The 72089-nt window shown below is 43.9% G+C and overlaps 1 protein-coding gene and 1 long non-coding RNA gene across 2 annotated transcripts; one reads left to right on the top strand and one right to left on the bottom strand.

Moving 5' to 3' along the window:
* Positions 1-2088: 2088 nt before the first annotated feature.
* LOC135375889 (uncharacterized) lies at positions 2089-14842 on the bottom strand. Its single transcript, XR_010417424.1, has 4 exons — positions 14756-14842; positions 6431-6494; positions 6300-6368; positions 2089-2260 (listed from the first exon to the last, which is right to left on the bottom strand). It is a non-coding gene; the product is annotated as an uncharacterized LOC135375889 (long non-coding RNA).
* Positions 14843-52591: 37749 nt separating this feature from the next.
* On the top strand, positions 52592-53857 carry LOC135375886 (uncharacterized). Its single transcript, XM_064608520.1, has one exon. It carries the CDS (start codon positions 52592-52594, stop codon positions 53855-53857), a length of 1266 nt encoding a protein of 421 aa, XP_064464590.1.
* The last annotated feature ends 18232 nt before the right edge of the window (positions 53858-72089 follow it).

Raw genomic sequence — 72089 nt, 5'->3', positions numbered from 1 at the left:
TCGAAAGAAGTCGACCCAGGCTGAAAGATGTGAGAGGGTAAGCAGCACGCAGCCCTCCCCACGCCGATAAGCGCGCGGACAACCCTCCGCACACGCGCCGCGCGGGGAAAAATACGCGAAGGGCCCAGGGGCAGGGGTACCGTAGTTTAGCTATGCCGTAGTTTAACAATGGTCGTATACTACTTAGGTTTGTACTCCTTGGTGCACTGCGAAACGTGTGCGATGTGCGACGCAAATTGTAACAGTCGTAGGATGGGACTCCTTTTCGGATGTAAAAGATACACACTATCGCGTGTTTTAGCAGATGAGCAACATTCTAGTTAAAGGGTACGATAAAGGAAGCTGTAAAATTGAAAGTCTATAACGTCATCCAAGCCACTTTGAGGGAATTGGGCGATTCACTTACCATGTATTCCGAAGCGTTGCCGTAAAGACCTCCCGATGTGCTAAAACTCTGTATTTGTCCCTAAGGCAATGAATCTGAACGCATGAGTGTCGGCGTCGACCACCGCTCGGACGATTCTTGGTCGTCCGTATGGTACTAAATTCCGGCTTTGTGAATTCTGTAGTATTTTATATTGTCCATGCAGCGTACGCTGTCGATCTTCGTTCAGACTTGGTTTGCACAAATGTGTGCGTACACGTACGACAGAAGCGATCAGAAAGTGGTGGTGATGATGGTGAAAGGGCTCGCCGTTGTCGGCCTCACAGAGCTTGGAAACGTCACGGCTGACGACTGTGGACAATGTGCGTCATGGGCCGACTTCTAAAGGAACTGCACTGACATATGTCTGGAAGCGTCTCAGGAAAACACAGGAATAAATCCAGACAGCACAGCCGACACCGGGATTAGTATCTGGGCACTTCACATACATGCGTGGTGCCGCAACTGTCACCCAACGCATGCGTTTCACCAAGTGTTGTGACGTTCAGTTAGTTTGGGCGCAACTCAAGTGTTAACGCGTGATTAATCCTCAGTCGTTCTATCTTGCTAGCTCCATGCATTCCATGTTTGGTACGGCCATGTTGAAACACGTATTGTTATGTGTAGGGAGAACGACTAGTAGGAAAATCACCTCTCTCGTGCTGCTCCGAATGAACAGCTTCAGCCATCGTTTCCCGTCATATTCTATGAAGGTGCAGGGCACGAGAGGTGAACTTTCCCGTCGCCGTTGTCCCCGTATGCGACAATATCGCATAGGAGGAGAAGTTATTCAGCACGAACGCATAGAAGGCAGCGATTGGTTCCGGCTTGGGGCTCGATGCGTTCGTTGGAGAAAATTAAAACGATGAACAATTACTATGGAAAGCGGAGCACAGGCGTCCAGATGGAACATAATTACACAGGATACCACACGCTCTTGCTGCTAGGGGCAAACAGAAGCTTTAAAAATATTGAGATAGGGAGCTACAAGTGCTACACTCCTAAAAAGAGGTGTACTTCGCTAGTAGAAACGGGTTAACAGCTACCTCCCAAGCAGCACATAATATTGGCCCCATTGGTTTCTCATTGGCGATACGGGTCCAATATGGGACACGTTTCGCCAAGATTTCCCCCATATTGGCTGAAACTGGGCAATACTGGCAATATGGAATTTTCCCCACGTAACCACTAACCTCCTTATATTTCGCTATGCTTGCTAATTATTGCATGTTGTCCCGTTTCGTCCACGTGTTCGTGAACCTCCCATTTTTCAGTAACCGGTCTGGAGCCAAGGTCACTGCGTTCACATAATCCCTTCCACACTCTAACAAAGCGGCCATTCACTCCGGCCGTAGAGGTCCGTACAGACACTTTCTTCCCTCCGGGCTGTTGACCCACAATTCCCATGAACCTTTAACACGTCGAACCTAACCCATTTAATACTCTTCTAATGATGCCCAGAAGAAGAACAGTCTCTGTTCGAAATATCGGCGGCTCCTGTCCTCAGGCAACTCCCTTCCTACAATGGTTACGGATGTACCACAACTTGTGATTGTGGTGATTTTGTTGCGGATTCCCGCTTTAATGATGGTGTGCGATAATTGCAAAACCAACGGGTAGCGACACCAAAGAATGCATTCTGCATGCGAGAAGTTTTGCCTGACTGATCTCGTGCAACGTTTTTATTTCACCGTCAGGTGTGAGGGCCACTCGTATCGGTGACCGCTTGACGAGCGACATTCAGGTGTCGTCAGCACGGTCTGGGGTAGGCGCGTGGAATGTAGCACATGCGCCTACGGAACCTGACAGGAGTCTCCAGCGACGAAGGAGCGAAGGCTGTGGGAGAAACAAAGTGGCCGAAAATTACGCAAAATACGTTGCGCATACGTGCACGCATCTCCTTTTCTAATTTTTATAGTCTCGTCCCACTTACAAAAAAAAAATCTAGTCCGCCAGATATCAAAATGTTAGTGCGCCGCAGATAAGGTGACTGGACACGGAGAGGTGACGCTCCCTCCTGCACTAGATAACGTAGTAACGTAATCCATCGTACTCACTCTGATTGCGTATCAGCTGCTAACACTGGCCGTATGACACTACACTGGGGCATAAAGTGTGTTTTGGCTGCTGATGGCGTATGGTAGCGCTGGGGTATTCTTCTGGTCCGCTGTTGTGTTTCTTTATCTCCAACGGCGTACGCAGTTGACGGACTAGATTTATTTTCCTTGGTAAGTTGAACACGGCTGTAGTCTTTGTTGTACGGAATCCTAACGCGACCACTGGTCCAGTGAAGTTTCACAGTGTGTGACAGCGGTACCCGTGACAGGATGTGCACGGTTGGCGTCACAGCGACTGCCGGGTGAATTGATCTTACACTGTGACCCTTCACATAAGAGCAGAGAACTCTGTTTCGCAAAAGCCTAAACATTCCAAAAAGGGTCCTCAATTCAGAGCAGTGACACTCAGTAAAAGCCAAGGGGGCCGGACTTTGCCGAAGAGGCATTACCATAAGGGAGGCACCATCCGTTGGGGATGGAAGGCGTTGTCTTGCATTGGTTGCTTCATTCCACTAAACTTTACTTAGTTTTTTCCTAAGTTCTTCGCATGTTATCTTAAATTCAGCATACTATGTGTGCATCTCACATACATTTGTTAAACGAATAAGCCATGATCATTTTCCAGTACATCACTTGCTTGTGTGCTGTCGTTTGTACGTCACTTTGTTATTACAGAAACTCATGAGACAGAAACAAAATGGCGGACGGTTTTGGTTTTGCATACATCCGGTTCCCGTTGGGTCGCAGAGTAGAATGAAGGCGACGGTTAACTGTCTCTCGTCATCTTCCGATTCCTATCGCCCTCAGAAATGCATGCTATATTGCTATATGTTATGTGCTATATATTAATTTATTTGGCTAGCAGATCAAATAAGTCCTCATTCACATCCCTGCTTGAACATATCATAGGAGCTTCATCCATGCCGCTGGCAAGCAAAGGTTTGACAGTGCCGAGGACGATCTCACAGATAAAATATAATTAGGCTTCCGTTCCAAAAGGACGTAATTCATTGGTGTAATTCATTGGTGTAAGGACGTAATTCATTGATGGATAAGGGAGTGAAAGAGCGTCTTTTTGCGCTTCGCCGCGACCAGCCGCGACAAAAATACGTAAACCGAAACCAATTAATTACTGCAACAAATGACCCGCTTCGGTGGCAGATTTTTCTCTGAAAGGTGTCCACTGAAGGTCCCAAAAGGGGTAGTACCCATTTTAATACCGACAGCGCCCTGCTTTAGAAGTTACGCTTTTTTTACGAAACTCATTTGCATTTTTATTTAAATAATGAGCGCCTCCCGCTCATTCACGCGGTGCGCATCTTGTAGGCGGTATTGGACAGATACTTGTAAAAAAGAAAGTTATTCGATTGGTGCACCGGTTCGCGAATTATTTAGCCCGGGGATTTAACTGAAACACCCTGTATATCCTCGATTCTAGTGACTCTACTTGACCCCGGGTACTGGGCTAGTTTGGCACAGAACAGTTCTGTGTTCGTCACAGCTGCTACTGATTTGATTCTGGGATCCATTCACAATTTGTGCAGATACACTTGTTCGTACTTCACTTTTTCATAAACACCCTCCGAATTTGCCAAAATGAAAACTCCGAAAACTCTAGACCCTAGATATAACTGACAACGTTGACCCTGTGATACCGATAGCACCACTAACTCTACACGCACCTAGAACTGCCGCACGTACGCAACACGATATACAGGGCTTGCCACGCTTCCTTCGCTGACCACCGATCCCGCCATCCATAACTCCATCGGCCCGTTACGTTGTGGCACGTGACTTCGCTGGGTTGCTCGCAAACGGAGCAGCTTCGCTGTAGGTTAGCCGACTGAAACTCGTCGACTAAGGGCCGGGTCCCATAGCAGCGGTTCGGCAGCAGCGACACGGCAACATGGCAGCAGAGCAGTCTTCTGCTGCGGCGGCTCTGCTGCTAGAGGTGTCCCATAGCTTCGTTTTGAAGCTATGGGACACCTCTCTCTCTCTCTCTCTCTCTCTCTCTCTATATATATATATATATATATATATATATATATATATATCGTGGTCAACCGCATTCGTTTATTTCAACTTATATATATATATATATATATATAATTGTTTTAAATTATAAATCTTTTATTCTTATTTTATAATATTATAAAATATAATTTTATCAATATATGAAAATTATATATAAATTTTTATATATTTTTATATTAAACTGTATATAGTTTAGTGTACTTCATATAATCTAGTGTTATTTCTAGAAGAAATGAATTCGTGGAAAATATGAATTCAACTACTTTAAATTGACATTTGCAAGTCCGCAGTTAGGAAGAATAGTAGACTACATACAGTATTGATGACGTTCTAAATGTCTCGCTCTTAGATGCCGTCACTTGAGTGATCTAGAAGATCTCGAGCTCATCCTTCTCCATTACCAGCTCTACCAACCCCTTCAGATTTACACTTTCAGTGTCAAAATTTCTTGGTCCATGGCCAAATACAGCCCACCAGGCTGTGCCCTTAAAGCGCTTGGAAAGTTTTTGGAAACCACAGGACTTGGGTCCTCACTGTGAGGCGACCCATTATTCTATTTCACCACATCACCGCCAGCAATGGGGTAGAGTGGCGATGTGAAACTCCCACTCATAATCATTCAAATAAACTTGTTGTTTTAAATGGCTCGTTAACCAATGGAAGAAACTGTGGACTGAGGAGAAACGTCAACGTCTGGGCTGCGGACAGGAACAGGAACTAAGGTGATTGGTACGAGCTATAAGCTAATTTAGAGTGCCCCTCTCTCCCCCCTCAAAGTACCTTAAACATCCCTCCTCTCCGCCTACGTTGAACATCCTACTTCATTTATGTCTTGGCGGTCTACGTGTCTCACACTCTATTCTCCCGAAATATTTTCTCTCTGAGTGGTAGGTGGAAGTATCGGAAGATTATTTTCTACCCCAGTCACACGGGCAGTCACCACTGATCATTTGAGCGATAACCAATGAAACATACGCACGGCGCCATCTAGGGTGTTACGTGTCAACGTCTAGAAGAGCACTGGATAGAATGCTCCCTTGACAGGTTGGCACGTTGCACGCTAGGTTCCTCTAGCGCACGTTCAATGGTCATTGCTTTCAATGATCATTGGATACTGTCCGTGTGACAGCTAGGGGTATTATACGGTTGAGAAGCACGATGTCAGAGTGTGCACACTTCTCCAACGTCGGCTCCACTGCACTACTGACAGTCTTCCGAAGTGGTGCCGAGAGTCCGGTGTCGCTAAGAGACAGACGCCCAGGGCTCGCACTGATGACACGTACTCTTGCAGATCCCGAAAGCATGAACTTTTAGGGGTTATTTAAAAAAAATGCGGTAGTGCGAGGTCTTTACTGGCGACTTCCGTATTTTCAGTACCGAGTCTCCGGCCTCTGGTGATTGATAAGAGCAAATAAATAATATGACTTTTTCTTTTCTCATTTTCGTAAAATGTATCACCAACTGTGCGATATCTACCTAGAAAGCCTGTGTCGTGAAGACCGCGGAAAATTTCCCCAATTCGATATCAGCACACCCCGTTTTCAACCGCAGTGACTGCTCTCTCCCGCTTGCACAAAGAAATGGCTACCCCCCCCCCCCCCCAACCAAAGTGAAGAATTGCCCCTCCGCCACCGGCGCTTGTGGATGTGCGCATTCAATATCACTTTTAATATCAAGCATTTTGTGATGGAGCGTCTCAGCACCCATTGCACTTTTGTAAGCCCAATCACTTTCATACTCTCTATGTGTCTTTCATACTGTTTGATGTGCCTCTAGGACCTTACCTTGGGCAGCAGCCCTGATTGAACGCTGCAAGGCTCGATGATGCAACGCTTCCACCTCGGAAACGGCGCCTGCGCAGAGGGTCGTTAGACAGTGCAACTCATCGACCACGAAGGCTGACACGAATACTCACAACAAGCGACCAGAACGAACAGAATAATGATGGCCGTCTTCATGATGATTGTCTTCAGAGCCTGCTGTGAGAGGTGGTGATATTACAGCCTTTCCCATTCTCTCTGCTTCCTTGAGCATTTTTTTTTAAATTTCGTGTTAGCGCCGCGAAGCAAGTGTGGCTATGAGCGGCGTACAGATGTATGTATGTACTATGGTACGCGTTCTGGGCCGACTTCACGAAGAACCCTTGAGGTTGAGGAGGTAATAGGGGCAGAGGCAGTAGACAGCAAGGAGAAAGGACCAGTAAGCCTGTGTCCCTACGAAACTCCTCAACCTCAATGTACTGATACCACCCATCGATACGCCAGCCTGCTTGCATTTGAATGATCGGCTCATCACTTTCTTGAGTGTAACGAGCTTCTTGGCAAAGTTTCTTAGTTTTCTAATCTGTTCGTTATTATTATGTTATTATTGCAAATACAATTCTCTAAATGTGTACCGTCGATCCATGTTTATCCTGTACTCGCCATTCCCTGATAATAGGCAGGGATAATAGCGGGACATCCAGATAAATGAAACAGAGCAGGAGATGAGTCATCCGTTATCAACAACTACTGCGTCTATTTGAGAGAACATAGGTAACTAGTCCATCATAATCTGCATAATCATTACTGCGGACCAGTTGAGACACCGCAGTGTTTCCGAAGGTGTGGGAACTTGAAAAAAAAAAAGGCGGGGGAGAGGGACAACAAACTATGTCCTTAGCCACATGATGCTCTCCGACTGTTCTGCGTCTCAAGGAAGCTCGTGGCAGCGGACTCCGAGGTACAGAAAACAAGCTCAGTTTAGTGAAAATAGGAACATCAATTCCTGCTGCCGTGCGAAATATTTGTTGCCCGGCTTGTTCACTCTGACAATGTCCAGCGTGAAATCAAATTTCAGCACCAATTTCGCGTGTTACTGTTCAAGCATTCAAGTTGGAAAGCTTGTGGTATCGCGAAAAGCATCGGGGGTCAAGACACGATACCGTATATGTTTGGTGAGTCACGGGATAGCAGCGTTTAGGATGTGCTGACTGTAGACAATGAGCTCCTGTACACACCCATCTGTTCCATCTGTGACGCTGACTTGAAAAATCATTGGTCTTCTGTTCAAATAATGCCGATGGCGTTCGCTATGCACGTCGTACATCTTCAAGAGTCAACACGCGGAGTTCATCATCTCTGAATATCCAGACACTTCGTGGATGATATCTCTTTCTTTTTGCGTATTATCCAGCTCCGTTGACGATCATCATCATAATCATAAAGCATGTTTCATAACAGCCTGAAACGAATGAGCTCGTCAATGCGGTGTACATGGGTAATATAGGAAAGGAAAAAAATCTGAAATCGGCGGTGAGGGGCTGAAATTTCGTTACGAAAAGCCCTTCCCTTTGACAGGTACCCTAATTCATTCATCGGGGTAAGTGAGGGCTGTTCTTGGGTATTTTCCTCTGGGTTTCCAGGAAATTCATATGCGGATCCGGGAACCGAAGACCAGATAAACGGAAGCAAATTGCATGGAGTGAAATCGTTATTTGAAACGAAATTGTTATTCCCGGCATAACGCGGGATCCCCATCAAATGAACCCCGGGGATCGACTGTGTTCAATGGTAACGTCAATTTGTCAATCACACTGTTCAAAGATCTATAGGAAATTAGAAACGGTATTTTTTTGCATTTTTAATAAAAGATTGCACAACTCGCAAAAAAACATCCTGACTTGCTAAGAGGCTTAATTTTATGCTGAGTGAATAAACAGAATTGTGACGCCAGTATGGTCACGGTTTTAGTGTTTTAGTCTCTTCATACACAGTCTTAGAAAAAAAGTGGAGCAGTTACATCTGCTAGAAGGTAATTGTTGTTATGCCTAAAAGGTTGCAAACTTGTACCTGCTACCTGACTCTTAAGACAGAACTTCACCGCACAGCACTTTGTCCGGCAACCATTGCCACGGATTATAAGGTTCTGATTCGGCGAGCGAGGGGGGGCGTACGCTTTTTTTGTAGCAATTTGGACATGTTATAATTGCTTTTACCACCCTTTTACACCCCTTATCGGACTAATTCATATTCATTTGTGAACTGAGCGACTCCAAACTTATGCACCTGCCCCGTTTGCTTTATAAGGATCGCCTGCACGACTTCCCTACATACCTTGCCCATTCACTCTAAATCCTGTGACCATCCATGTGCCAGTTCAAAAAGTTCCCTCAGAAAGTGCAACCGGTACACAGCTGCAACCGTCTGGAAACAGCCATAACAGTTATCAAATAGCAAGCACAGCGATCCTCATCGCCAAATTTCAGCAGGAACAAAGCCGTCAATTTGGTATGAAATGGCTTTGTGCCCGCTGAATAATATGTGTGCCTCCTGAACCTTGTACTCGTGTGGTTGTTGAATAATGCGTGCGCCGGCTGAATATGCGTGCCTTCGTTGGAGCGTACTACTTTGCTACGGGCTCCGCCGGTGAGGAGTGACATGGCACAACGTATTCTCCCGCGGTGCGTTCGTCCCCGCTTCCCGTTTTCTTGCTCGCTGTCTGCAATTTCAGAAGGATGACACCTTGCTTTTTAAGTACAGGTCAGTTGTTTGCTTAAGATAAGTCAATTTAGTTGTGATGCATCGTACGACGCCTGCGTTTTGCTCGTGTTTAACAATCAAAGTACATTCTGTTGCAGACGGTGGACGCATTGCAAATGGCGGCAGGAGACGATCGGCTGCATCGGTGAAGCGACGATGTACATTACAAGCGAGGTTAGTTGTATTCTTTCGTTATAGCTGACCGTGGGACTGTATCGATTGCGAGGAGGTTAGTGACAAAATGGAGTACTATTCCAGAATTAACGTTGGAGCAATACCAGCGTGATATCCACTTCGGTTTCTTTACAGGTTGTTTCCTGTCTCAACGGTCACATATACGCGTGCAAGATTCCAACTGCTTCTCACATCGAATTGGTGCTTCTCACATCGAACACTGTTGCTACTTAGTAGATGGGTAGAAATCCAGCGAACCGCTAGAGATGCAGGAAGGGAGTTGCTACTTGTTGGACAACTGCTCCTCGGTCATTTTGTTTAAGGAACTCTCGTCACTAAGGATCGTCACTGTGCTTTGCCGTGCCATCATGTTCGAAGTTTCGAGGATTGTGTGTTCGGCGTTTGGAGGACAGCCTGATGCATCCGATCATCGGATGCGTTGTGTGCCGTGCAACGTGTGCTCTATATGTGTGTGTTGGGGTTAGTGAACCATGTATGCTTTTCATTCGGCAAACGATGATGTACTGGATGCAATTTAAAGCCAAGGCAAACCCAATAAAATTTGGTGTTTCATGTTCGATGTGCTTAGAGGACTTTCTTCCTTGCTTTTTCTTCTTCTTTTTTTCTTTTTTTTGCGAAGTGTGGAGGTAATTTTTCTCTTAGGAAACTCGAGAGGCGCAATGTGTTTCGCGTATTAGTGAGTACAAGTAACCCTTCGATACGTCCGGTACACTGTGGCTCCTTGCGTCAGCAGTGATGTCGTACCAGTTGCTTCAGGGGGCACATGCCATCTGCAGCTTTCGCAGGCACCGCGTGCCCCTTGAAGTCATCTGGCACATTTTTTTTTTAATGTGCCAGTTGGTCAGACGGCACCTATCCGTCACTGGGTTTAGAGTTGTTCTGAATTTTACCATGGGTATCAGCTGGACAGATGGGGCGAGCAGCCGCTTTTTTATTTTTATTTTATTTTATTTATTTACCCTCATGGCTTAGAGCGTAGAAGAGGGGAGGGGCATAGGTTACAGTGTAAAGTAGCTATGATATAAATATTCATTTAGAGTGCAGTTGAAAGTGAAAAACTATACAAGCCTACAAACAACACGTATAAGTGGTTTGGTATTATCAGCATGTTAATATATATAGATGTATCAAAAGTATGGCCATGACGTTAATTAACAATGTCGTGAATGATTATTGCGAGTAAAGGTGATCATATAAGGCCTCTTTGAAGTTAGAGCTCTCTGAAATCGAGGTTATAGAACCAGCGAGGCCGTTCCATTCTTGGAAAGTCTTTGGCATGAAGGAGTCAAAACATGATATGAAGCGACAAAATGGAACTTGCACCTTATGCTTATGGTCAAGTCGAGACGAGATGTAAGATGGGCGCGATAATGAAGAAGAACGCAGTACTTGATTATGGCAGTAAATTTTATGAAACAAGGAGAGGCGTGCTGCCTTGCGGCGCAGTGACAAAGGCGGTAAGTTAAGGACCGATTTCATAAATGTTACGCTTGCTGTACGATTACAATTAACTCAAATGAAGCGAGCGGCGCGGTTCTGAATACTTTCAAGATTCTGAATAATTGACTGATGTCCCGGATCCCATATAGAAGCTGTGTACTCAAGCTTTGGTATTACAAGTGTTCGGTATAGGGTGAGTTTGAGATTAACTGTCGAAAGACCAGAGTTGCGCCTGATGAAACCTGGAGTGTGTGTTGCATTATTGTTAGAGATGTACTCGATGTGTGGGCGCCAGGAAAGGTTAGAGGATATGTAAACGCCAAGATATTTATACACTGGAACTGTTTCAAGCCCCGCATCGCCCATCAGATAGCAAGTGCTTGTACCGTTGTTGCGTGATATCCTCATGTGTTTACCTTTAGTTAGATTTACCTCCATGCGCCATGTTAAGCACCAGGTTAATAATGATTCATTATTAACCTCGTGCTCAACATGGCGCATTCATTAATAATGAATGCAGGTCTACCTGAAGGGCGTTAATGCCGGATGCATTGGTTATTTCGCGGTGAATTACCCAGGCAGCACAATGTACTGCAAGTCGAGCGTTGACTGCTATGAAAGAACGAGTGAAACTCAAGAGGTTGGAAACACGCGAATAAATGATACGTTCCATTATTTTACATGAAATGCTAGTTAGAGAAATGGGATGGAAGTTCTGAGAATTATGTTTGTCGCCTGGCTTAAATAATGGAACGACCTTCCCAACTTTCCAGTCCTCAGAAATCCGCCCAGTGGCCAATGATTGGACAAAGCTACGGGAAAGAAATAACAAAGAGTACGTAGCTGTACTTTTGAGAAATTTGGAGTTGATGTTGTCATGCTCAGCACTGGATGAAAGTTGAAGATTGTCGATGACCTTTTGATGCCGAAATGGTCAATGGTGATGGGATCTATTACAGAATAATCGTAGGGTATTAGTCCGGACAATGTACTGGACGAAGTGGGGAAAAGATGCATAATGTAAAAACCCCGAGACTAGGGAACACGATGGGACAGACACAACACGAACCCTTCGTGTTCCCTAGTCTCGGGGTTTTTACATTATGCATCATCTTCACCAGCTCGCTTGCTTCGTAGCCATTTTTTTTCATTGGGGGAAAAGGTTTAGCAAATACAGCATTTATAATAACATCTCCATCCTCAGTACATAATGCAATTGCAGTGTCGTGCTTGGGTTTGACAATATTCCAAAACTGTTTAGGATTTCCTTACAACATGTCAGGTAGGGTATTATTATAAAATGTATTCTTTGCATCACTCAAGGCTGATTTGTACACTACTGACGCGCTACGAAAGGACCCAAGTTTTGATGGGCTGGGCGACAATTTTGTCGCTCGGAATAACCGTTTGCTTTTACGATTACGTTATCTTTTAAGCGTATCATTGAATCATGGTGATTGTGCCCGAACAGAAACAACAACCTTAGGAATGTGCTTGTCAATTAGATGTATTACTTTAACCTTGTATGTGTTCCAGTTACTCTCAAGTGATCGCAACGACTAGTCGGTTAGGAACTGGTCGAGGTGCGCAAAAAGCTCGCCGTTTATTGTTGGAAATTTTGCCTCGTTGTAACCTGTAATTATTTTATTGGTTTCACAGCGTTCCGGAGCAACGTTAATGTAGTAGTGGAGCACATAATCATGGCTCTGTCCATCGAAAATATAGAGATTACTGACACTGTTAGCGGCATTGGTTAGTAATAAAACCAGCACGTTAGAAGTACTTCGGGTAACTCTGTTTGGACATTTCACTTGTTGTGACAGATTGAACGTTTTACATACATCTAAAAAGCAATGCATTCGCCGGAGGATACGCTTGAATGTTGAGGGCAAGCCAGATTATCGAGGCGTTACTGTAGACGGGTTGTCCCCGATGGCATTCTGGTGTTCCTTAAGGCTGACGGTTAAGCACCGGGCTTGGGTCATCTACGGCCCGTATCTACGTATATACCCCCCCCCCCCCCCGAGTACCATCAAAAATTGGCCTTGTCCACGACGGTGCACTCTTCTGCCAGTGCCTCCTAGTTTACCGTCTTGATCTCTGCCTCAGTTCAGTATGCTCATTGCGGAGAAGTCCACGAGCACCCATACCGGGACCCCATCTCGTTTAACCTATGGGATAGCTGGTGCCCGTAGGGAATAACCGCACCCCTGTGACTATTTCCTTCAAGTTTCTTGTCCGACGGGTGGATCCCAACCTCTCACTTAGCAAACTACTCTCAATGGCGACTATGAAGTCCTCCGGGTAGCCGGCCTTGCTGAGTCTGCCAATCTATTGTCTTAAGCTGGTCCCGATCTGGTGCTGGTAGGGTCTTTTTAGAGGTCTTTATCCTATTGGAATGGTTGGAAGAAAAATGGAGCAACGGCTTATCAGTTCTTTGCTTGCATAGCTCAAACAAAGGTGATCGTCTTTGTTCATTACCATGTACTGTGTACTGTACAGTACATTATTATGTACTGTACTGTACGTATAGTGCTGTATTACTGTACAACTGTACTGTACTGTACTGTACGTATAGTGCTGTATTACTGTACAACTGTACTGTACTGTACTGTACAACACTGTACTGAGTCGAGTACTGTTGAGCACGTAGAGTAATGTACAATACAGTATAGTGGTGTACAGTACTGCAGTGTACAGTATTACAGTACTGTACGTACTTGCTGTACTGTGGAACGTATGTAGAACGCGTATACAACGCCACGTGTTTCGTGGAACCCACCCTACGGACGTCCTGTACTATTCTGTGGAACGTACCTAGAACCACTGATGGGAAGTAGTTAGACTACTGATTAAACTATATCAAAGTAACTGAAAAGTAGTCAGAAACTAGCTCTGGGAATGTAATTATAACTTGTAGCTAAACCACATTTTCCTGTGGTTAACTACAGTAGTTAGGTCACTGCGGGCAACAACTACTTCGTATTATTTTCCCCTATTCTTTCAGCGGTGTCAAGCAGCATAGTGTTCAGGCAGCAAGCATGTTCCTACGATGGCTCGAGAACGAAAGCCCCCCCCCCCCTTCTTGTGTGTTGATAGGTTTTCAATATACCGGCCTCGGTAGATCAGTCGGTATAGTGTTCGCCTTCTGATTCCGAGATCGCGGGATCGAACGCGGCCGAGGACGCCAGCAACTTGGTGGCAGGGTACAAGTTGCTTAGACACGCCGTCTTCCGCGAGGGACGTTAAATAAGGGGTGCCGTGTGATGAGCTTTCATCACACGTTAAAGAATCCTCAGGTGGGCAAAAGCAATCCACAGACAGACCGCTGTGGCGTCGCTCATGATCTCAGTTGTCTCGCGACGTAAACCCCCAATTATTATTATTATTATAGATTTCCAATAGATCACCCGGCCTTCGTTTTGGTTATTATGATTGTTTATTTTTTTTTTTTGCTACGTTGGAGTAGTCCTCAGCAGTGTTGGCTCTCGCTCACTCAAGTTATGTTTCCCTTTTTCCAGAAGTTCTCATGCAGTGACGACAACCCCAACTTTGTACCTTTTTTGGGATCATCCACCTCGTAACAAGGACGGCTATAAAACAATACTGTCTTATGGAAATTATACTGTTTGGATCTGAAACTAAAATAAACTGTACTGAAATGCGACTGTTTGAACAACGTCGCAAAAGGGGAAACACAAATAGATATTCTGATTGTCACCGTGTGGGAATATAATTGAAAAATGTTATCGGCCGTCACAAAATTTACCGAAAGATCCTTCCAAGCAGGTGCGGTATCAGAGAAACCACATTTATAGCCACAGGGGAGGGCGATGAAATGTGCTGATCTCTCGACGAGTACAATCGACCAACGTTAAGATTCGTGAATCTTACGAAAGGCGTCCATCTTTCGGGTAAGAAGGTGTTTCGTAAGAAGGTAAGAAGAATCTTTCGGGTAAGTTGGAGAAACTGGATTTCCAAGAACGTCACGTTAAGAGAATCCTTACGATAGTGATATACAGTTTGCTTTTGTTTTGTAAAAGCAGCTTGGGCCAGGACTAGGGAAAACATGGACATAAACTTACCAGACGTCGATGCTGAAGAATTAATATCGAACAGCGTTCGTGGCTTTTATAAGGGCGTCTGTCGTGACTTCCGCCAGTCACGCGCACGACACGGGCGTCGTCCTAATTGGCTGCTCAACTGCAAATAAGAAAAGACGCCACTGCGAGATTGTAGAGAGGGTCACTACGAAGGGAGAGAATGGGACGTGAAGGAGATTATTTCTCAGTGTTCGGAATCCACTCTGAGGGGACATGGAGAGGGGGAGCCCCTGCCATTACTGCACAGGTTGCTAAAAACAGAGAGAGGTAGGCAAGAGCCGACACACACTTTTGTACATCTGGATGTACGGTTATCCACTAACGGTAGAAGAGGGATGCTTGAAGGAAAACGGACAACAAGTCGTCGTGGTCAGTGCAAAGAATATGTTAAAGCTAACGCTAACCGTCATTTTAGAAGAAAAAAAAACGAAAGGCTCGAAAAGAAGTAATCGCACGGTGGGTTTGCTGAACGGATACATTAGTAAATACCGGAAGAAAAAAATACGAATGGAACGCTGCTTCAATGGAAGACACTACATACGCACCAAGTAACGAAATGAAGAGAACGTCTCTCTAACCCATAACATGCACGGCAGCACAAACACTTGTAAAAAGGATGTCATTCGAATGGTGTCGTATATTGGCTTTCGAGTTCTTGAAATAATTTGCACAGTGGTTACACTAAAACGCCAACGCTGAGGTATGCCACACCAAACATCGGCAATTTTCTGCTCTCACCTAACTTTACTGACATCTCTTTCGGCAACGAAACAAGTTAGAATGGTTTTCTATATATTGAACGATAGTAAAAACATTGCACATTAAAAGCGTACTTCATTTACGGATATCTGACCTGCCGCCGACGAGCTATGAGCGCTAAAAAGTGTAAATTTTTGTCATATCTGTTGACTTTGGCATTTTTTCTTCAGCGTCCCTTTAAAGTGACACTATTTTCACTTCGTACAGGTATACTAGAGTGCCCAGACTTTACGTGTGTTACCTATGAGGGCTGTGACGGGAATGGAATGCCATCAGTAAGGCTGCAAAGTCGCGAGAAAAAATCAAGTCGCGAAGACGGCGCCACCTTACCCCCTGTCCATGTGTGGACTGGTTGATCATAGGAATCTCCGGGTACCTGCTTTCGTCTTCACTTGAGGTCGTTTACAACATATATTTTTTTCACTGTACTGTCTGAAATAAAAAAAATGTCATCGGCGGACCTTGGTCGATTTAAAATGGAATTACCCTCCACTAATTCGCGACGGATTTCCGGCGTTATTGTCGTTGATGAACGCGGGTAGTACGGCATTCTATAGCTCCGAAATCGACGGAGATGGACGCGACATTCCCTTTAAAGAACTTCAGAAGTACAGAATGCCAAGTGGCCCTGTCAAAAGCAAGTTTATTACGATGATTTCACTTTCCACGATTCGAGGGAAAGAAGATGAATGCACCACTTCATCTTTCTTACCAACAATATTGATGAACTTGTTCATATGAACCGCTGCATCTAAATACCCCTCTTCTGCAAACATCAACGTGCCTGAAAGCGTACAGACACTTTTATATATACGCCCCCGCATTCTGCCATCTCACCACCGGTTGGTAATATACGTGTCTATTTCGGATGTTTGTGATGCACAAACTTCATTTTGCTGCTTTCTTTCAGTAAGCATAGCATGAACAGGAAGTAAAAATTGTGCACGCAGCCTCCATGGAGACCGAAACACGACCGAACTTTCTCATTTACGGATTCATATTTGAAGTGTACGTTAGAGAACCGTAAAGTGGTCAAAATAAATCCACAGACGGACCAGTGTGGTGTTGCGGATTACTACAGTGCGTGCATTTTTTTTCATGCAATGCATTTTTTTCTCTCTCCCACTCTCGATATGGATTCCTGCCTCAACGACGAAAAAATCGACTCAACTAGTTTATCCCATTTCCTAGGACTGGGACTGCGAGTATATATATACGTCAAACTAAGTATGTTACTTGAGAGCAGCATCTGTGTCTCGTTGTAGCTGTGTATTCTTCGTGTTTGTTGCCTTAGGATGCATTTGATGCCACGTAAGATCGGGCAGGCTGGTCTGGACATGGTCTCAGATTTTCCTTGAAAAATTATATGTTCTTGGCCGATATGTTCTTGGATAACAAAGGCCGTTTGTTTCATGTCCCTATACCGATTCGTTACCGAGAAGAGAAAAAAAAAGTCATGTAGAATTCGCTTTCATCGCATTTTACATTTTCTCGAAGTTTCCCCGCCCCTGGCGCAGAGGCGACGCCCGGAAAAACATTTGCATTTTTATTCTTGTTGTCTACATAGAGTGAAGTGAACTGAAGTGTATAAAAATGATCCACGAAATCCAAACTATATGTAAAAAAATAATAGCAAACTTGACAGGTCGTTGGCTTTTCTATTCGTTCTGCGTAGCATCCGTGTAAAAATTTCTGATGAGGAATAGGCCATTTTGTTCGTCCTGAAATCTGCTTTCCCGTGATATAAGCTTGGTACTTCTAGGTACAATGAATGACACACTGCAACCACGCAAATGTGGGAAAAGTAGGAAAGTAGAGCCACTTTCTGAAAAGCCACATCATTTATCGCCTCGGTGTTGCTTTTATGGTTGCTTGCGGGTGCAGAATGTGCGTTAATAACGAAGGCGGCATTATTTTAAAGGGTCATCCCTGATAAAACACTCACGTTTTGGCTTTGTATTCAATGGCTTTCGTAAGAAAAACAAAGGAAAACATTCCCCGTAACGTTCCGGTAAATGAGGCAGTCAAGCATAGACGGACAAACACGAAAGATGCCTCCCTACTACACACTACACTAACACATACTACAGGTGTCTTTTGTTAAACTCGCACCATCCAATATTGCCTATATATGTATATTCAGGTTTCCCACTGCATATTTCCCATGTGGTTAGTGCGTAGCTGCATGTATATTTCGGGAGTCTTTAGTGCATATTTATCTGCCTCTACCCTATATTCAGGGCTGTCTCTTACGTAAAGCCGCGAATTTATCAAGTATGCCGACGAACGCTATGTGAAACTAAGGCAGCTCGCATGGAAAACAGGGTGCATAGACCGCGCCCACACATCCGCACTTTTGATATCGAACGCGCTTGAACGTTGCTCATTACTCCACGGAAGTGGCCGCGTATTTTCGGACTGCTCATTCTCATGACTTGTATTGAGAGCTTATCGAAACAGTCGGAAAGTTGTGTTAAGGGCTCCTAGTGTACATCCTGCTTCTGAGGTCGTAGCACGGAAATTGTACCCATTTAGTGGTTGCTATCGAGGCCCCAGTAATAAGGGCGGTATGTTAGGATGAGTACGAGTGCAATGCTTGAAGCCGCCTGGAGTACAGGAAGGGAGGGGGGGGGGGTATATGTTGATTAAGAAAAGAAAGAAGCTTTAGCCAGGCAAACAGCGGTCTTCCTATTCCAAAGAAAGCAAAAAACAAGAAAGACGTAATGGAAGAAGAGACAGTATAACAACGTCATCAAGTCGCATGCAATTCATTAGTCCTGAGGTTCTGAGAAAACGGAGAACAGCGGTAGTAGCAGAGAGTTGGGAGAGGGCGGTTTTACGTCATAAAAGCACAGAATATTTACTATACAGCTTATACACTTTGGTTGACTTTCAGCTATAGCTGGCGCTCAAAGTTTTGTTGTGTGATCCCAGTGCGCTTAGCTGTAACCGCGTCTGCACAGATACTGAAATCACGTTCAGGTGAAGCTCTAAAGGGAATCGGTAGGTTGTCCTTGCCACTGTCAGGAGACGAATAACAGTAACGATTATAACGGGTGAAGGAAGGGCGGAAGACTGAAGAATTGCAATTTACCAATTACCATATAATTTCACGATTATTTCTAACTGAAATAATGTTCGGATATCGATAGAAAAAAAAGACATTCGTGATACTTACGAGACAGACATGGATAATTTACAGTGTGTGTGTGCTCGCATGGTGTCATTTCATTTGATTTATTTAAACCAATCATGGGGAGAAATTCAGTCACAAGTAACTAGTGACTACTACTAGTGACTACGCCGTGATAAATCCTCGTGCCATAACAATTGATCTTTATACCATGTAATCCTTTTGCCATCGGAATTAATCCTCTTTTAATCATGATTTCACATAATTTAATTCATTTGTCACGCAATTTAATCTACTTTCAAATGAAACTCACTTGACCGTGACTATATTCGTGGGTTACCTGCCTTTTTGGTGTATTTTTGGACTATTCCCTTGTATATGGGTATTACACATGCTTTTCATTAAAAATTCGGATTTCTGCGCTGTAATGGGATACTGCGGGACTGTGAATCTGGATTATAATATTGTGGGACCGGGTAATACCTATGCTTTTTGCGTGTGTAGCTCTATAAGCTCCCATGTCACACAAGAATGCAGTATATTATCGCATATAGCGTTAGAAGTATGATGTAGTACAGAAGTGCATAGTATTATATAGTAGGTAGTCCCACAGTACCCCATTTGAGTCAATCACAATATCGTAATCGAGACAGGCAGTTCTACAGTATTCCATTACAGCGCAGCCACCCGTATTTTTCACGAAAAGCGTCGGCAATACCCGTAGCCGTGGGAACAATATTCCGCAATATGATAATCCAGATAGACAGTTCCCCAGTATCCCATTACGGTGCGAACACACGTATTTTTGATGAAAAGCACGGATAATACCCGCAGCCATGGAGAATAGTCCCATAATATCGTAACCCCCAGCATTCCATTACAGTTCAGACATCCGTATTTTTCATGAAAAGTATGGATAATACACGTGGACAGGAGCAGACGTACAGTGCATAGACATGGGAATAGTCCCGGAATATCGCCAAGCCAGATAGACAGTGAGAGAGTATCCCATTACAGTGATGAAACCGGTATTGTTAATGAAAAGCATGGGTAATGCCCGTAGACATGGTAATAGGCCCTCATCCAGGTACCATATGTTACAGATAATCCAGACAGACAGTCCCACAGTATCCCTTTACAGCGCAGCAACTTGGATATTTAATGAAAAGCATGGGTAATATCCGTAGACTTGAAAATACTCCCGCAATATCGTAATCCAGATAGACAGTTCCACAGTGTCCCATTACAGTTCAGAATCCCGCATTTTTAATGAAAAGCATGGGGAATACCTGCTGAAATGCGAATAGTCCCACAATATTCTAATCCAGATACATATTCCAGAGCATCCCATTACAGTGCAGAAACCCGCATTTTTAATAAAACCATGAGTAATACCCGTATAGATGGGAATAGTCCCAAAATACTCCAAAAAAATAGGCATGACCCTGGTATAGCCATGGTCAAGTGATTTTCATATCAATGTAGATTAATTTGCTTGACAAATGGATTAAATCATGTGAAATGAGGATCAAAGATAACGAAAGGAGTACTAATTCTGATGACAAAAGGATTAAATGTCATGGTATAAGAATTAAAATGCACAACAATATGATTAATAACGGCAGAAAAAAGCTGTAGATTCGGTAGCTACTAACTCCAACTAATTACCAACGCTTTTTCTCGGTAATTAGTACACATTGCCCTGACTCGAAAATTCGGTAGATCGAACCATTTTGTGTTACAAGCAAATAGTGTTATTTGGAATATAATCTGTTGCAATGAAGTAGGACGGAGCTGCACTTCATGCATGACTAAATTCGGTGCGAAGCCTACGTGGTTCATGGAAGCGGCTCAAATTCCCCCACCGATAATGAAGTTCTCTCTTGTCGTTCTTGCTCGTGTCATGATTCTACATATTGACCACGCATCTGTCGGGCGGGCCACAACAGAAACCCGAGCAAACAAACTTCCCCTCAGGGTCAGTTTCGCATTCTGCTGCGAAAGGGCCCCTCTAGGGCAGTGAAGAGTATGACGGCGTAGTGCAGATATACGTGTGCAGAAGCAATGTTAAATGAAAGATACTCGGGACGAGAGTCGCTGAGATTTCGAACATAGACGGTTCTCACGTCCGACAGTGTCTGTTCGAAATATATGCGACTGTCGTCCAACTGGAAGTGAAAATTGTGAACGCGGCCTCCATGGGCCCCGAAACACGATGGAACATTCTCATTTTACGGATTCACATTGGAAGTGCACGTTAAAGAACCGTAAGACATCAAAATTAATCTACTGACGAACCAGCGTGGTGTCGTGGATAGAGCGCCGATTTTTCATGCGATGCATGTTTATTTTTCTCTCTCACTCTTTCTTTCTGTTAACTTTTCTTCGTCCACGCTTCGTGCATGGATGACGAAAAAATCGACTCAACTGGTTTGTTCCATTTCCTAGGACTGTGTGACGTCAAAACTAAATCTGTTTGTTGAGAGCAGCAGCTGCGTCTCGTTGTACTTGTGTATTATCCGTATTTGTTGTTTTAGGATGCATGTGATACCGCGTAAGATCAGCCAGGCTGGTCCGGACGTGATCTTAGATTTTGCATGAAAGATTAATGCGGCCGATATTTCTAGCCGACGAAGGCTGTTTGTTTCATGCCTCGATATCGATCCGTTGCCGAGAAGGAAAAAAAAAAAACGCGAAGTCAGGTAGAATTCGCTTTTATCGCACTGTTCATTTTCCCGAAGTTTGCGCGCTCCTGGCGTAGGCGCGACGCCAGGAAGAAATATTTGTTGTTTTATTCTTGTAGTTCACGTACAGTAAAGTTGTGAACTGAGGTGTACAAAAAATGATCTACGAAATGTCATCTGCATGTAAAAAAAAATACCAAACTTGGCCAGTCGTTCAGTTTACCGTTGTACTGAAGTCCTTTATGCGTAGCATCCGCGGAAAAGATTGTGATCATCAGTTTGCCATTTTGTTCGTCGTGAAATGTGCTTTCCCGTGTTGTAAGCTTGGTACTTCTATGTACAGTGAGTCACACACTGCAACCGCCTAAATATTGGAAAATTAGGGAAGGTATAAGGAAAAATTAGGTAATACATTCGAGCCAGTTTCTGAAAAGCCACACCATTAATCGCCTCCGTATTGTTTTCATGGCTGTCTATAGGCTTGCGGTTGCATAATGTGTGTTTTTAACGGAGGCGGCTTTATTTTACCGGGTCTTCCGTGATAAAATGCTAAGGTTTGGGCTTTGTATTTAATGGCTATCAACCGCAAAAACAAAGGAAACATTCCCCCCAACGTTCCGGTGAATGAGGCAGTCAAGCATACACGGACAACCACAACAGGTGCCTCACAACGTCCAATTGGCATCGACAATCAGAGGATGTGACTTCGAATCCCACTACAGGTGTCTTTTCTAAAACACTCACCATTCAGTATTGGGTCTCCTTGGTGAAAGCCATGTATCCTAGCCACTAGACTGCACCGGAGAGGTTTCGAGGGAAATGATCGGTAGAAAAAAGCTGAAAAAAAAAAGAGTAGTGCACGGAAGGAAAGCAGTGAAGCAATGAAACAGCAAACGGAATAAAAGGAAAGAGGGCCCGCCGAGAGTCGTACTCGGATTGATGGATTCAGAGCCCAGAGTGCTGACCGTTACACGATGGGACCCGAAATTAGGATGGGGGAATCCAACCCGGGCCTCCTGGATGAAAGTCATGTATCCTAGCCACTAGACCGCACCGGAGAGGTCTCGAGGGAAATGATCACTAGTATTCAGTCATGCCGAGGGAGCGCGTAGAAGAAACTACGGCACCCCCGCCACCATCGAATATGGTTCGTTCGCGTATTTTTCCCCGCGCGGCACGTCGGCGGAGGGTTGTCCGCGCGCTTACCGGCGGGGGAGGGCTGTGTGTGCGCGCTTACCCGCTCACATTTTGCAGCCTGGGCCGACTCCTTTCGTAATTTTTCAATCTGTGTCGACTTCAATCGCAATTTTTTCCAACTACAACAGGTGTGCAGTAGGCGGTTTACATTCAAAGGATAGCCATACACAAAAGTACAAGTGAAAATATATTTATTAAAGTCATGAGTATCAGGAATTCTGGTATGACACTGCGTGAAAGAGAAAAAACAAGCCAAAAACCTGAAGCAGAAGAAACGCAATACATGTAATACAGAATATACTTATTACTTGTATGATGCAATAGCATCATGGTATCGCACATCATACACAATATTTTTATTAATGCAAGTTTTCAAGGGAATTAGAACTAAGATGGGGTAGCACATTTTAATCAAAGAATGTATTTTTAATCAATATTATTATAATCAAAATTACAAGTTTCATTATAAAAACTTTAATAACTATAAAGTTTTATAGTACTTTAATAACTATAACATTATTATATGTGAGCACTATAGTGGAGTTTTAATTACAAGTTCTGATAGATGTATGTAACTTCAAGAACAATAGCTGGGCCAACTTCTCTGGCGATTTTTTTACAGCGTGCGGTGGGTGGTGCGTGGGTGATGGGCCGTCCGGGTGATTACCAGCGGCTCGAAGGGCTGCGCTTGCCCTTATAGTTGTGCACCCTGGGCCGACTTCTTTGATGATTTTTTCGCCTGGGCCGACTTCGTTCGCATTTTTTCAGGCGGCGCGTGAGTGGTTTCCATGCAAGTAGGGACATGCACACTGTCGTCCCAGCCAAGCGATGACACCGTCACACCTGGGCCGGCTTCTTTCATAATTTTTTCGCTACATCAGGTGTGCAGTAGAGGATTTACACGCAAGGAGAGGCATGCACAATGACAACACCTGGGCCAGCCTCATAGGCATTTTTTAATCTGGGCCGATTTCATTCGTAATTTTTTCCCACTACAACAGCCGTGCGGTGGGCGGTTCACATACAAGTATAGATATGCAAAGGAAAGCCATACAGAAAAGTACATGACGAAGTGTATGTATTAAAGCCAATAACGGCAGGAATTATATTGTGACTGAGTGTGAAGGAGAAAAACTCGACCAAAAAAAACATGAAACAGAAGAAACACAATACACATAATAAAGTATATGGGAAGCTAATTGAATATTCCAACACGACACAACTAATCAATTTCTTATGACGTGAATAGCGCATATGCAAGGAAATAAGGAGAAACACTCTAAACGGCGCATCATCGAACACGTAAACAATAGAAACATGCAAACAACCACAACAACAAATAAATCTTGACTATGGCCTGGGGTGAACCAAGGAAATAATGAGAAATACGATCAACAGCTAATAGAGAGCCAAACCAATGCATCATCCAAACAAGAGGTACACACAGGAGAATAATTGAAAAACAAAAAAAAAAACAATCTATCAAAACGATAAACATGCACGGACGAATTGCGGAGGAGGTGTGGCAGCTGCTCCGAAAGATTTTACGCCAAGCAACAGTATCTATCTTGTGTTGGTGGTTGCGAACGTAAATTTCACTGTAAATGCATCAAAGTTGGACCCGCAGAATACGAGGTATTTATGAAGGATGGTACAAGCATCTACAATTGCCAAGACTGTACGAGACGAAGACCTGTTTTGGATGCCGTTCGGGATGAAACCCGTGCGGCATTGAACACCCGTTCATTGTGGAGTGAAGCCACAGAAGATAACTCGGATATACCAAATTCGCCGATTGCATCGTTGCTGGAACAGGTTCTTAAGAAGGTTGACACTTTGACTGCAGAAGTACTGTGCTTGAAGGAGCAGAACAAACAACTGCGCTCTGAATTATCAAGCTTGCGAGGTATTCTTTCAGGTACGCATATCGAACGTTATACGGGGCAACATGCCAGAGGTGTTTCTTCGAGAGAGCAATCTTATGCTGCTGTTACCGCGGCAGCTACACGTGTTGTCGACAAGCCTTCGGGGGATGTTGGCCCTTCTAATCATGGTGCTTTTCCGGGATCAATGGGGAACCCCTCTGCTGCTGACTGTTCTGCTGATGTTCATAACATGCGACGTTTCAATATCGTTAGTGGTATACCTACCACGTCCAATATTTGGCATCCCAATGTGTGTCAAACCGCTGTGCCGAACGGATGTGATGACGACTTTGTGCCTGTCAAGTATCGTCACCGTAGACCACCGCCTTCCGTCGGACAAGCTAAGTCTTCAGCAGTTTCAGCCGCCCCTCGTCGTGCAACGCGTCGTGCACTGTTTGTTTCAAGACTTGCTGCATCGACTACTTCAGATGACATCGATGCCATGATACATTCTTTGATTGGAGGTAAAGACAGCGTTTGCACTAAACTGAAAACCAGGTTTCCTACGTATTCATCTTTCCATATTACAGTAAGTGAGGATTCCTTTGATGCAGTGAACAACCCCGAGGTCTGGCCGGAAGGGTACATTTTTCATGAGTTTTTCGGTCGCCTTGACCATTCCCGTATCTGTCTGCCAGATGAATTGACCCGAACCAGGTGTAACCATTCTCATGAAAGTGTATTGAATGGTCCGTAAAGTATATCTATTCTATCAAAATGTTCGCGGTCTGCGTACCAAGTCCTCAGTGTTTTTCAATAATCTCGTGTGTGACTCATTTGATATTGTTTGTCTTACTGAGACTTGGCTTAACGACACGATGCATAATGGTCAATTCTTTACTTCTGAATACGCTGTCTTCAGAAGTGATAGAGACTATGCTTCCTGTGGACAACAGTATGGTGGCGGTGCGCTAATTGCTGCCAAAAGTAGTCTGAATGCTGTGCGTCGGTCTGACCTTGAGCTACACCCTGAGTGCGTTTGGATTGAAATTTCTTGCGCTGGAAGCAAAAACTGTCTTATCGCAAACCACTACTTCCCTCCGAACTCTGATACTACGGCATTTACTTCATATATAGATACAATTGAACAGCGAATAGATTTTGGCAAATATATGGTCTTTCTTTACGGTGACTTTAACCTACCAAAGACCGACTGGTCCAGTGGTTGTGTATTGGGCACGGCTCCGTCGTCTGTAAGGCTGAAGGCTTCTCGTCTCCTTGATTTTCTGCATTTTAATGGCCTTGAACAATCAAATAAACACATGAATGCTGTAGGCAATGTCCTTGATCTCGTCTTGTCTAATGATTGCAACCATTTTGTTCAAGTAGCAGTAAATGCACTTGTACCTGCGGATGTTTATCATCCACCTTTGCTAATCTCGTTTGATTTGTGCCCAACCAGGCTTCCTAGAAGTGTCTTGTCTCAATATGTGTACAGTCAGGGTGATTATCAGGGGATGTATTGTTATTTACGAGATTACGACTGGTCATCAATCCTCCAGTGTGTAGATACTGATGTTGTTGTAAGTGACGTAACAAGAACTATTCAGGATGCTATGCATCGGTTTATTCCTAAGAGAGCGAAACATAGTAATTCATATCCTACGTGGTTCGGGAAGGAGCTCCGCTTCTTTATGCGTCGGAAATTACACTTTCATCGATTATATAAAAAAACTGGCCTGTCGTATTGGTACGATAGATACAGCGAATGTCGTTCCCGTGTTAAACAATTGCTTATCAGGGATAAACGTAGGCATATCAGGAGCACGGAAAATAATCTTTTTTCAAATCCGGGAGGTTTCTGGTCACATGTACGAAATAGTATGTCGGTCTCTAGCAACGCCCCTACTGTGTTACGTAGCGGATCGGAATATATATCTTCGCCGCGTGAAGTGGGTGAATTAATTGCAGCACAGTTTAGTACTTGCGTTTCCACTCATGGTACGAGAGACGATTTGAGAGGCAACGCGCTGCAGGTACACGGGAATATGCTCGCTGTGTCTGAAGTTACGTTGCCTGATGTGTCACGCGCCATAATGCGATTAAAGAATCACTACAAAGGGGGCATTGATGGCATACCGTCTTTCATTATCAAAGGCTGTTCAGATATTTTAGCTCCAATTCTTGTGCATGTCTTTAATACTTCCTTAAACCAGGCAGTATTTCCCTCACTGTGGAAAAGAGCAATTATTGTTCCGATCTTTAAAGCTGGCGATAAGTGTGATGTAAAAAACTACCGACCTATTTCGCTGTTGTGCGTTTTATCTAAAGTATTTGAGATGGTCATGGCTGACACATTAAAGCACTACTTCAAACTCAAATTTTGTGATGCGCAGCATGGTTTTATCCAACGCAGATCAGTGGAATCTAACTTGTGTACATTTACGGATATAGTTGCTAAGATTGTTACGACGAAATCCCAGTGTGATGCTGTGTATTTTGACTTATCGAAAGCCTTTGATTCGGTTAACATCAGATTGTTACTATGTAAGTTGTCATTGTATGGCTTGAGCCGGGCATATGTTGACTGGTTTCAGAGTTACTTAATCGGGCGTGAGAGTAGTGTTAGAGTGCGAAATGTTATGTCACGAAGTTACTCCTCTCTGTCGGGAGTCCCCCAGGGATCTAATCTTGGCCCTCTGTTGTTCCTAGTATTTGTTAATGACCTACATTTAGTGATACGGAACTCTCACATATTACAATATGCGGACGATATTAAAATTTTTCGTGAGATACGATGTGCAGGAGACTGCCAGCTTTTACAAAAGGATATTGATGATGTTAGTACATGGTGCGCTGAAAATGACTTGGTTCTTAATCCCAGTAAGTCAAAATTTATGTCTATCACCAGGAAATTAAATGTTATCACTCATACTTACTCCGTGTGTGGGGTACCTTTGAAACGTTTTGATACTGTCAGAGATCTCGGTGTAACATTTGATGCGTCGTTAAATTTTCATGCTCACGTCACGTCAGTTGTTAGTAGTTGCCTACGTATACTTGGCATCATTACCAGGGTTACCCGTGGTTTTAATAATCCGTCTTGTTATTTACTTCTTTATGTTTCTTTTGTTCGCTCGAAGGCCGAATACGCATGTACTGTCTGGAACTGTATGAGCCTATCAAAATCAGAAGAAATTGAGAATATTCAGAAAAGTTTGTAAGAATTTATTATGATAGATACATAGGGAGGAGGCTGTATTATACATACTCTCGCTTGCTGAGACACTTGCAACTTCCTGCGTTGAGTTCACGGAGGTCACTGTGTGACGTTTTCTTTCTCCATAAGCTTTTGAACAATAAGGTCGATTCAAGTTGCCTTCTCTCTGACATATGTTTTCGATGCACTGCTCGTTCTAGTAGGACTCCTTTACTTTTTTACCCGTCCGTGTGTAACTCAATAGTACCTACTTCTCGAATGCAACTTTTGTATAATCAGATAGTGTGCGCAGATCTTGATATTTTCTCTAATTATAGACAATTTAGGTCTGTATGTGTATCGATTATTTGTTAATTCCACAGTATTGTATAACTTGCGCGAATTTTGGCCTTTGCCTATGTATCTGTATTTTGTAATGTTGACTGGTGCACTGCCTAGAAGGCCTCTGGCTGTTGGCAGGTACCGAACAAAAAATAAACTCACTTATCTAAACTCACTTAAAGGAATATAATGGGAAAATGCAATCTATCAAAACGATAAACATGCACGGAATTAATACTGAATAGCAGAGAAACACTTTGAACTGCTCATCATCCACACGTAAACAATAGGTACAGGCAATGAAATAATGAGAAATACCAACCAATGCGCCAACCAATACGTAAACAAGAGGTATACAAAAGAAAATAATTGAAAAAACAATCTATCAAAACGATAAACATGCACGGAGTTAACACTGAATAGCAGAGAAACGCTTTGAACGACGCCAACGTGTCCAACAACAGACACATGCAGGAAAATAATAGCGAAACGAACTATCAAACAAGAGACATTACAGATTTAATAAATTGAACTTAATCTAGTCGAACAATATACAATTTTCATCCTCCTCATGCACTATAAACATTACCTTGACAGAGGTATCCATACAGTCAAGCAAGCAATCTATCTATGCTACTTGAGCCTGGTTGGGTCACTATCTCTCTCTCTCTCCCTCCCTGTATACAGCCCAAAAGCAAAGAAACCGCACATCCTTTGTCAAGCTATGGGGTAGGGAAACCCTCTCTTTTTCACATTCTTTCCTCCAAAGGGAAATATTCTTAGGACTGGTGTACAGAAGCGAAATTTTTTATTGTTCAACTATCGCAAATAGACGTTAGAATTATTCGATTCTCAAGAACACAATAATAATTCTATCAAAACAAACAGTAGCACGCCAAAAAAAATCTAAGAACAGATTTCCATGTCAGTGCAAACTGGTTTTAGAGAAACATTTTCTAAGCAAAGGAGAAATATTATCGGCGCAAACAATACTCAATCAAAACGAGAAACGTTGCATTTAATGTATTTCAAATTAGACACAACTATTATGCACACATTATTCTCAACTCACAAAATTTCAATCGAGTGAACATCTGAAGCAAAGAGACCAAGTCAAATTTATTCAATGATAGAAACAATACTCATTCGAAAACGAGAATCAAATTTAATTACATCATTTTATGATAACTTTGCAATGGTAATATCTACACGCAGAAGCCACACAAACAAACAACTCATCTAAAATACAAATTAATGTAAAAGTTTAATACAGCGAAAATCAACGCACACTACTTAAAAATACTTTCCTAACTAGTAGAATATTTTTATTAATATCAATCAAGCGATGATCTGAAGCAAACTCAAAGCACTAATTAATTTAGGCAAACACTTTCTGAACAAGCAGGGCGATACATCACAGGAACACGTCTTTTTCATTCAGGACCAACTAGAAAGAAAAAAAAAATGAGAGAGGGAAGCTGAGCTCCCATATACTTTCGTCAAGGTTACGCACGCACGGAGTAGGGGGACCTTACAATGGTCTTGGTGAAAGTCATAAACTGACTCCAAGAACTCAAGACGGGAATTGAGGGTTCAAGCGCATTTAAAGCTCGCGTTTTTTCTTACTCGTCACATCTTTTTTTGTAAATTGACTGTCATAATTCTCACGACAGGTGAATATTAATAACATTCTAAACATGATAACATAATAAATTTTTAATAAATAAAATGAGCACCGATATGATTTAATTAAGTGTAGAGGCACACTACAAAACAGAACAGACAATTCCTCTACATTGAAGAGATGGATGGATTTTGTACACGTTACCATAAGTCATGGGAAGATGGGATAAAAAAACTGCTTCGAAAAAGAGGAGCCTCGAAACGATTCAATTATCGCTGCATTTCAATACGTCCTAGATATGGTCGTATTCGGAGATATGATGCAAATTATGGAATTCAAGGTGCAAGAACTTGTATGCCGAATCTACAATAGTTATAAAAATATTTGCACGTCAACATCGGAAGGACCACTGGGATTGATGGTGGAGTTTTTGAGGTTTGCTAACGAAGAATTGAAATACACTACACCAAATGTAATTCAAATATTGCAATGGGCATTGCATTAATCAAGAAAGCAATCAGATCAAATTATCATATACAAGCAGTCTATATCGCGCGATTCATTACGAATTTGTTGAAATTACACTAGCGGTTGAAATGAAAAATACATACACATCTTATCACGTGATATGTTCCACTAGAGCCTTTACCCACACTTATTTTCTTCAACCAGTTCTTGCAATGATGTCGAATGAACAGAAGTTCAATACTGTCGTGCAAGGTCTAATGTATCATAACTTGTTGAAACTCAACAAACATATCAATTGCGGTGGACCACCGGACGATTTTCACCTAATACTCTCCTAGAACGTAATACGCCATTCAAGAACCTTTATAGAAAGAAAGGAAACATCAATGAGATACTGTGCAAGTTCATTGCAACAAGCAAGTTGTCGAAGGAATACAAACACGGCGACAAGATGTCGCCTGCGTTAATCAACGCTGGATTCAAGCGTCCAATAATCAGAATAAACTATTTGATATCTTCGGAATTCATCAGTCAAGACAACAAACGAAAACTTCAGAGTTTGGAATAGAACTGTAATTTATCGAAATAAACAAGTGTATAACTGAAATAATAAATGCATTCTTTGTCATCAATGTGATGTATTCTACACCATTGCAAGGAAAACAACTTATTAGTATGGTTAGATTGAAGATTGCTAATGAGACATTTATTGCATACTATGTACAAGGATCTTCGCATGGATTCAGCGCTGGCAATCAAAGAGATTTTACACGACCAAACTCTATACAACACGGACACCCGATGGAAATAATTGTAGAAGAAGAATCGCTAATTGAAATTTAGAAGCAGGTTATATCAATCTTTGTTTACAAAGAGGATCACTAATATTTTGCGAAAGCTTATTTTATGAATTAAATTGCACAGTGTATATATTTTCTCAAACGGTTGGATAGTTGTCAATATATGTTGAAAGGAATCTATTAACAAATGTCGCGATGCAAGTGATGGATTTTGCAAGCATCACGCGCAGGCAGAGTCTACAATTTTAATCATCGTAACACGCGGCACACAATTGCAATCAGATTTTGAGAGAATCAAATCACACAACTGTCATCAGAAATGTTTAACCACAATACAATGAAGATGAGCACTATGCACAAACACAGTGGAATATATGTAATTGTAATAAGTAAATATTACTTTTGCAAACTTAATCAAAGCAACACACATAAACATAGATCCAATTGACAAAATGTTCCTGAGGTTTTCATGAGCGATACTGAAAAACTATCAGCCTATTCATAATCTCATAGTATATGAGGCACTACAAATGGAACGGGCACAGTTTAATTTTAGAAGTTTTTAGCCCATAATGAGATAAAACGCGAACTCCAAACCAAAGATCATTTTCTGTTTAAATTTTCAAAGTCAAAACTGTACACTCTTTCTTACAATTTTTTTTAAGATGTAAATTAAAACGCTGCCTATATAGTCACTCATTGTATACAAGATATTTGTTTGTGCATTAATTGATAAAATTTATCAGATCACATTCCGGAGCAGTGGAGACTATCAATAAGTGTTTAATTAAAATTTGAATTGGTACCGCAATTTACGAACTGAGTTGTAGAAAGTGCAATTTCACAATACGCAAGCTTTAGCTGGCTCACTTTGACACGCGAAGGTTTTGAAAACTCTTTCATGATGACAGAGAATTTAATCGGATGGATTGATATTTCCTATATGCACTATAACATAATATAAATTCTCTATGTCGTGGATATTAAAAGTTACGAATATTTTTCGAACGAAGCTTACTTAAAACTCGAAGAAATGGTCACCCGCGTCGACGAACCCGTTTCAGGAAGAAAGCAACACGCTCGCGTGGGGTGCCGCGTTAACGCGTCTGCGCCGAATCGCGTTCGCTTTCGGAACGGTGTCCGGAAACGCTGCCCGGCGTGTTGCCGAAACGCATTCAACGACGCGGGTGACCATTTCATCGACTTTAGGTTAACTTCGTTTGAAAAATATGTTTGGATGATGAATTGGTTTCGCTCTCTATTAGCTGTTGATTGTATTTCTCATTATTTCATTGCATGTACCTATTGTTTACGTGTGGATGATGCGCCGTTCAAAGTGTTTCTCTGCTATTCAGTATTAATTCCGTGCATGTTTATCGTTTTGATAGATTGCATTTTCCCATTATTTTCCTTTGTGTATCTCTTGTTTAGATGATGCGTTGGTTTGTCTCTCTATTAGGTGTTGATTGTATTTCTCACTATTTCCTTGCATGTATCTATGGTTTACGTGTAGATGATGCGCCGTTCAAAGTGTTTCTCTGCTATTCAGTATTAATTCCTTGCATGTTTATAGTTTTGATAGATTGCATTTTCCATTTTTTCCTTTGTGTACCTCTTGTTGGGATGATGAATTGGTTTCGCTCTTTATTAGCTGTTGATCGTATTTCTCATTTTTTCCTTGTATGAATCTATTGTTTACGTGTGGATGATGCGCCGTTCAAAGTGTTTCTCTGCTATTCAGTATTAATTCCGTGCATGTTTATCGTTTTGATAGATTGCATTTTCCCATTATTTTCCTTTGGGTACCTCTTGTTTGGATGATGCATTGGTTTGGCTCTCTGTTAGCTGTTGATTGTATTTCTCATTATTTCCTTGTATTTATCTATTGTTTACGTGTGGATCATGCGCCGTTCAAAGTGTTTCCCTGCTATTCAGTATTAATTCCTTGCATGTTTATCGTTTTGATAGATTGCATTTCCTCATTATTTTCTTTTTTGTACCTCTTGTTTGGATGACGTATTGGTTTGGCTCTCTATTAGCTGTTGATTGCATTTCTCATTATTTCATTGCATGTATCTATCGTTTATGTGTGGATGATGCACCGTTCAAACTGTTTGTCTGCTATTCAGTATTAATTTCGTGCATGTTTATCGTTTTGATAGATTGCATTTTCCCATTATTTTCCTTTGTGTACCTCTTTTGTTTGGATGATGAATTGGTTTCGCTCTGTATTAGCTGTTGATCGTATTTCTCATTTTTTCCTTGTATGAATCTATTGTATACGTGTGGATGATGCGCCGTTCAAAGTGTTTCTCTGCTATTCAGTATTAATTCCTTGCATGTTTATCGTTTTGATAGATTGCATTTTCCCATTATTTTCCTTTGTTTACATCTTGTTTGGATGATGCATTGGTTTCGCTCTCTATTAGCTGTTGATTGTATTTCTCATTATTTCATTGCATGTATCTATTGTTTGTGTGTGAATGATGCGCCGTTCAAAGTGTTTCTCTGCTATTCAGTATTAATTCCTTGCATGTTTATCGTTTTGATAGATTGCATTTTCCCATTATTTTCCTTTGTTTACATCTTGTTTGGATGATGCATTGGTTTCGCTCTCTATTAGCTGTTGATTGTATTTCTCATTATTTCATTGCATGTATCTATTGTTTGTGTGTGAATGATGCGCCGTTCAAAGTGTTTCTCTGCTATTCAGTATTAATTCAGTGCATGTTTATCGTTTTGATAGATTGCATTTTCCCATTATTTTCCTTTGTGTACCCCTTTTTTGGATGACGTATTGGTTTGGCTCTCTATTAGCTGTTGATTGTACTTCTCATTATTTCATTGCATGCATCTATTGTTTACGTGTGCATGATGCGCCGTCCAAAGTGTTTCTCTGCTATTCAGTATTAATTCCTTGCATGTTTATTGTTTTGATAGATTGCATTTTCCCATTATTTTCCTTGATGAATTGGTTTCGCTCTCTATTAGCAGTTGATCGTATTTCTCATTTTTTTCTTGTATGAATCTATTGTATACGTGTGGATGATGCGCCGTTCAAAGTGTTTCTCTGCTATTCAGTATTAATTCCTTGCATGTTTATCGTTTTGATAGATTGCATTTTCCCATTATTTTCCTTTGTTTACATCTTGTTTGGATGATGCATTGGTTTGGCTCTCTATTAGCTGTTGATTGTATTTCTCATTATTTACTTGCATGTATCTATTGTTTGTGTGTGAATGATGCGCCGTTCAAAGTGTTTCTCTGCTATTCAGTATTAATTCCGTGCATGTTTATCGTTTTGATAGATTGCATTTTCCCATTATTTTCCTTTGTGTACCTGTTTTTTGGATGATTTAGTGGTTTGGCACTCTATTAGCTGTTGATTGCATTTCTCATTATTTCGTTATTTCATGAACATAAACTTACCAGACGTCGATGCTGGAGAATTAATATCGAACAGCGTTCTTGGCTTTTATAAGGGCGTCTGTCGTGAGTTCCGCCTGTCATGCGCACGACACGGGCGTTGTCCTAATTGGCTGCTCAAGTGAAAATCAGAGAAGACGCCATTGCGAGATTGTGGAGAGGGTAACGACGAAGGGAGAGAATGGGACGTGAAGGAGATTATTTCTCAGGTTTCGGAATCCACTCTGAGGTGACATAGAAAGGAGGAGCCCCTGCCATGGCTGAACAAACTGCCGAAGAGAGAGAGCAAGAAGAAGGATGCTAGAAGGAGAACGTATAACAAGTTGTCGTGGTCAGTGCGAAGTATATGTGAAAGCTAACGCTAACCGTCATTTTAGAAAAAAAAAAAAAAAACGAAAGAGGAAAGCTCGAAAAGAAGTAATCGCACTGTGGGTTTGCTGGGCGGATGCATTAGTAAATTCTGGAAGCAAAAATACGAATGGAACACTGCTTCAATGGAATACACTACATACGCACCAAGTCACGAAATGGAAGAGAACATCACTTCTAACCCTTAACATGCACGCCAACACAAAAACTTGTAGAAAGGTGTCATTCGAATGGTGTCGTATATTGGCTTTCAAGTTCTTTTAATAATTTGCACAGTTGTTACACTAAAACACCAACATAAAGCTAAACAACGGTCATGAAGATTGTTAAATGGACTATCTCACCCGAAAAAGCGTGTATGAGAACGAGACGGTAATGTTCGGCCCCACTTCACAGTCGCGGCCAAGCTTCTCTTCAGGAAAGAGCTTACATACTAAATGGACGAGTTTTAAAGTGTCGCACTCCCTCTGCAGCCATGGAAGCCCCAGCGACAGAAACATCACGATGACATAATTCAAGCACACCAATACCAACACAGCACAAGCGATTGGCTTCGAGATCGTCTGCTTCGCTTTCGCACCCGAATATACTGAAGTGAAAAGTCACCTGTAAATACGCCGATTTTCTAATATCAGAGTGAGTCCTAACGCGACCATTGCAGATGGAACACGGTTCTACTTCCATGGCTCTATGAACAAGTCCGACGCTAACTCATAAGTGACATTCTACAAGTCGATCGCAGGCTCTCCGTGATCTACAGACGCCGTCCCACTCGTCCTCCGGCCGCTTCCTGGTTGGACTTGTCCTCATCAAAGGGTCTCCCTGATTGGCCGTGTCCGGGTGACGTCTTCTCAAATTTCAGGACACGTAATTCGGGCGTGCTCTCAAAGTCTTCTGCTCTTGCAATGCATTACAACAAATTGCATAGTAACTACTCCACTAATTCGCGACGGATTTCCGGCGTTATTGCCGTTGATGAACGGGCAGTACATCGGCATTCTATAGCTTCGAAATTCACCGAGACGGACCCTCTCTCTTCTTTCTCTCTCTATTCTCTTGAAAGATTCTCTTTGAAGAACTTGAGAAGTACAGAATGCCAAGTGGCCCTGTCACAAGCAACTTTTATTACGATGATTTCGTTTTCCACGATTCGAGTGAAAGAAGAGGAATGCACCATTCATCTTTCTTTCCAACAATATCGATAAACTTGTACATAAGTACCACTGCACATAAATACCCCTCTTCTGCAAACATCAACGTGCCCCTTTTATATATAGGCCGCCGCATTCTGTCATCCCATTACCGGTTGCTAATATACGGGTCTATTTCGGATATTTGTGATGCACAAACTTCATTTTCCTCGTCGGTAGATCGTTTGTATCCAGGCCAGTTATATGCTGTTAACATAATGTGGTTTCTTTCAGTAAGCATAGCATGGACAGGAAGTGAAAATTGTGCACGCAGCCTCCATGGAGACCGAAACACGATCGAACTTTCTCATTTACGAATTCACATTTCAAGTGCACGTTAGAGAACCGCGAAGTGGTCAAAATAAATCCACAGGCGGACCACTCTGGTGTGGCGGATCACTAGAGTGCGTATTTTTCGTGCAATGCATTTTTTTTTCTCTCTCACTCTTGATATGGCTTCTTGCCTGGAGGACGAAAAAATCGACGCATCTGGTTTGTGTCATTTACTAGGACTGTGTGTATATATCCGTCAAAACTAAATCTTTTAGTTGAGAGCAGCAGCTGTGTCTCGTTGTACCTGTATATTCTACGTGTTTGTTGCCTTGGGGTGCATTTGATTCCATGTAAGGTCAGGCAGGCTGGTCCGGACGTGGTCTCATATTTTCCTGGATAAATTAATATGTTCTTAGCCGATATCTCTAGCTGACGAAAGGCCGCTTTTTCACGCCTGTACATCATTCCGTTGCCAGAAAGGAAAAAAAAAAGTAAACGAGAAGTTAGGTAGAATTCGCTTTCATCGCACTTTTCATTTTCGCGGAGTTTGCCCGCTCGTGCCGTAGACGCGAAGCCGTCGAAGGCCTTTGCATTTCCTTTGCTTGATGTTCACATAGAGGAAAGTGGACTTAGGTCTACAAAAAAAATCTGCGAAATCCCATCTGTATGTAAAAAAAAAAGAAAAGATGGCAAACTTCGCCAGTCGATCACTTTACTGTTATACTGAAGTCCGTCCTGCGTAGCATCCGTGAAAAGAATTCTGATGAGCAATATGCCATTTTGTTAGTTGTGAAATGAGCTTTCCCGTGATATAAGCTTGGTACTTCTACGTACAACGAGTCACAGACTCCAACTGCCCAAATATGGGGAAAATATTAAAGTAGCTAATACATTCGGGAACTTTTCTGAAAAGCCACATCATTTATCGCCTCAGTGTTGTTTTCATGGGTGTCTAAGTCGTTCGGTTGTAGAATGTGTGTTTATAAGAAAGGCAGCTTTATTTTACCGGTTATCCCTGGTAAAATATTCAGGTTTTGGCTTTGTATTCAATCGCTTTCATAACAAAAACAAGGGCAAATATTCCACATAACGTTCCTGTGAATGAAGGGCAACCACAACAGATGCCTCCCAACACCCAACTGCCACCGACAATCAGAGGGTGACTACTGGTGTCTTTTCTTAAACACTCACCATTCAATATTGCATATATATATGTATGGTCAGATTTTTCACTGCATATTTTGAATATGGTTAGTGCGTAGTTGCATGTATATACGATTTCAGAAGTTGTTAGTGCATATTTATATGCCTATACCCACGGTCATGGTTGTCTCACGTAAAGCCACGAATCTATCAAGTATGCCGACGAACGCTATGTGAAACAAAGGCAGCTCGCCATGTTAAACAGGATGCACAGACATCCGCAGTTTTGATATCGAATGCGCTTGAACGTTGCTCGTTATTTCACGGAAGTTGGCGCACATTTTAGGACTGCTCATTCTCATTACTTGGATTGAAAGTTTATCGGTACGGCCGGAAAGTTATAATCTATGTTCTCGACACCTACCCTAGTAGCACAAAACGTTTTGAAAACGTCGAAAAATGGTGGATAAAAAACTAGTTTTTCGTCTAGAAAACTTTTCGTTTTTGGTCTACGTAACGTTTTGTAACGTGGGATAACGTGACGCTCGTTTTTCTCTCAAAGACGTCATTGCAGACGTCTCGAAGACGGCTATGCAAGGTATCCAAGACACCTTGTCAAGGTGCATATAAAACGTTTAATAGACGTTTCGAAAAATGATAGAATATAGTGCCCTTTTTGTGCACTTTCTGTTCCCTCTTAGGACAGTAGCATGCATCCTTGATGCATGCTACTGTCCTAAGAGGCAGCGCATCCAGGGATGGAGGATCCATTCTGAACAATACTCAGTGAGTTACCTGCTTTCACCCACTGAATACTATTACAGATCGAACACTTTATAATGACTGCATCTTGCTGTTGACCCATGAATTTCTGGGTCTGGTTTGTCGCTTTTGGGTCCTATCATGAGCACCAATCTGTAAATGAAATAGAAATTACCCCAGCATCCATGACTAACGCCTCCTTGTTCATTTACAATACTGCTGAAATGTCAGATGCAACTAGGAGAGCAGGCCGAAACACGCTATATGATTGTAACACAAGATGCAAGTTAGGAGCAGTGGCCGAAGCACACTATATGATTGTAACGCAAGATGCAAGTTAGGGGCAGTGGCCTAAGCAAGATGCAAGTTAGGTGCACTGGCCGAAGCACGCTATGTGATGTCACGACAATTCACCTCATGGCATTCTGGCATGGCAGCTGCCACGCACCTAAACATGTTGACCACTCACTTTCGGCATATCGTTGGGCATCTGAGAATGACACAACAAAATAAGGCTAAATGTACTCCATGGAACAATTTATTGAACGCAGTGACCATGTACATGACGTCTTCCAGACTCAGAAGAACGTTTCACTGTGCTCCCCAGATTTATCCGGTGCCAGTCATAATCTTCTACAGATCGTACCTCCCTAACTGCAATAGAATAAAACAGAGACCACACGTGCAACCAGACCGCGTTGCAACACCAAAAAAGTCGCGAAAAAATACCACAGAAGCCGGATGAGAAACGCGTTTACAACGAACGCATCAATCCTCCTAACCAGCGCTTTGCAATAGAGCTTGAACCAATCGCATCTCTGATGAGGGTTACTACAATCTACTGCACTGACCTTATTTTATTTGACGGGAATGGCAGGAAACGCAGGAACTTCGCAGTCCTGGCCTTCCAGCGTTGGGCTGCGATCGAATCAAAATGGCGAAATGGACATTACCCGCACGATGACAGGGGCTCCGGGAGGGAGGAAAGGAGGAAAGAGAAAAAAAATAGACGCGGGAAGGGTTGCCAGAGAGAAAGGGAGAGCGGTTGGAGAGAAGAAAGGAGGAGGCAATGAGCGGAGTATGGGGGGGGGGTGAAGGAAGGCTGCGGCCGTCAGCTGTGATAGCGGTGTGCGCCTTGGATAGGGTGCAATCGGAAATGGTACACGACATAGAAATCATAAGGAAAGACGAAAAACTTTCATTCTTTGTTCCCTGTCCGTAGTACGAATTAACGTGTTCACCGGGGCTCAAGAAGATTCCTTCAAATGATATGTCGAAGAATCCGGTAACTGCCTAGGCTTGACATTTCTTAGAGTTCGACAAATGTTGGATCTTTCGACAACAGCTACCAACAATCTTCAAAGAAGACAGCGTCAAGCGAACGCATGCGAGAAAAACATCTTGAAATTTCCGTCTTTAAAACCGGCGTCAAAATACGTCTTTTAGATGCGACACAAAACAGTTTTAGAAACGTCGTAAATTAGGATAGCTCTTATAGTGGTATTACTAAGCTGTTTTTTAAACGTTATATCAGCACGTCTTATAAACGTACTGTTAATTACGTCTTCCAAATGTATCGATAACGTCTCGAACGTCTTCTATCCCAGTTTAACAAAAATAAAACGTTTTCTAGACTTTTTGTGCTACTAGGGTACTGTACATCCTGCTCCTGGGGTCGACGGCCGGGTCGTGGCCTCGACGGCCGCTTCCTTCAATAGGTTTGCTGCTCATGAACAGTTCTTCGCAGTCGGCGGGGAGCTCAACCGCTTACTCGCGGCATGAACCGTCTCTGTGCCTCCTATTTATTTCCCCGCACCGCTCTGCTTTTTCTTTTGTATTTCTCTTTTCTTTTTTTTTTCGAAGTTGAAGTACGCGCCCCATAGACTCGAAGCAGACGCGCTGGACGCAGACTATTGCTGACTGCGGGAGGTTTCGATTTCGTTTAGATTGCCAAAGTTGCATCACATGGAATGAAAGATGGCTTATGGCTGGGTATTAGCCAAGATATGCTGTCGTGTGGCAGTATCGTGCATCTTGAGCACAAGAAACTTTAAAGCACCTTTTCAGTTTCACTTCCGCCTCGCAACGGCAGCGAGATTGCTCCCGGTAGGAATCAACACACAACAATCGTGCAACAAACCCTTGTACGTTCGGGAAATCTGCAAGTTTGTTTGTTTCGCCGTCTCAGGAGACATTATCCGCCGAGGGTCAGTTTCACTTTCTCACGCGGCATTTGTCTTGCAACTTTCTCTCAGTGGAAATATCTTACAATATTGTGCGAAAGCGTTCGGCGTTCAGATTATTGGCACCTTGCTCTCCATGATACACGCTGCTTTAAGGCGCGTTGATGCACCCGTGTTCGCTGTTTTACATTTATGTGCATTGATACGTGTGGCGTTGAAAACTTGCGGGTCCCAACATATTATCTCAATCATGCCGCCCTTCCAAGAGCATGTGGTATATTTTACATAATCCATAAGCCTGTTCCACGTAAACGCTGTACTGAGTTCTGCGTGTGTTCACTGAGCACAGCATAGGTAAATCAGGAAATGCAGCTGTCGAAAAAGGAACTTTGACCTGAAAAGGTGGATTGATGTCCCACCGCTGGTACCTTTTCCATTGCTGAATTTCCTGAATTACTTTGCTTCTGGACGCCGTACAGGCTACGTGTGTCTGTGTTTCCTGCGTCACACACTTTGCTTCAGTTGTTTTTTGATTTCAGCACATTGTCAGTTACACTGTAAAAAAATAGCCGTGGAAAATACGGGTATATCGCCTCAAGAATAACGGGCGTAAACCCGCTGTTTGGAATCACACGTGTATCCTGCTATTTCGCGGGGGAGGATGGGTCTGGGCATGCGCACTGGATCTTCGTGGACTTCTCAGCAACCGATTGTCGTGTGAGGAACGCAAGTGTGCCGCGACTGTCGAAACCGTCAAACTCAAAGCTGTGCCTGCCGTCGTGAGCTTTCGCCAGATGATTTTTAAGGTATGTGAACTCTTATTATGCCCTTTATGCTGTCAGCTTTTTAGAATAAAAGGAAACGAAACGTGCGCCGCTGTTGTGTGTTACCATATACGTAGTGCATGGCGCCTTCTTCAATGAAAAGATGTCGCCTTCCGCTGTATTCCCATTTGTCACACTGTCCATGTCCTAGCCATGCATGTTCTTTAAATTTCCCTCTCAAAGCATTAAAATGAGCAACGTGTAACTTTCTGGAACTAGTGAAAGAGTGTGCGTTCACCAGCGTGAACATTTGAATTAGGTTGGGGTTCACCAATGCTGGTTAACGATATTCAACGCTCAGCCGAGATTTAGTGCCCTTTACACGTTTCTTATTAATAATGTTATTTCGGGACGCAAGATTTATATCAGAAATGCTTCTCAATACTGTCGAAAGAGTTGGGTCTCAATTGCCAGTCGACGAACCCGTGACCTCGTCTTTACCGACGCTGATCGAATGGGGCCATGTGTACGCCCGTCGGTGATATAATTTTAGCTATTTGCACTATTTATGAGGCAAATATCGATTATCGCTGCTCTATACAAAATGTGTGGAACAAAACCTGTGAATAAAACTGTAGCAGAAATGTTGGTAAAAGCGTTGGCGAAACGTATTTTCCCCTGTGCCGTGTACGCAATAGTGTCTTCGTTGTTAGCATTAAGAGCGTTCGACGACATCTCCTGATATGAACGTGTATGAAGTTACGGCACCGCATTGATGGCACACTCGCAAGAAGAGCCCGCTTTGAATGGGAAGAATAACGATTGCGCGCCTCTGGGTTTAACGAAAATCTGGCGATGGGTTCGCATTAATGATGTGAGACGTTTCGTTAGCTGAGCTGTGTGTGCATGAGGAAGTGATACGGTAGCCGCACAATATTTTTTTTTTTTTTTTTTGCTACACAGCTTTTACTCTGATGCATGCAGCACCTGTTCCTTTCCATGCACCTTCTTGTATAAGCCATTTTTAAAATAAAAGTATTGTATTTTGTGGTTCCTTTGTGGCCTTATCTCTTTCTGTATATTATTACCAAACAGGGTCTGGGCATATACAGACAAGAAGCAAGCAGCAAACGAGTACGACACCCTGCTGTGAATGCAAACTACCTCAAGTTTACCTTCATGACTATGAATGATACTTCCAAATATATTCATCTACCGGGTGTTATGCAAAATTAAGCTTTCAGGAGCGCTACGCGAACACAGCGATGAGAGGAAACCGGATGATAACTTTACGTTACTTGTGTAAGAAACAGGTGCTGCTAATTATGTAGCACCTGTTTCTTACTCAAGGAACAGAAAAATAGCACCATTTCTCTTTTGTTCGGGCTATTTATAGAGTGCTAGTGAAAGCTTAATTTTGAACACCCTATACATAACGTATCCGTGTCCTGTACCCAAGGAGACTGGAACGGAAACCGCCAACAAGAAAGTTGCTGCAGCCCATATAGGATACCCGTGATGAAAATGGCTGCCCAGGATAACATATCTTTGTGTTAAAGCCAGTCTGCACATATTTTAATGAAGACTACGAGGTCTACACCTCGTTCCACAATGTAAGTTCTCATGAACCATCTTGATTCTGAGAGTTCTTCTGTGATAATATGATCAGTGACATACTGTAGAAGTGTTTTTTTCCGCGTGGAAAATATTTTCGCGTTTTCGAACAGAGCTGCTTTGAGGATTGATTCGCGAGAACTTAAATTCGCGACACAGGTTTCCGGGAGTGCTCTCCTCTTGCATATCGTGCCACCGTTAGTACTCGGGCATGTTTCGGCACGTACCAAGACGTCCGTTGTTCACGTGGACTGCGGCGTTCTAGGTATATTCCTTTCTTCTCCTCACAGAGATGAGCGGAAAGGCCCTGTAAAATGGTCTTTAGGGACCCTGTAGGAGGCCATAGTACTGGCCGTGTGCAGGTCAGCCACTTCATTTTAGCAGTTCTCATTCATTTATCACTCAGGGCACGGAACAGTTCGGTTGAGATGTGGTACTATCATACAAGCTGGTTTTGAGAATGCGTATAAGGCATGTTCCGGCTTCGTGGTATAGTGGTATATTGTATGTGTAGTGCAAAGCGTTTATAGGAGTAACAAAAGCATGATCAATTTTCATTTCTTTGCATCCTGCCTGATGGGATAAAACAATATTCTGCGCTTGCTTAAACTGCCTAGACTGCATGGAGTAGAAAGGGTCAGGTAGTCACGGTATTCGCCTCGAGATCGAACTGTAGGTGGCGCTGCGGCGGAGTTCTAGTGGGGATACGGCGCGACCCTGCGAAGCAGGCGCAGGCGTTTCTGTTTCCTGTCTTTCTCTGTTTCCTGTCTGCCAGTGATACTACACTCAGAAAAAAATCTATACCTTTAGAGGTATAGATGGCCTGCTCAATAACTTAGCCCTTCTTGGGTATTATTTTATACCCCACTTACAGGTATAAAAAAATAGTCCTTAACGAAGGGCTATATGCCATACCTTTAGGGGTACAGCTCTATACCCCTCTGACGGCCTGCACGGGTACCATCAAGGTATTAAATCAGACCTAGGCATAGGTATGGGCATATACCTGCAAGGTATATTAAATAGTCCTTGCAGAGGGTGCCTATGAAGAACTTGAGGTATAAAAATATCCCTCTTCTAAGGTACAGGCATATACCACTAAGGGCCAAAAATATACCAGCAGGGTATTAAACACACCTAGGCATAGGTATAGGCGTATACCTGCAAGGGATATAACATAGTGGTGCTTCAGGGTGCTCATGAAGAACTCCAGGTATGAAAATACTCCCCTTCTAAGGTACAGGCGTATATTACGAGGGGTCAAAAACACACCTTCACATAGGTTTACATGAGGTATATATATGTTCAGTTTATATGCCCTCGCAAAGGGGTACACCATTCCTCAAAGTGCAGAAGTTATATCCTCAGGGTTCAGATAAAACACCCTGTGATAAAATGCCCCTGAAGGTATGCATCTGTACCCTATAATTTCCCAACAACGTGCCTTCCGGACACTGGAGAATGACCTGCATAGAAAATCTTAGAAAAAAAATTTACAAATGCAGAAGTGTGTCCCCCAAGTTAACACATGCACTCAATGACAGAGGCACGAAATAAAGCAAACTAAACAACTTTTAGTTTACAGTTCTCCTTTTTATTTACCTTCTGTTCACGTAATGTTTGAAAAAATTAATGTATTCGAGACACCTAAGTCGCGGCTTTGTCTCCTGGAGTCCCACTAGGGCCCTCTCAATAAACCTCATAGTGTTCACCACTTTCTTCGGGTACACAATGTTAAAAATCCAAAATGCAGCAAACAGCCCTGCAAGAGCATGGACGGTCCCCTCGCACGAGCAAACAGGTAGACGATCCACGCAGAGTTGAAGGCCTCCATCTGTCGTCCGGATTATGGGGTGAAGTGGAATGCTCTCACTCTGCAACAAGGATGAAATAAATGACTTGCAGTAACACCAATACAGTGACACCACAGGAAGATGATGCCAGCAATGTTTTCTATATCGTGATTCCTCTTTAAAATGGTGCGTACCGTTGTAAACAGCCCGTCCATCACCTCCCCACAGCATCCGACGATTTCACTTAGTGCCAGCGATGGTTCGTCTGAAAGTGACAGGTTATGTTATGGCATGGTTATTATGGTATGTTAGCCCCTAGTTTCCTGCTGCGGATGCTGGAAATCTCTGCAGAAAGCTGAACAAACAAATCAATTGTTCTGTGTGGATATTCATGACAGCAGCACGTCTAGGTAGGCTCAGAAGATATAAAAAGTTCGCTTTGAAGGATAACAAACACAAACAGCTGTCTACACTGAATGTAAACACTTGCCTGTGGCAGCAGCAACCAAATGCTGGGGCTCTCCATGCTCTTCGGCTAAAGAGAGAATCCTGTTAAGGCCATCAGTTAGAAGATGGACCAGGTTCCTTTCATAAAGAACCTCGAATTCCAGGAGAAGCTGCAATGGGACGGTCATAGTCAGCACTTGCATAAAGACATGTTCGAGTGCTCGGTCAAAAGATAAAAATTCTAACCGCTGCATCATTCTTCAGAAATGGATATATCTGGAAGGCTTCTTCAACTGTCAAGGTCTTCAAGTGTTCGTGACGTGCCTTCGCAGTGATGGCTAGCCTCTCTTTGTAGATTTCTCCCTCCGAAGGGGATGATGCTACCAGCCACTGCTCGTGCACTCTTCGGCTCTGCTCAGTTTCTCCTGGTGCATCGAGGTGGTCTAGCTTCTGGAAAGGCGAAGGAGTGATATGAATAACTTATGGTGCCATGACACTTGCTGTGATAAATGAATAGCATAGATACAGTGGTTACTGGCTGCCTGCTCAAAGCTCATACCTGCAGCCGAACCACTTTTGCAGCTGGTTCATCGGTGCTCTTTCTTGCTGGCTTTGACTTCTGACGGTGCTTCAGCCTTATGTCCGCTACGCCGTCAATGGTGGGATCCAGCTTTGTTCTTTCATTCTTGAATTTCCGTCGTAGACCCTCCTTCCATGATTGCTAAGAAAATAGACAGCAATAAGATACTTCCTGCATAGTGTGCAAAACACAACATGATTGACGTAAATTGCAATAAATTTACATGTACTGCAGCTACTAAAAGTGCATACCCCTCCGTGCCCAATGGAATCCGTAAGGATGCGGGAACTTCATTAGTAGGAGGTCTACTGCTCTGTCGTAGAGACGTGAGGATGGAAACCTGAGGGAAATATTGAATATGCACTGAATGTACAGTGAACTCAAACTGCACACCTGAACATAAGCAGAGCTCAAATGTACGACAAGCAATGAATAAGCTTTGTTTTAGCATGCCAGTGCAGTGGAGAAAGCTATGACAAATGAGAAGAAATTACAAATATGACACTGCATGATGAGAATCTACAAAATGTCTACCTATAAGAAGCACACACTTGTCCACCTTTCATCGGTTGGGTAAATTTTGACAAAGTTGACATACCAAGCAATTTTCACACAAGCCTGGAACAGCTCTGAGACGATAAATCGTCTCAATTTCCCACTGATGGGGATCCCCTTCTCTAGAAACCTTGCCTGGTAACCAAAGGTGGGCAGGACAAATTTCTTGTAGTCATCACTGTCCTTAAGCGGGGTGTCCGCTGACTCAAGGGCTAGTTGACGCCTACAAAAATTAATGATTGAGCAAACTGACACACACACAAAAAAAGAAGAACAAAACCTAACATCCAGACCCATATGTCCCAGCGAGGACAGCAATGTGTAAACTTACTGTTCTGGATCTGGTGAAGGTGTGAGACACCCCAAGTCAGTGTGGTTGTCCTCATAAGCTCTGTCAGTTTCCAAAGGGGCCTATAATCCATGTGCATGCAAATGCTATGAGCTTTCCTTCCTTAGCGAAGTTGCACAAAACCAGAGAGACGAATGAGAAATTTCAATTCACCATGGTACTCTGTGGGTTCCTGACGATTTTGATTTTTGCGGCATTTGGGATGGTGTCTTCGTTTTCCAGGTCGATAAAATCTTGCAAATCCTGGTCAAATATCTGTTAAAAACAAAAAGTGCAGTTAGACAACAACGGCCAATGGCTTGCGTGTTATATTCAGAGGACTTGTGCATGTAGGGCTGTGCAATTTTACAAGGGGGAGTCTATCTGTCCGTAAGCAGTTCACTGATCAGCGTAGCCGTCAAAGATAACTTTGCTGATAGCATTATCGCCACATCTGCACGAGCTCCGTGCGCTTTTCAGTGAACTGCTGAATGTACGAAAGCAGGCGCACACCGGCATGGTATTGCCGATGGCAAACTACTGTATGTCAGCCCTCGGGATTGCGATTTTCACATTCTATTTCCCTTGTAATGAGTGCATTTAACAGTCTTACGGGATAAAGGTACCCGGCACTTTCCATGTTGGTCAGACAATGTTAGGTTAACTGGGCGCCAACAATAAATCATAAAATAAACGATAGTGATGCTATCCGGTGACATGGGGAGGCGCAAATTGACCAGCTCAATTCGAAATATTAGTTTTAGGGCATGTGAGATGTGGTAAACGTTACGGTTTCCAATGGAAAAAGCGCTCCAACGTTACATGGCGGCTGGACTCACGACGGCTTTACTAAAGTGGGCTGCAAAACTCTTCCCCCCGATCAACGCTGGGCTTGCGTCTACTGGGAAAATCTGGGCGCTAGGGCTATGGCTGTAGATCATACATGCCTGCTCCACAAATAGAAGGCCTATACATTAAGATCTGCGGACGCTACAACCGTGCACGAGAGCTTATAAGAACTGTTCATTTTATCACCGTGCAGCGCTCCGAAATCTCTGAACAAAGAGAATGCCCATCGAACGTCGATTGCTCTCACCAAATTAAGGCACATCTAGCCACTAAACGTGACAAAAACGAATTGCCAGGAATATGAGAGAAACACAACCACTCGCGGCGATGATCGGAATACCCCTCCAGGTGGACAGTACACCATAGACCTAGTTGGGCTACCTCTCCCACTGTCTTAGTATCGGAAAGGACCCTGAGGAACCGAGCACACTGACTAGTATCGCCGATACATCTACCTGCACTTCCACTGATCGAAGAAAAAAGAGCATAAACGCAGGCTAGCTGGTGGAATAGCGAGCGAAGTTACTACGCGTTTTTTTTTTTTTTCATCAGAAAACATCAATGCTACAAAACTTACCATGAATTTACAGTCATAAATATCAATTTCCTCTTCCACCTTCCCCCTCAAATCCTGGAACGTTGGGCTCGTCAACTTCACTTTCCTTCTTCCGTCATTGGGCAAAATAACTAGACAAAATATTGGCTGTGATGTTGCGGAAATATTTTCAACCGGGCCGGCCATCACTGCTTCTGTAACTGCGCCTCGAGACGACACACTGAGCTGCTAACCCTTTTATTGAGGTCGAAGAACAGTATCCCAAGCTGTAATTCCCCACGTGGTAGTCCGAAAGGGGGTCAACCGGCAAGAACCGCTCCCGTTTCCAAGAACCAGCCTTAGTCAACCTCCCCTTCTGCCCTATTCACCACACGATACAGAGACAGCCAAGACCTGTCGGCGCCAAGAACGCTGTTCATTGCCCAGCCATGGGTCACTGTTCGTGCTCGTTGCTTTTTGTCTCTAAGTGACCGGATTCCAAACAGCACTTCACCGTGAGGCGGGATCGCTTTCGAGGAAACAATGGACGCCATACTCCTGCACACTTCTGGAATAAACTGCAGAGGCTATGGCTGTCACACACAGTTACTGTTCGTCGTGTCACCAATACAGTTCTTTAGGGATGAAAAAGGCTTCACTGCCTCTTCAAGAAAGTTAAATACCGACCGGCAAGCTTTACTGTGGTAGCCTTAAATTCGTTAAAAGCGAACTCAGCAATTTATTCAAGCTTGAAATTCAAAGTACGAAATACCGTAAAGCCGTAGGACCAAAAGATCGTAAAAGTAAGACACTGAGAGGTAATAGGACCGAGTGATCGAAGTACCGAAATTCTAACTGACCCGCAGGACAACTCCGAAACATTTGATAGAAAGCCATTTGGTTGAAGCGGTGGTTGTAGTTTGATGGAATTATTTCCAGCTCTTATTGGTACGTCTTGCATTCTCTGTGGGCTCTGAGGTTATGGGTAATGTAATCAATGCAAGCATTAAGCCAGGCGGTTTCGTTATCAACACGCTTTCTTTCTTTCGTCAAAACGTGGTCAATGTTAAAATTATAAAGATAAAGCTCTGGGCGACAGGTTTTAGCTTTGCATTCCTTTCGACTAAACGTCTTTGCAACAAAGGGCGTCAGTCAAACGGCATTTGATCAAATGATCTTCGATCAAACGTCTTCGACGCAGGGGCGTTCGATCAACGCGGGACTTTAAGCTAACTTACTTTCAGCCATAGCGAAAGCCTGTGCAATTTGGGGCGCGGACAGAAGCTCACCTGACCCGCAAAAACTCGAAAAAAGCGTGGAGATGCCTGCGAATTTATGTGAATCGAAGTGGAAATAATAAAAATAATACTCGGTACTTGATACTAAATTTCAATCACTTTTTACGTTTATATTAACGCTTTGGGTGTTTCCGACGCGAGATAACTGAGATCAGTTAGGCTACATTCGTAAATGCTGCAAGGTAATTGCAACAAGCTTGCAACTATATTTTGGGCTAATAAATGTGGGCATTTTCCTTTTTTTTTTCGCACATTCGACTGAAGAACCTCTAAACAGAGTATATAAAAGTAGCCATGTGTCAAGAAATACCTGCCTGTTACGTGAAGGGACCTATAAATCATCCAGCGCCTTGTAACTGGAAACCACTCTAAGAAAAAAAAAGTAATAAAAAAGAAATGGATAACACTTGTTTCCGTGTAAAGCCTTGTCACGGAGACCACTGTTTTAAAGAGCAATAGTAATTCTTTGTAAGCGAGGAGAAAGAAAAAAAGAAGGTCGAGCAGTGTTGCGTGCACACCTTTTCAATATCGAAACAGATCGAAAACAAAGCTCTGTCACTGCCCTGTCGTACTGCACCTTTCTTCCGCCACTGCCTATAAATAAGCCGCACAGTGCATTCACGCGCTTCGGGATTTTTATCAAATTCTAGGCGCAGTTCCGTGACGAGGAACCACAAAGCTCAGTATCTCCCAACACCCGCTTATTAAAAAGTTAAGTAACGCAATCTAGTTTGTTGGTTTTGCACCACGCGGATACTAACCACTTGCCCTAAAACGTCCACAGCACCAACCATGTACGAAAACTGGACTATCACTTTTGATATGTCTAATGACGAATGTTCACAAAGAAAAGGACACCCCGGCTCCTTTCTTGTAAACGATACGTAGAATGAGTGTTCCGGATGAAGCAGGACAGATTCGACCGAATAGCGTTCGAGCGAACAACATCTGCGCAATAAACAAAATGTGAAGCATTTTTACTCCCTGAATGGGGTTGAAATGACACTGTTTCGCAGGCATGAAGGTACGGAAATGAGCTTCATGCCGCCATTCCGAGGAATTGAAAGGAATGGAGTTGGAACAATTTTCCCACCCCTCGTTATCCCCTCGTTATGGAATGAACTGGGATTGGTCAGCCCACTCCCCAGCTCTGGTCTGCACTGTCAAAACACTAAAGTGATGTTAGCAAGTGCCGTCTGGAATCTTCAGGCATAGTACATACTGATTACAATGACCCATGGACAGACTTTCATAAAAAATAAACACTCTACCCGCCACTGAACCCAAAAGTTCTTCCGTCGCCTTTGAAAGCACGAACTGTGATTGCACTGACTTAGAGTATTCTGTCCCAGCACAGAGTGTTGTATTTCGAGTTGAAGCCGACCAATAGAGCGTAATCAACCAAAGTCAACATAAATTGGTCAGTGAATTACTGACAAAAAAGAAAGAAGCTGGGCATAATTCTGGCCAACGTAATTACTGGCCTCGTACCGCCAGCTACAACTGTTCAATTGAAAGCTCCCCTGTAGTCCCCATAGTCATAAAGCTACACAATTAATTGTGGTGGTGGTGATGGTGAAAGGGCTTGCCGTTGTACAATTAATTGTACAATTAATGCACACAGTTGCACAACAAATAAGAATACAAAAAGCCAGGCGGACTTTTGGCCGCTGTGGAAGTCGTCTTCTTTTCTTGGAGATATTTCTTTCGATGGCATTTCTTCCTTCTTTTCGTTTCCCCCATTTCCGTTTGACTACAAGGGACTGCACACAGCCTTGGAACTTACAATGACCTTGTTTGGGACAACGGGTCGCTGACCGGGGATGGCAAATCCCCGTGGTCATTGTGCGGTTAGCGGAACAGCGTGTAACGGGGCATTCCACGTGTTTTCGGCTTGCCAAGGTCTGTTGCATTCTGTTCATGGCGAGATGGTGTGCCCGAAGGTAGCACTTCTATCAAAGGATCTGACTGGTGACGTCACTATGTTTTTACTTTGACATGCATCTATGTCTTCCAACGACAACGTAAGTATATCGACAACTGCTTTTTCTTGCGGCCCTGTGATTTTAGTGTGCGCTTAGGCACATCTTGGTTGGTAATCTGCGGATTTTACTGTTGGGTTCCGCTGACGCGCGCGTGGGACTGTGCCGTGCATAGCCATTTGCTGTTCGGGCGCACTACGTTGGGAATATGGCATCGTTATTTAAAATATTCTGGAACCGGACATATGGCCTCTTCGTTCTTGCGTCCACGTGTACTTTAGCGTTGGAGCTGCCGTGCAGGAACAATGCCCCAAGGGAGTCGCACTATGGCATGCAACTGCTTGGTCGTTACTTCGGTGCCATAATGCGACTGTCAGTGCGAAGAAAATTATATGACGAGGGTAACAAAAACATTGCGCTGGCGCTCACTTTGTACGGTTTATGAAACTCAATTTGTGTTTGAGGATGCCCCATATTATGTACACGTGTTTCTGCATTTATACCTGACAATACCACTATTTTGTTTCCACAGGTTGCCGTATATGCCTGTACGAAATGTAAATGGAGAGTCACATCTATTAAGTACCTCTTCCGCCATTTTGGCTCCCAGCACATCAGCGAAGAAGGGTGGAATTGCAACCTTGACGCATGTACAGCAAGCTTCAAGTCCTACTGGTTATTCAGCAAACATGCAAGAAGAGACCACAAGCACTTCTTAGATAGTCGCACAGACATGAGTCCATCACCTGACCAAGGCCAGCAGGAAAGCTCTCCACCGGAAAATGTCACTGGAACAAGCACCAGTTGTGATGTGAACACTGAAGTTGCCGACCAAACCGACAACGACAGTGACCAAGGTGTGTGCAATGCAGTTGATCAGGTGTCGTTTCTTCTCCTTAAATGGAAAGAAGGCCGACAGATCCCGGAATGTACACTGAATGACATATCACAGGACCTAATCGAATACCTCAAGATGTTCAAGAATCGAATTGCTCATATAGATGAGAAGTCGCTGAACATCATTTCAAGCAGGCACGAGCGCGAAAGCCACTGGAAAAGAAACTTTGGATATGTGGAACCATGTTCTGTGAAGCTTTCACCGATTGCACAAGTATCTGAAGGAGCAAGTTATGAATACATCCCTATCCTTGAGGTAATTCAGTTTCTTTCTGCAACACATGTGGTTGTCTATGAAAGTGATTCCAGAGACGAGCCACACCTCCTAAGAGATATCGGTGATGGACAGCTTTTCAAAGAGCATCCAGTGTTTGGGAGGAATACAGCTGACCCAAAGATTGCAATTCATCTATACTTCGACGAGTTTGAAGTATGCAACTCCATAGGAAGCAGAAGAGGGAAACACAAGATCTTGGCTGGCTATATGACACTTCTGACAAAGTCTGTTCACGAGCGATCAAAGGTGACGGATAAGCATCTGGTACTCCTAGTGAAAAGTAGCGCCGTCCCGATCATGGCCTGAAGGAAGTACTGCAGCCCTTACTGAAAGACCTTGGGAAGTTGGAAGCTGAAGGTGTCCTTGTTAATGGAAGGACTGTCCTGGGATCAGTGGTGTGTGTCACAGGTGATAACCTGTCGGCTCACCAAATTGGCGGATTTCGCCAGTGTTTTTCGAGTGGCTTGATATGCAGATTTTGCATGGCGGACAAGTCGGACATTAATGAGAAGTGGGAAGAAAATGATTTTACACTGCGAACAGCATCTGCACATGCTCGTCAGGTACGCCTGATTGAATGCGACACCAGTCTCTCAAGTACATACGGCATCACTTCTTCAAGCTGCATGGCACAGCTGCCTTCTTTTGACGCAACCAAGTCACTGCCACCTGACACCATGCACGACATGCATGAAGGCGTAATCCCTCTTGTGTTGAAACACGTTATTAAGACCTTAATAACTGATGGCTTCTTTACATTGAAACTACTGAACGAGAGATTGCGCTCCTTCCCTTTTCAAGGTAATGAGAAAAAGTCCAAGCCGGCACCCCTCACACGACAAGTGATATTTGGCAAGTACTCGATAAAAGGGTCAGCCTCAGAAGTCGGGTGCCTCTTCCACATGTTTTCACTTCTAGTTGGTGACCTCATTCCAGAGAGCAGCAAAGCATACGAAGTGTACCTTCTGCTTAGAACAATAGTGGACATAGTTGAAGCACCCAGAGTGACGGTTGACGTGCTGCCATTCCTGCAGGTCCACATAAGCGACTTCTACAGCCTATTCAGACAAGTGTTCCCCGATGTGCGCGTTACGCCAAAAATGCATTACATGATACACTATCCTAGGCTTTTTCTTTTGTATGGTCCACTGACGCGTCTCTCATCAATCAGGTTTGAAGCTAAACACCAGTTTTTCAAGCGCCTAGCAAGAAAAACGCAGAACTTCATCAATATCTGTCGCACGCTCAGCATTCGTCATCAAATGCATCAAACATATCACCTTTATGCCTGTAAGGAACACACTACAACCAATGGCTGTGTTCAAGTGGCTGTGGAGAGGTTGCCACAGGAACTCCAGGCAGAGCTCGCTGAACGCAACGTGACATGCGCGGACATAAGCACAGTGCAGTCACTGACAGTGTCCAGGCAGACATATAACGTGGGCACTGTTCTTCCTGTGACTGTGTTCGACGATGACCTGCCTGTATTTGCAGAGATTGAAATGATCATTTTGTGTGAGAACAAGCATTATCTGCTGTGCACTTTACTAAGAACTGTGTGCTTTGATGAGCATTTCCACGCCTTTCATGTGGAATACACCGACGATAGTATTTTCCTGGACAACTTCAAATGCAAGGAAGATTTCCCCGACTCGTTGTATTTGCATAAAGTCTGCAACAAAGTATATATCAACCCAGCGCACTGCATGTTCACTGGCAGAGACCGGTCCGTGTATGATGAACAATGAACTGTATCACAAAGTGTTCTTCTGTGTTTTCGGCGTTTGGGTGGTGTTCGGTACATGCATAAAATAACACCCCCCCCCCCTTGACTTCGGGGCACTAATCAAAGGGTGATGTAAATAAATATGTACTGTCTGACAGTGTCTTAATGCCTAACAGTTACCTCCGAGCGGCTTTGAGGAGACGGTAGGCGAGACCATCACTTTCAATTCTCACCGAAGGGTCCTACTGGAGTGTGAATTACGCAGCAAGTTGTTGAGCAACATGGGGGAGGGGGGGGGGGGACAGGGGAGTATGATGTACACGTACACACCTAAAAAAAAGTTCCACACTAACGTACATCGAAATACACGACCAACAACAACGAGCAACCGCGATCAACAAAAGCGGATTGACACCTGCGGGATTTGTGGAACCGACCAGTTGACGCCATCGCTCACGTGGTCAAACGCCCATCTGACCTGAAAAATCGCTTACAGGTTGATCCTGCGTGGCCTTGTCGATGCCGATAAGACATCACATCTGGCTTCGCTGGCCGTTGTAGAGTATACTCTTCCGTAGGTAACAGTGGAGACGTGGTGCTTGCAGGGCGACGAATTTTCAGCACAGAGGAAACGAGTTTCAGGAAGGATGACTTCGCTTTGTCATTTCACCCTCTTAATTCGTATTTACTCCAGTAGCAGGTAGCAGTTCAGTATTAAACTGATCTCCTTGGTAACGCGTCGTGTCAAACGTTATATTTTGTGCGGAATCTCGGGTTCGAAGCGTACTGTTCGGTGGTTTTCTCTTTTAATTAATTTATATTATTTTGTGTGCGCGCATGAGCTTTTATCTTCTTCCTTTTTTCACCTTGTGCCTGAGTTGTCGTTGAAGTAAAAAGTCAACCGGCTAAAGTCGCCGACGTGTCCACAAGCGTCCTGAGTGCACACACTATGGTTGACTGACGTTGTAAATTCCGAATAGACAGACTTGTCATGTAAATCACGGATATACACTTCGCAAGTAGAATATACAGAGAACTGCACAGACAACATTAACATTGACAGCTGGAAAATGAACTTTAGTAGCCGGAGGTATAAGTAGATAGTTTATACCTTATCCATACCCTTGTAAGGTATGGAGCTAGATCAAAGGGTATAAAAAAGGTGCATCGGACCCTGACTGTACCTTTTTCATACCGTACTGCTCGGAGAGAGGTATAACTGGGCATGCCGTACCTTTTTAATACCTTCCAAGGGTATAAACCTAGTAAGGGAGGTCTAAAAAGGGTATGTTGACCCTTTAGTAGACCTCATTCATACCTTTTTTTTCTAACAGTGTATAGCAAAGTGCAGCAAAAATTTTGGAAGAAGTAACGAATGCACAATGCTTTTCGTGTTTATGTTTTTTTGTCATATATTTAGTTTCTGTTTAATGTTGCATATTTTCTTGTGTCTGATGATTATTATATGACTGTTCAATGGTTTGCATTACTGAGTGAGGTATAAATCCTTCTTTAGCACAGAGCTGGGCCAATAGCTGTGGAGTGCGCACCCCCAACAGCACTCCTCTGGCATTGGTATGAGCGCTTCCATTCCCTGGAAGCATTTTTGCCTATTATGGCACCTTGCAGTGGTCTTTCCTTCTTCTTTATGTAAAACATATTTCTGTTTTGTGCAACTGAAACATACTATGCTGTCACAAAAAAAAAAAAAAGAATTTTTTGTGGTTCCTTATGACCTCGAAAGCAACAGGGCATTGGTCTTTTCTAACGAAATTGAAATTTATAGGGTGCAGAACCCCTCAAAGACGCAGTGCTTGGCGAAAACCAGTATCATTTTATGCAGGTACTACAGCCCACGGTAGGCACGGAGCACGTTAAAATGCTCTTATTTGATATGGGAGAGTTCATTTTACCCCATGTAAGCAATTTTCACCATCGCGATCGACGGGCTCAGCGCTTGTGGCGTGCACGAAATTTGCATTTTTTTTGCAATATAAAGCTTTTGAATTACTTCCTCAGAATTTTTTGCCATATAACCTTGATGTTATAGTTTCAACACAAAAAACTCCAACCCCGCCGGTGGAATGTAAGATGCAGTAAAAAATCGAGAAGTTGTAAAAATTCGACAAAATGCGCATTTTTTACAAAAAAGTTCGGCGTGAGGAGGTCGGTATAGAAGCGTGATCAAGGTGTCATTCCATGCACCGTCTTCTTAATGAAACGTGGCAAAAAAATCTCAGAGGTACTTTTTGTTAAACTGAAATATTTTTTTAATTGAAGGGAACTTCGCAAACGTCCATGCGCGCTGCAGCCCAGTGTACCGAATGTACAAGTGAGCGGGTCACCCACAAAACACTAGACGGAAAGAAAACACTAGGCAGTCGCATTATTGAAGAGCAAAGAACGGTTGCAAACACGTGACTGCTCTACTCATGTCAACGACTCGACTGACGGATGCCGGATGCGACACGGCCAAAAATTAACCATATGGTACCATGAAACATGAATGGACCCCTATCTCCATGTCTTTACTTATCTCTTACTTACCACCACCGCGAGCTGGCTACAAGTTTCGTTAGAGCGCAAGATGGCCAGATTTATGGGCGCTCACTGCACAACCGTCGGGTCTCGAAGGAGGCAAACACGTGTCTTCAACTGTAATTTTCTGTTCAATAACGCGGTTGCCTTGTGTTTTCTTTCCGTCTAGTGTTTTGTGAATGACCCGCTCAGTTGTACACTCGTACGCTGCGCCGCAGCGCGCATACACGTTTGCGAAGTTACCCTCAATTAAAAAATATATATTATTTGAGTTTAACAAAAAGTACCTGGTACGGTCTGAGATTTTTTTGCTACATCTTGCTAGGAAGACGGTGCATCGAATGACACCTTGATCACGCTTCTGTCACGACCTCCTCACACCGGATTTTTAGGTCAAAAATGTGCATTTTGTCGAATTTTTACAACTTCCTGGTTTTTTTACTGCGGCTTACGGTGCACCAGCGGGGTTGGATTTTCTTTTCGTTGTATTGAAGGCAAAACATGGGGCTATGCGACAAAAAATTTTGAAGAATACATTCCAGAATTTTATATTGCAAAAAAATTGGTAAACTTGCACAAACTTTGCAAATTTTGTGCACGCCACAAGCGTCGCGCACGTCGAGTGCCATGGTGAAAACTGCTTACATACAGTAAAATGAACTCCCCCTATCAAATAAGACGCTGTTTAACGTGCTCCGTGCCTGGGCCGTAATGCTTGCTTAAAACGACATAGGTTTTCGCCAAGCACTGCATCTTTGAGGGGCTCTGAACCCCATAAATTTTAATTTCGTTAGAAAAGACCAATGTTCTGTTGCTTTCGGAGCCATAAGTAACCACTACAAAAATTCGCATAAAATTCTATGGGGGGGGGGGGGGGGTCGAGCGGCACCTCTGGATCACTTGATGTGGAATGGCCTCCGTTCTACTTTCCTTTGCAGAGCACATATACCGGCAGCACGAGAGGGGTAGTAGAGGGGAGAGGAGTAGTGTGCACATATGGAAGAACAACCACCTGGAGGTAGCCTATGGAGGTAGTCTCGTTTGGACAGGCACTAACGTCATTACAATCCTACAAGCTAGATAGCAACACTCTCTCGGAGAGTTTGCTTTCGTACTGACCGAACCAAGCGAACAATTCGAACATGGGGCGATCCCTCTGGAGGGCAGCACAGTCTTAGCGAGCTGACTAGAACATGATTTCCCACTCACCCTGTATGTGGTGGGAAAAAAACGACGTAAAAACGTCGCCTCAGGGGAAATCTCCGCCTTAACTCGAAAAAAAAAAAAAAGAGTAGACATCAGTCAGTGGCCAGAGAACTCCACACGACCGTAGAGTGCTTCTTCACGGACAATGAGTCTACGAAAACTTGCCCTAACAGCCTGAAATATAGCGGCGTCTCCGAAGCCTCTACTCCCAAAAGCCAGCCGGCAATGACGGATCCTAATTTGAAAGTTTATCTTCTTAATTAACAAAACCAATTCTTTACGCTGAGTGCACGGAACCGGCAACCGTTCTAGGAACCGCATAGTGGCCCAGGGGACAGTCGAGAGAAGAACTACTTGCGTTAACGTGCACCGTGGCAAAAGAGGAACGTGACAACGCCTAAATGAGTGCTCGGCGTTTTCACACAACCATGAGTAACTAGAAATATGAAAACGGCGCAATCGCTCGCGAAGAGGAAGAACACCGTGGGCCAGCTTCCACTGAACACTGGCGCGGCTGGCATCTAGCCAGCCCGAAGTGGTTCGACGCTAAGACAGCTTCTTCGGCACCGAATGGACTGCGGGACCAGACTGCAACTCCCTTATAGCCATATAAAAATCGCTGACAGCCCATAACTTGATCTTAGCGTCAGGAATCCTGAGTCGTAAATGTCTTACAACATCAGCGAAGTCACTGTATTGGTGAGGCAGGACTTCCTCATCAATCATGAACATCAGGAAATCATCAGGCAGTCATCAACATCAGGCAATGCCTCGAAATAAACGCGATTGAAGTGCAAGGCACTTGTCGAGCACTACCGGCAAGGCTAAACCCCCTGGTCACGTGGACGGTGCAAGCGGAAACTCGCGACCCACTCTACCGAACCGCCCCAGAGAAAACGGGACGCGTGCCTATAGTGACGGCAGTACGGATTAGTGGTGGCGGCGTGGCAACGAGTCCTAGCAACCACAAGCGACTCTAGTTACAAGGCCACTAGCAGGTGAGCGCGAAAACTGATGGGCAAATCAACGACCTTAAGCTGCCGCAAGACAGCTCTGCAACGATAAAACACACGTGGCCAATTTACGCTAGATATGCCTGTGCAATCGAAATCACACGAAGAGTTTTGACGTATCGCCTCACTGGAACAAGGAAAGGAGCTCTGCAGGAAGGCTGGAGGTGCAAAAACAGTGCTGCACTTTTTGATCTATACAGCCTTGCTCCTGCAACAGCTCCGTAATCGTCAAACGCCTTCAAAACAGGCCTTATGGAACACTTGCGAACGCAAAAACAGGTGGAGGGCATTCATTGGGCAGTGCCAATATAACAGGAAGCCAGCGCGGTCGCTCGAGTAGAGGGTTGATGGCGACGGCGTACAAGGCGGGAGAGAGCGGTCATCCTTGACAGACCCCACAAGTTACATCAAAGGGGGACGACAAGCCGCCATCGAGCGAGACAACTCTTCTAGCGCCCGTATTACAACGTTTCCACATACCTGACTAAAGCAATGTCGAGCCCGTATACCCTCAGCAGAGAGAATAGGTATTTGTGTCGCACACGATCAAACGCCTTGGACTGATCGAATGACGTCAGCACAGCGTGGGCATGACCATTATTAATCCAGTGGATGCCATCGGGAAGAGCGACTCTATGAAGGTCTGCGGACATGCCGGGGACAGAACATGCTTGGCAAGGATGTAACACATTTCTCCAACAGAGCTGAAACGCGTAACAGAAGAGTTTTAACTAGTATTTTATAATCGCTGGTCTGTAAACTATAAGTATCTGGGTCCAGTTTCCAAAGCTTGTGTTTGCACAGAACAACAGCAACCTTCTGCATACTAGGGGATAGCAACACCTGGGTTAAGTAGATGTTAAAAACCCGAGACATGCAAGAACCAATTACGCTCACGAAGCGCCTGTAGAACTCAACTGGGAGGTCATCAATGCCGGGTCATCAATGCACTTTCCGCTCGTCATTGAGGAGACAGACGCAAAAACTTCATTTTGCGAGAGCGGCTCTCAGTCAATATGCTCCTTTTGTTTCGCGTGCAGTGGACACTCTCGGCTGACAACAGCCTCGTCGTGAGGTGATTCCTGATAAAGGGCATTACTTCCTGAATCTTACCGGGATCAGTCAGAATTGAGCCGTCACCCAACCTTCGGTGTCTGTGTCGAACAATCGTACGGTACCCCGGAACGACGAGAACACTAGAATACCCGCGCCTGCCCTGTGTGGCGAGTCAAGACTGAAGAAAGCTCTGAGCCCATGTGAATCTTCAAGGGACTTGATCACGCGTCCGGAAAGGCAACCAGTCTCTTGAAGAAGAAGATTCTCCACACCAGCCAACTTTGCCCAATCGACAACCTCCACCTGCTTGGCCTCCCTGCTAAACCCCCGGATGTTTAAGCTTGCAAGACTGGACATAGACATTAAAAAGAAAGAAAATATAGCGAATTTAACATTAGGACTCGTCGTCGTCAACGTCATTTAGCGACAGAAGCGCGAATATCCCTATCACCCACGTGCACTGTATTAGGGTCCTCATCGATCAACAAGCGCTCGGAGTCTGAAGAGGCAACACACTCATCCTCGTCACCGACAGCTTCGTTAATCTGGAAGTTACACTCTGCCACATTGCCACCAACAACAGCACATGACGAAGGTTATAATACACAGAACAGAATGATTTGATAACGTGTTTGGGAGACTATTTAGAGAACTATAGCAAGAAACGTGTGTATTGTCATCAAGCAGGAGAGATACCTATGGAGGTAGTCCCCTTTGGACAGACACTAACTTTACGTTACAGTCCTACAAGCTAGATAACACCACTCTCTAGGGGAGTTTGCTTTTCGTACTGACCATACCAAGCTAACAATCCAAGCACGGGAGAGCCGCTGCGGAGAGCAGTACGGTCCTAGCGAGCTGGCTAGAACATGATTTGCCACTCACCCTGAACGTGGCGGAAAAGACGAGTAGACGTGAGCCAGCGGCGAGAGCACTCCACAAGACCATACAGTGCTTGCTCACGGACAATGTGGCTCCGAAGCCGTGCCCTGACAGCCTGAAATATAGCTGCGTCTCCGAAGTCTGGGCCACCGAAAGCCAGCCGGCAGCGACGGATCCATATTTGAAAGTTGATCTCGGTAATTAATAAAGCCAATTGTTTACGCTGAACGCGCGGAACAGACAACGGTTTCAGGAACTGTACAGTGGCCCAGGCGACAGTCGACAGCTCAAATATCTGGGTGACTCTACGCCATAGCAAAAGAGGAACACGACAACTGCTGAAACAGCGCTCTGCTCTTTCACACATACCGCAGGACGGGCAACCGTCAGAGCGAGATACGTGAAAACGGTGTAGTCGCTCACGAAGAGGAAGTACAGTGTGGGCCAATTTCCATTGAAGACTGGTGCGGCGGGCGTCTAGCCAGCCCGCGGTGATTGGACGCCAAGAGAGCTTCGTCGGCACCGAATGAACTGGGGGACCAGGCTCCAACTCCCGGATAGCTGTATAAAAATCGCTGACAACCTATAACTGGATGTCAGAATCCGGAAGCTGGAGACGCAAATGCCGTACAACGTCAACACAGGCACTGTAGTGATGAGGCAGGACTTCGGACCTAGGCTGAAACCTAGGGCTCTCAACGAACCACCTGGTAGCACATCCCAGGGAGTACTGAACTAACGCGCACGCTGGTTGTTCGGGAGTGTGCAATGCCTCGAAATAAACGCGCGACTGAAGTGCAAGGTACTCGTCGGGCACCACGAGTACCAACGAGTAGAGGGTTGATGGCAATGGTGTACAAGGCGGGAGAGAGGGGACATCCTTGACGGACCCCACAAGTTACATCAAAGGGGGACGACAGTCCGCTAGCGACAGAGACAACGCTTCTAGCGCCCCTATACAACGTTTCCACATACCTGACCCCAGCAACGGCGAACCCATATGCCCTCAGCCGAGAGAACAGGTATGCGTGTCGCACGCCATCGAATGCCTTGGACTGATCGAATGACGCCAGCACAGCGGGGGCATGACCACTGTTAATCCAGTGGATGGCATCACGAAGAGCGATTCTATGAAGGTCTGAGGACCTGCCGGGGACGGAACATGCTTGGCAAGGATGTAACACCTTCTCCGACAGACGTGAAACGCGCAATAGAAGAGTTTTAGCTAAGATCTTATAATCGCTCGTCAGTAAAGTAATCGGACGATAAGCATCTGGGTCCAGTTTTCGAGACTTGTCTTTGCACAGAAGAACAACAACACCATTCTGCATGCTGGGGCATAGCAACCCCTGGGATAAGCAGATTTTAAAAACCCGAGTCATGCAAGAACCAATCACACTCCAGAAGCGCTTGTAAAACTCAACTGGGCGGCCATCAATACCAGGGCACTTTCCGCTCGTCATTGAGGAGACAGACGTAAAAACTTCATTTTGCGTGAGCGGCCCTGAGTCAACGTGCTCCATTTGTTTCGCCGGCAGTGGGCACTCTCGGCTGACAATAGGCTCGTCGTGAGGTGACTCCTGTTAAAGGGCCGCGCAATGCTCACGCATTGCTTCCTGAATGTCACCGGGATCAGTCAGAATTGAGCCGTCAGCTGACCGCAGCTCAGTAATTCCGAAGTCCGGATTTTCTGCCACATAGCGCTTGAGTAACACACGGGAGCAATATACCTCCCGGCACCAGCTCACCACATTGCGTTGCGCAACAAATTTGCGCCCGGACTGCATTCGCAGAGAGGCTAGGCGCCTCCGCACGTCCTCGATATCGGACGCAGATTCAGGACTGCGTGAGTCAGGGTGGCGAAGCACAGCTAACACCTGCCTGAGTGCATCTCTACACTGCCGGTGTTCACGCGCGCGCTGTCTGCCCCAATGCCGAAAACGGTGTGCTGCATCCAGCTTTAGAGCCTCCCAGTGACTAGGCCCGACATCGGGCGCGGAACAAACATCCACAAGCCAATTTTTTACGTTGTTCTTAATTTCGGGGTCGTTGAGCAAAGACACGTTCAGGCGCCAAAAACTGGAGCCAGAGCGAAAATTTAACAGGCCAGATAAAGATAATAGAACACCAACATGATCCGTGAGATCCCCAGCAGGTCGCGTCATACAGCGGGTGATGAAACCCGACAGCCCTGGCGAGACGTAAAATCTGTCCAATCGGCTGTGGCGACCCCGGGAATCAACCCAGGTGAATTCATAGACATTCACGTTGACGTGCGATCAAGCATCAATGAAACCAACAGAATTTACTAAGCGCTCAAGTTCTCTATTCGCTTGTCTGCCGTGCTGTCGGTCTATCGTGCAGTTGAAGTCGCCCGCAAAGAGTAGATTTTGGTTACCATAGAAAAAAGGATCAATTGTGCGAAAGAAATCGGAGCGCTCACTACGACGGGTAGGGGCGTAAACATTAACAATCCGAAAAGCACAACTGCCGTACTCTAACTCCACCGCCACAACCTTACCTTCGGTGTCTGTGTCGAACCACCGGACGGTACCCCGGAATGACGGCAACACTAGAATACCCACGCCTGCTCTGTGTGGCGAGCCAGGACTGAGAAAAGCTCTCAGCCCATGTGAATCTTCAAGGGACTTGATTGCACGCCCGGAAAGACAACCAGTCTCTTGAAGAAGGATAATGTCCGCACCCGCCAACTTTGCCCAATCGACAACCTCCACCTGCTTGGCCTCCCTGCTAAACCCCCGGACGTTTAAGGTTGCAAGACTGAACAGAGATATTAAAAGGGATGGAAATGCAGCGAGTTGAACACTAGTACTCATCGTCCATTTGAGAGTCATCATGCACTTCGGAGCCGTCCGAGGCCACACGCATACGTTTAGCGACAGAGGCCGGAAAATCCCTATCACCCACGTGCACTATCATGGGGTCCTCATCAATTACCAAGCGCTCGGAGTCTGAGGACGCAACACTGTCATCGTCCTCACCGATAGCCTCGGTAATCTGGGAATTACACCCTGCCACAACGCCACCAACGACAGCACCCGTGCGCTCAACTGGAGAAGCATCTGTTGCATCAAGAGCACCGCCACTGACTGCTACGGCTGCAACACTAACAGCACAAGCAGAACTTGTAACGGCGCTAACAGCAGAGACGGTGTCATCGGTATCTGCTCTGTCACCACTAACTACGTCTCCACTACCATTATCGCTGCCAGCACTAACAGCGAGGGGCTCTTCCGCCACACTAACGGTATCGTGAGGCACTCCCACTGAACGCACTCCCACCTCAGCCGTGTCACTCTCGTTCGCGAGCGCCTGCACGGGAGGCGCTCCATCGGGAGCAATTGATAGCACACCGCTACCAGAAACACGGGACGCCCAAGTTGTGGCCAAACATTCGGACAAAGCATGATCCCCGCCACAGCGCTTACACGAAGCATCACACCTCTCGTGCCCAAAGTCACCACAGCGAGCACACACTGGGACCACGCAGTCTTTTTTGAAGCGGCCCTCTCCGCCACACCGCATACATACTCGTTTGATACCGTCATAGTTGACGGTTGACGGTTGACAAATGTTACTTCGACGATGTCTACAAGCGCAGCTTGGGTTCTCGTGACAGCCACCCCTCACCTGTGCCAGCTATGCAAGTTTGCTGGTGTGGCGGAAGCGGCAACAATCTAAGTAGTCGTCTCCCGGGCTCCCTAGCGGTATCCAACGACGACGACCATTGAGACAGTGACGTGGTCTGACTCAAGCTATCCCCAGTGATTTTTTTTTTTCTTGCTGGGATGCCCCCTGTGCCTGATGTCCTCAGGTATCATCGAACGTTTGCGGGAACCTTAGGTGCAGGAAAAAAAAAAGAAAAGAAAAGGTTTGTACTGCTTGGCGTACTGCCAAACGTGTGGAAAATGCGACGCCATTATAATACCTACAGCATGCGACTTCTTTTCGGATGTAAAAGATACACACTAGCGTTTGCCTTTGCAGAACAGCTATATTCTAGTTAGATAGTACGATAAAAATGCCGTGAAATCAAAAGTCTACAACGTCATAGCCACTTCGAGGCAATTCGGAGATTCACTTGCCGAGTTCTCCGAAGTGTTGCAGCTTAGACCTTCTGGTGTGCTAAAACTTTGTATTTGTTTCTAATGCAATGAAGTTGAACGCATGAGCGTCAGCGTCGACCGCCACTCGGACGATTCTTGTTCGTCCGTGTGGTCCTAAATTCCGGTAACGCTGCGTATAGGTTTGTGAATTCTGCATATTTTATGTTGTCCATGCAGCGTACGCTGTAGAGCTTGGTTCCCACTGCAGCGTTTCATCGCTTGCAGACAAATGTGTGCGTACATGTACGACTGAAGCGAGCGGCTAGTGGTGGTTGTGATTGTGAAAGGGCTTGCCGTTGTCGGCCTCACAGAGCTGGAAAAGGTCACGGCTAACGACTGCGGAAAATGTGCATCCTGGGCCGACTTCTAAAGGAACTGCACTTTCACATGTCTGGAAGGGTCTCAGGAAAACACAGGAATAAATCCAGACAGCGCAGGCGGCACCTGGGTTAAAGGTCAGCTCCGGAGGAAACTCACTGCCACAGATTACAACAAAAACTCGCAGGCACAAAGGTCGATGCCTACTGAATGTACTTCGAAAATAGTTTGGGCGAATACCCTGTATTTACTGCGAAATCTGCTTTTTGGTTTGCCGTCCGATCGTCCGCTTCAACAGCTGACGTCACGCTCAGATTTCGCTTTGGCTCCTCTTGGCTTGTTTGCTGGCTCGCAGTTTCGCAATCGCCAGCAATCACAACTCGTCACTCGTCAGGCTGAAAGCGAAATCGAGGGTCGTGTACGTACGGGCACCTTTCTCCGCGTCTTAATTTGATCATCTTTTTACTCCGGCTAGTCAGTTGTCACTTCACTCATCTAAGTTGTCACTTTGTGAGAGATGCAGCGTGCGTGAATTGTAGGACTGCCGTGCTTCTCGCAGTACGAACAGGTACGCTACTCAGAAAGATGTTTCGTGCCAGGTTCCCAGTTGATATTGTGCGTGATTGAGTGGTACGAAACCAGTGGTTGAGTGCTCTGAACTTATCAAGGCAACTGTCGTGTGTGCTCGAAGCACTTTGCATCAGAATGTTACGAGGTCGTTTACCTGACGGCCGATTTGGACTGTAAAAGTTGCTCGAAAGGGATGCGGCACCTGCCTCGTTCGACGACAACAAACAGGAGAGGATAGCAACAAAGGACCAAAGTTGCGGGTAAGTGTCCGCACGAACTTGCACTATGGCTTGCACACAATGTAAACATGTGAACGACAAATATGGGACTGCTAAACCCTATAATCCGCGGTTGTATGTAAAACTATGCAGTTTCTCAGAGAAGCTGGTTGAGAAATTACATGAGTTTGGAGAAGTCTCAGCTTGGGCACCGGGAAGACAAAACAGTCACAGCAGCTGAAATCAGCAACAACTTAGGAGTTCCTGTTTTGAGACACTCTGTGTCTGTCTGGACTTCTGTGTGATCACATTCAGCGTTTTTCCCAACCATGGAGCCACACCATATCCTGCATACATGGTAGCATATTGTTGTTCCTCTTTAAAAGCCGGGCTGTGTCTGTGAGTGCTGTGTATTCAAGTTGCAATGTAAAGTTATTACGTGCCAGAAACTCCATTCTATACTCCTTCTATACTAATGAAGTTGACTCCAGCAACTGAGTACCTTGACCAGCAAGGGATGACGATCAGCATGCTCGTCGCAGGTTAGCAGAAATAGGTGAAGTCATGAGAAAGACTCATCTACCTATGAATCATCGTTTTGACACATGGCACATTGCAAGAGGGCCACATTTGCTTTGCAGCACACCGTCATAACACGTATGTATGCTGTCCATTGGTTGACAACATATTTCCTATTAGAAGGGCTATAGCTGGGGGCAAGCTATGCTGTCAACATTGTTGATCACATTTTGTAGCTCTTAAATATGTAGATGCTTTTTTGCACTTTTCCTAACAATATTAGCCTGAACAGGTATAATTATAATTTCTGCTTCTCCTTTCTCAGGTCCCAGGAGAGAGGTACATACAGCAGCACTGGTGAAGCAACGTCTGGTGCTACAGTAATGGTGGCACAGTATCGTGAACATGTACATGTGTGCGCACATGGACAAGCAATGATAATGGCAACCTGTTTCCGGTAAAATGGCTCATGATACTCTGGCATGTCATGGATATTTGGATCATAACGTCGCTTCACATATTCATGAGCATCAAAGTCACCATGCAAGATGTGCACATCAAGACATTGGGAAGCTGCTTTGGCCCCACGAAGGTGATTTACACTATTTCAAGCTAGCAGCGATTACTAAGCAACTGTCCTGCATTCCTCACTTACAGGAACTGGAACATTCGAAGTGTTGTAGGGGACAGTGGGTGTACTTCCCCTTCTGAAGGACATCCCACCATTGTGTGCACTAAAAGTTTCCTTGTCTCAGTGCTATTACTCGGTCATGTATCTAAGTATGTCATGGTAAGTAGGTCATGTATCACTTCCACCTTATCTGTGTGCCACATATTGTATCTACACATAAGGAATGTGTGTGAGAAAACTACTGAAACAGAGCATTGCATTGCTTCTTTACTGCACAAGCCTGTTCTGTGTGTTTTAGGAATTCTAATAATGCTAATTTTCATGTCAGGGTATGTCCAGGGGCCTTCTGGTGCTCTTCTCGATCTCTGTGGACGATAGCTGTTCATGAGCACCCGAACAGAAGGAAGAGACTACACAAGGAGGGCTCACCGCAAGAGTTACAGTGAATGAGTAAACGCTAACAACTCTGCATTTAATGCAAGACGACAGCAGAAGGCTTCAGCGAACATGTACAAACAGTCGCATACCTAGGATTTTTAGTTTTTGGCATTTCATTCGCCATTAATCGGTGGCTTCTGTAGAAGCGTAGGGGATGGGGAAACAAACACAAGATTTCGGAGCACACAGTAAATGGTACTCCATGTTCCTTAGCCATTTTTACGACATGAAGTGCCAGGGAAAAATCGAAGGGGTTGCGACGATTTCATAGACGCTTTCAAAACTCGAAGAAATGGTCATCCGCGTCGTCGAACCCGTTTCCGGAAGAAAGCAACACGCTCGCGTGCGGTACCGCGTTAACGCGTCGGGCGCAGAATCGCGTTCGGTTTCGGGTACGGCATTGGGGAAAGGCGGCCCGGCGTGTTGCCGAAACGCATTCGACGACGCGGATGACCATTTCTTCGAGTTTTAAGTAAATTTCGTTAGAAAAATATTCGTAACTTTTACTATCCGCGTCATGGAGAATTCACATTACGTTATAGAGTATATAGAAAATATCAATACAATCGATTAAATTCTTTGTCATCGTGAAACAGTTCTTAATACCTTCGCGTATCAAAGTGAGCCAGCTAATGCAGTGAAATTACACTCTCTACAACTCAGTTCGTAAATTGTGGCAGCAATTCAAATTTTAATTAGACACTTACCGATAGTCACCACTGCTCTGGAATGTGATCTGGTAAATTTTAGCAATTAATCTACAAACAAATATATTGTATACAATGTGTGACTATACAGGGTGTCCCAGAAAACGTGTCATTGAATTATAATAAAAAGACTACACCACCTAGAGTCGGTCAATGGCATTTGTTCTTACTGGGTTTTTGCCACCTCCTCATGTGAATGTCGTGTAACGTAAGTTTAATTATGTAAATTTTTGCGAGCTTAAGTCGGAAATTTGCCTAGTAAAGGTCACTTTTTTACCCCACCAATGGGAAGAGCGTGTCTAATTTAGTCAAATTAATGATAATTTACAGGGATATTCAGGGGCTATCCCATCGGAAAAAATAGCCGAACATCATGCTCTACGGAGGTCGCACAGAATAGCGCACGATGAATTTTTCAGCGCAATCTTTGTCAGTCCGACGAAAGGAGGTTGCAAACCCAGCCCTCCCCGACATCGCAGAAAGAGATAAAACAGGCACGGCTTATCACGTCCGACTTTCGCTGGGATAATGCTTTCCCTCTCCGAATTTTAGGAATTGTTACTTTTTCTACTATCACTCTGTGGGCTGGCTTCGGAACCTCCTTTCGTCGCACTAAGAGCGATTGCGCTCAAAAAGTCATCGCGCGCTATGGTCCGGTGCTCCGAAAAGCATGCTATTCGGCTATTTTTTCCGATGGGATAGCTCGTGAATATCACTGTGAATTATCATGAATTTGAGTGAATTCGGCACGCCTCTTCATATTGGTGGAGTAAAAAAGTGACCTTTACTTGGCAAATTTCCGAGTTCAGTTCGCAAATATTTACATAATTAAACTTGGAGTACATGACGTTCACATTAGGAAGTGGCAAAAACCCAATAAGAACAAATGCTGTTGACCGCATGAATCTAGGTGGCGTGGTTTTTTTATTATAATTCAATGACACGTTTTCTGGGACACCCTGTATAGACAGCTTTTTAATCTATATATTAAAATTTTGTGTTTCATTATGAGCTAAAATATTCTAAAATTGAAGTATGCCCTTGCCATTTGTAGTGCCTCATATGCCGTGACATAATGAACAGACTCATAGTCTTTCGGTATGGCTAATGAAAAACCTCGGGTACATTCTGCGAATTGGAGCTCCGTTTATGTGTGCTGCTTTGGTTAAGTTTGCAAAAGGAATATTTACTTATTATAATTACGTATCTTATGGATAGTGCTCATCATCGTTGTATAGTGGTTAAACATTTCTGATGACAGTTGCGTGATTCGATTCTCCCCAAATCTTATTGGAATTGTGTGCCGCATGTTATGATGATTAGAATTGTAGACTCTGCTAGCGCGCCATGCATGTCCATCACTTGCATCGCGTCATTTGATAATAGATTCCTTTCAATATAGTATTGTCAACTGTCCAATAGTCTGAGAAAATATATACACTGTGCAATTTAATTCGTAAAATAAGCTTTCGCAAAATATTATTGATCCTCTTTGTAAACAAAGATTGATGTAACATGCCTCTAAATTTCTATTATCGATTCTTCTACAATTCGTTCCTTCGGGTGTGGGTGTTGTATAGAGTGTGGTCGTGTAAAAATCTCTTTGATTGCCAGCGCTGATTCCATGCGAGGATCCTTGTACGTCGTGTCTCCTTAGCAATCTTCAATCTAGTCATAAGCTGTTTTCGTTGCGCAGTGTAGGATACATTACAATGATGACAAAGAATATAATTATTATTTCAATTATACACTTGTTTATTTCGATAAATTACAGTTCTATTCCAAACTCCGAAGTTTTCGTTTGTTGTCTTGATTGATGAATTCCGAAGACATCAAGTAATTTATTCTGATTATTGGGCGCTTGAATCCAGCGTTGATTAACACAGGTGATATGTTGTCGCCGTGTTTGTATTGCTTCAACAACTTGCACTTTGTTGCGACGAACTTGCACAGTCTCTTATTGATGCTTCCTTTCTTTGTATGAAGATTCTTGAATGGCGTACAAGAGAGTATTAGATGAAAATCGTCCGGTGGCCCGCCACAATTGATATGTTTGTTGAGTTTCAATAAGTGATGATACATCAGACCATGCACTACAATATTGAACTTCTGTTCATTCGACATCCTTGACTGGTAGAATAAAATAAATGTGTAGAGGCTCTAGTGGAATATATCACGTGATAAGATTTTTTATGTACTTTCCATTTCAACCGTTAGGTGTAATTTCAATAAATCCGCAATGAATCGTGCGATATAGACTGCTTGTATATGATAATTTGATCTGATTGCTTTCTTGATTAATGCAATGCCCATTGCAATGATTACAATTACGTTTGGTCTAGTGTATTTCAATTCTTCGTTAGCAAACCTCAAAAACTCCACCGTCAATCCAAGTGGTTCTTCCGATGATGACGTACAAATATTTTTTATAACTGTTGTAGACTCGGCATATAAGTTCTCGCATCTTAAATTCCATAATTTGCGCCATATCTCCGAATACGACCATGTCTAGGACATATTGAAATGCAGCGATAATTGAATCGTTTCGAGACTCCTCCTTTTCGAAGCAACTTTGCAATGTATAGCAATTGTCTGTTCTGTTTTGTAGTGCGCCTCGACATTTAATTAAATCATATTGGTGGTAATTTTATTTATTAAAAATTTATTATCGCGTTTAGAATGTTCCACCTATCGTGAGAATTATGAAATTCAATTTACAAAAAGATGTGATGTGTAAGGAAAAAACGTTTGCCTTCAGTGATTCTATGTAGAAGACAGCGCTAGAGCCCCTCCTTCCCTAACTTGACTTGCGGGAGTCAGTTTATGGCTTTGTATATCAAGACTATTGTTGGATTCCCCTACTCTCTGCGGGCGTAACCCTAACGAAAGTGTACGGGAACTCAGCTTCCCTCTCTCACTTCGGTTCCACTAGTGGGTCCTGAATGAAAAAGACGTGTTTCTGTGATGTATATTTGCGCTCCGTTGTTACAAAAAATGTTTGCCTAAATTGATTACTGCTTTGACTTTGTTTCAGATGATCACTCGATTGACATTAATAAGAATATTCTATTAGTTGGGAATGTTGTGTGCGTTGATTTCCGCTGTAGCAAACACTATAACTTGCATTTCAGATTGATTGTAGCTTCTGCATGTAGAAATTACTGTTGCAAAGTTATCATAAAAATATGTAATTAAATTTGTTTATCGTTTTCGAATTAGTATTGTTTCTATCACTGAATAAACTTGACTTTCACTCGATTGATATTTTGTTTCCACTATTGGGTCCTCAATGAAAAAGATATGTTTCTGTGATGTATTTGCGCACTTGGTTAGGAAAATGTTTGCCTAAATTAATTACTGCTTTGACTTTGTTTCAGATGATCACTCGATTGATATTAATAAAAATATTCTACTAGATTGGAATGTTGTGTGCGTTGATTTCCGCTATAGCAAACACAATAATTTTGCATTTCATATCAGTTGTTTGTGGCTTCTGCGTGAAGAAATTACTGTTGCAAAGTTATCATTAAAAATTATGTAATTAAATTTGATTCTCGTTTTCGAATTAGTATTGTTTCTATCACTGAATAAACTTGACTTTCACTCGATTGATATTTTGTAAGTTGAGAATAATCATTGCCTAATAGTTGTGTCTGATCTGAAATACATTAAATGCAACGTTTCTCGTTGAGTATTGTTTGCGCCGATAATATTTTCTCGTTTGCTTAGAAAGTCTATTCTTAGATTTTTTTGTGTTCTATTGTTTTTTTATAGAATTCTTATTGTGTTCTTGAGAGTTGAATAATTCCAACGTCTATTTGCGATCAATAAAAAATTCGTCTCTGTACACCGATCCTAAGAATATTTCCTTTTGGAGAAAATAATGTGAAAAAGAGAGAGGATTTCCCCACACCACAGATTGACAACAGGTTCCACGCTTTGGGCTGTATAGATGGAGAGTATGACCCCACCGGGCTGCATATACGAAGAGAGTGACCCCGCCTGGTCTCGAGTCTGGTTGTACAGTGTAA

The sequence above is a fragment of the Ornithodoros turicata genome, unplaced genomic scaffold (genome assembly GCF_037126465.1).
Source record: "Ornithodoros turicata isolate Travis unplaced genomic scaffold, ASM3712646v1 ctg00000952.1, whole genome shotgun sequence".
NCBI classification, from domain to species: Eukaryota; Metazoa; Arthropoda; class Arachnida; order Ixodida; family Argasidae; genus Ornithodoros; species Ornithodoros turicata.
This window is presented reverse-complemented; position numbering and strand designations above follow the sequence as displayed.

Coding starts and splice junctions, on each gene's coding strand:
- LOC135375886 (XM_064608520.1), top strand. CDS start 52,592: ATGGCGGACAAGTCGGACATTAATGAGAAGTGGGAAGAAAATGATTTT.